Here is a 72,089-nt window from a genome sequence, read left to right as displayed (position 1 = left end):
GGCTTGGTGGGACTCTTGACTAAAAGCCTCTTTCTACGTCTATGCTTCACTTCAGTTCCCAACAGAGAAACTAAGTCCTTTTTATCCATCCCTGTGCTGCAGAAAGAAGTCCCACTTGGGGCCCACGGCCTTTACCAGAAAAAGGCAGCAGGTTTTCCTAAATCAGAAGCACATCACAAAGTGATCTGTCCAAATGGTGCTGAGAGAAACATCAAAAGAAGTCAAATGTCATATCCAGAAGCAATTGACAGGCAGGGTCAATACATACAAGCTTTTGCTGAGCAAAAACTATTAAAGCAGTGAATGCTTGAATTGTGAGGAGATTTGTATCACCAAAGTCTGACATAATAACATCAGAATTCACTTACCACATGACCATGCAATTTAATTTAGGGAAAAAAAAGGGGGGAAAGAGAAGAAAAAAAGGGGAAAAAGAGAAGGAAAGAAATGGTCAACAGACACCACCTGGTCTTTAAAACCAGAGAGTTTGCATCCACACTCACATACATTTGAAACTCTTCAACATGTTTGATTGCAGTTTCATTGATAGTCAGTCAGCATTTATTTTTTTTATTATTATTTTTTAAAATTTCCTTGTGCTATGCTTGTGGATATTCCATTATTTTGCCTGTACTACCTGCCCAGCTTTTTCATTGCATTGTCTGCATCAGCAAGCACAGTGATTTAGAAAGCTTTCAAATACAGCAGTGGAAAGTGAATTTAGAGTTTAGTGCGCAGAAGAACAGGAAGTCAATGGTCAAATGGGAGAATCCACAAACAGAATTTTCTTCCTAAAGCTGAATTTAGTTTGATTAAGTTTGGTGGTTATTTTTCTGGTAAATGCAACAAACAAGCTAGCCTTCGAAAGATATGGTACACATACTGTGAGAATACATATAAACAATCACACACACATATATGTAATCATAGACATCTGCTTGCAGGTTTAACAGTTAGTGAAACTGTAGTGAAAAAGACAGAAATGTTCATCAGCACAAAGCTGCAGATCCCATTTCAAATGGTTTTCAAGCCATTGGCTCAGAGTAAGTGAGAGGTTTTGACAGAGGAATGACTAGTGCAGCTTTTAGCGTTGTTGCAGTCCTGCCTTCAGATTGGCTTCCATGCCAGAGGAGGGATGCTGAAGAAGGGGAACTTTCACTCTGAACCCTTTTGTTCTTTCTTATATCTGATACAGAAAGTCTTGGTAGGGATACGTGGCGAAGAGCCTGGGAAATAAAGACACTGAGCTTACATTTGATACGAAAGCAAAAATTGAGCCAGGGGAAAGAAATGAAGGAATGGCATGGTCAGCATGGAAAATCTTGATACCTAATCCTAAGTTTTGTAAAATTTCATGGGGCTTCAGTCCTTGCAACCTAAACTCATTGCAGTGCTTTAGCAAAACCAATGTGAGATGGAATGGACTAATTTCTGTGCACTTTGATTATCCTCCAGGTTCACATCCTGTTAGAAACTGCCGACTCTGGGATGAGGACCAGTTATGTTTCCCTGCTGAGACAGCTGGGAAGTGCTGATGAACTTACTGTCACTTACTTGATAGCAGGATGCTATCAGGCATCTGGGCAAGAAGCTACTTAGGGACATGATTTAGTGGGCATGATGGTGATGGGTAGATGGTTGGACTAGATGATTTGAGAGGTCTTCTCTAACCTAAATGATTCTATGATTCTGTAAAGAAATGTGACATGGCGGAGCTACCTTTCAAAATTCATATCCAAAACTAAGGCTGCAAGCATAGAATTTAGCTCAGCAGCCTCAGTGGACCTCTGAGACAAAACAGATTTTGTAGGACATTTGCTCCCAACTGAGAGCTTGTGCCACTGAGTCACAATGAGTTAATGGGTCACCATGCATGAACCAGCTGACTGAGAGAGGACAGTGTAGACTGAAACCACTGTTAAAGATGTGCTGGAAACTGATCGTGACTGTCTCACTTCCAGAAAAGTCACCTTACCTGTGTTGGAAGCTTTGGTCCAAAAAGCACTTCAAGATGTAGTTGAGCTGAAACAGACACTTGAGATAATTGTCTCCCCTGTTTGAAACACTGGGGGATGGAAAGGACTTGCCAACTTCAATATGACCAAAACATGTAAAGAAATTTTTGTGTTTTCAAATGATTCAAAATGCCAACAAGAAAGAATGAAAAGGAGAAATGCCATGGTTAAAAATATTTTGAGAGTGTCCCTGCAAGGGCTGGTGGTTTTCACAGATGCTGAGGCTGAGCAGGTCCAAACTAGATACCAAAGAAAGGCACATTTGAAATAGCATCTTACACTACAACTGGCTCAGATTAGGCAGAGATTCCCTGAAATTCTATATATTGAAAATATTTTGGATATCTAGCTAGATAGCCATTCCCCAGGACCACTATTTTGCAGGTTTATGAGATACTGGGAAAATACCAGCCCTTTGTGGGAAAAGACCAGCAGCTTTTAATTTCAGTCATCGTCTGCAGCACATTCCATTCTGTCTTGTGAAACTGAAAACAAATTTGGCAGCAGGCAGTCATCTGATTTTCATGTAATTCAATAATTTATCATGAAAAATATTCATTTATAAACAATTACTTGCTGTGGAATGATAGCAGCTGTCATTCTAGAGTCTGCAGTTCACCCCACTGGGATATTTTTCTGAGTTTATCCATCATTAAATCATGCAGTGTTCAATGTGTTTGGAATCTGGGCTGAATGCATTTTACAACGTGTTTATGTTTTGTTATGTGCATAATATCATTTTTGCTTTACAGACATGAAATCCAATATTGCCAGATGTAGAAATCTCTCTTTTCTGAGCAGCTCCCCTCAATATAACTTTTTGCTTTAGGGAGGAATTCCTTCAAATAGAACTGATATCCAACATATCACCATCTCTGTTTCAGTCACGACTGTGTAAATACCCAAGTCACAGGCACAATAAACAGCTTCAGCTAGAGGCCTCCCAGGCTTGATTGAAAGGCTCGTGAAAGCATTGCCTTTTGAATTTTGAATGAAAACACAAGCTAAACCACATAAACATTTTCTTGTATTGCTATCATTTTATTGCAGGGCAAAAATCAGGTAAAAGCGATGCAGCAAAGATGACACAGAAGAGCTATTGATCTCAGACACAGACGTGTTATTGCCAGCATCTTGCAGTGAACCAACCAACAGTGTTTGTGCTTGTAGGAAGCACAGTCAGGTGTTCTTCACAGAAGGACTAGACAGCACTGCGTTTATAGCAGCATCTTTGGATGACCAGCATCTCTGCAACCTTACACATATGCTGGGGAAAATCAGTGAAAGGAGATAAGCTTCTCAGTAGTATATACATTAGTCAGCAAATGATTAAACAAAAATTGCAGTTAGCTTACTGTTAGCTTTATGAAATGTGAAGATCTGCAAAAAGAGTCCTCTCTAAGATGTAGCTTTCCCATTTCCTTGGTAAGCTTATCTTAGAAAGGGAGTTGGGGTACCAGCTGAGACTACTCTGGCAGTAACAGAGCATGCCTTGTACCAAAAGGTAGATTGTTCTTTGGAATTTAAATGACAACATTCATTTTATAATTTATTAATTAGAAGCCGGAATGAACAATTCTCTCTTAAAAGCACTTAAAATGTACATGATTTGAATACAAAAGTTTTCTGTTTTCAGTTCTTCAGGTTTGCTTCTTGTGCTCATCTCTCTGGTTGCTCTGAATTTCTCTGGACTCAATGACAAAGTAAAGATTAGCCATATAAAGATTAGAAAAGTAAAGGATTAAGAAAGTAAAGAATAAAAGAGACCTCCTTTGGGGAGATTGTTCAAGATTTTTCATATAAAGCCATTGCTATGGAAATTTAAAAGTACTGCTGCTAAAACACAGATTGTGCTATGGAAGTGCATAAGAGGAAATAACTTGATAAACAAAAAGAGAAAAACTAAGCTTTAACATGAGGGTAAAGTTTGTGCTAATGATGCCCACCCAATTTCTGTCCAGCAGAACACTTGAGCACATGCTTAGCTTTAAGCCTGTGCTTAAGTCACACTGTATAAATTGGTCCTGAGCCAAACATGTACTCAGGCATTCCTCTGAGCAAAGCAAACAAGTCTGTGTTTAACCACTTTGCCAAACTGAACTGATATTTGTCAGATTCATTAATTAATATCCTGGGAAAAGAAGAAACGTGAAGGAGTTAACTTGGCAACTGGCTGTTGTTATATATAGGTTGGCTGATATCTGGGGAAACTCGCAAAGCTCAGTTGCAGGTCAATTCACCAAGAATCACAGAATCACAGAATTGTAGGGGTTGGAAGGGACCTCCAGAGATCATTGAGTCCAGCCCCCCAAAGTGAAGTGAAACCCGAGGTAGGCTAAGGCAGAACAATGCATCCTGGAGACAAATATCTCAATCCTTTCAGACCCACAACAAGGTCCGAAAGCAACCCAACCACTCCAAAAATCAATCCTAGCACCATTGTGGACAGCTCAACAAACACCTCTGTTGAGTAGGCAGCTGAGGTAGGGAGTCCAAACAAAACGTCCAGATGCAGAAGGAAAGTAATGGAAAATAATGCTGAAGTATTAGAATGTAACCAAACCAAGGGTGTAGGATTTCATGTTCAATCCTGGTCACCCCTTCTGACAGATGGCTGACGTAACTGAAGCAAGTAATGAAAACAGCAGGAACAGAGAGATTTTAAAATAGGCCATTTAGGTATTAGAAAGGGAGAGAAAATAAAATGGGACCTGCTAGAAAGGTAAACAGTAATGCAAAATCAAGAAACCAAAGAGACATCGTGCAACCCTATTTACTGCTTTTGTCTCTGAGTGAAAAAAAGGAAGGGGTTCTCCTGGAAACTTGCCAAAGTTAAACCAATGGTTGTGTTTTAAGACTTGGCATTGTAATGCAAGCCAATTAAATGTCTCCTTTTAATTCTATGCATCTTTAACTTTTAGGTGTCATTGTCACAAGGTCACAACATTAGTGGGATTTGAAGAAAAAAAAAGATTACACGCTGATGTGGATGCTTGGCATAACTCCTATTACCAAATGCTGGATTCACTCCTATGTCCGAGATACAAGGCTTCATATTTCTGTGCAAATCCCAGGTGCTGGCTGAGAAGGGCAAAAAGGGATCTTCTCTTTGGAATATGTTCTTTTTGTTTGTTTGTTGTCTGATTGCAGTCCCATGCATTCGCCCATGAGAATCTGCTGACTGAAGGATGCATAACAAACTATCAGGATCCTCTCGGTGTTCAGCTCCAGCAGTTTCTGTGTGCTTTCCTTTCTCCACAGAAAAAGATTTACAGCAAAAAAAAAAAAAAAAAAAAAAAAAAAAAGAGTAGGCAGAAAATTACGGGCAACATTCTCTAAAGAGAAATGTTCATTTGTCTCCTTCCTGCATCAGAGAGCAGCCATGAATCACTCAAAAAGGTCCAGAACCCCAAAGCATTGGAGCAAGGAGAAACCAACATTGCTCTCTTCACCCCCTCCTTTCTTCTTCCCTTTCAGGCTAAGACAGAAAAGATGTCACTGTCCTGCAGGATGGCTCTGAGGATGATGCTCACGCTTACAGGATGACGTCCTGTAGGAAAGGATGAGCACAAGGCTGGGCAATATTCCCAGGGTCTCTGTGGGGGCACTGACAGAGCTGGGGCAGTGCAGAGGAGTCCCCATTCCAAGAGCCAGGAGAAAACACCAGTACTACAAGACAGGCCAGAATTTTCTTACGACTTAGTACCTCTTGACAGTTAGCATGTCTACAAGTGTCAGCTTGGAAACTTATGAAAGAAAAGAAAGGAAAAACAAGCTCCTGGAGGAATGTGGTGCATTTGAAACCTGATAAGCAGCTGCTGGTGTTGCTAAGAATTACTGCTTTTAACAAAGGTTTCTGGCAATCTCCAACCTCCCCATCACACACAGCAATCCAACCACAGAGCAAAGCTGCAGAGCCTGATTAATGCTGAGCTGGTTTCCTCTCACATGTAACCATCCTGTGTTTTTCAGAAGATATTTTAAATGATTGGGCCTACTTAACTCAAATGTGGGAAAAGAAGCCAACCGTGAGAAGTAATAATCTGAGAGTGATGCAGAGTTACAAGCTGGTCAGTGTTGGCTTTACACAAAACACATTTCTTTTTTCACAAATGAAATTTCTGAAGTTTTTCAGTTTGCAGTAGATGATCTGCAAAGGCTGTGCAGTCAGATACTAGTAGGTGGCTCAGAGAACATGTACATCAGGGTCCCTCTAATATACAGGGGAAAGTAAACCAGCTCCTTACTCTTTTGCAGCAGTTCCTACCCCTACAGCCATCTCAGTGCAGCTGTGATTTTGGCCATCATCTGCTTTCTGCTCAGCTTGGTGGGGAGAAAGGAGCCTGGGGCTCTGCACTGGGCTGCCAAAGCAGGGATTTCTTCCTGGCCTATGTCCTCGTCTTGATGGAATAAAGCTGGAGGAAGCTTTTTGGAGTTTCTTCTTTTCATGTGTTTTCTTATTGGAGTTTGTTATCTGCTGCTGTAGAAGCCATACTGCTGGCTATATCATTCAAGTGCATACTTACTTTCTTCAGCCAAACCAATTTCCAGTACTATTTCTGCAAGAAAATTAAATATAAAAGTTGTGTTCTTACTCTTACATTAACCCCATGCCCAAACTTTCTGATCATTGTTTGCTAATATCTGGGCTTGAGACTAGACTACATCAGCAGTTTCACTGAATTGAGAAAGGCAGGGCTCTTAGCAATGGAAAACACAAATACAGCATCCTAGTGGACAACAGGTTATCCATGAGCCAGCAGTGTGCCTCGGTGGCCAAGAAGGCCAATGGTACCCTGAGGTATGTTAAAAAGAGCATGGTTGAGGGAGATGATCCTCCCTTTCTACTCTGTCACGATGAAGCTACATCCGTAGTATTGTGTCCAGTTCTGGGCTCCTCGGTTGAAGAAAGGCAGGGAACTTCTCAAGAAAGTCCAACAGAGGGTCACAAAGATGATGAGGAGCCTGGAGCATCTCCCATATGAAGAAAGGCTGAGAGAGCTGAGACCATTCAGTCTGGAGAAGAGAAGACTGAGAGGGGATCTTATTAATGTTTATAAATTTCTAATGGGTGGGTGTAAAGAAGAAGGGCCCAGGATCTTTTTGGTGGTGTCCAGTGAGAGGGCACAGGGCAATGGACACGAACCGGAACGCAGGAAGATAAACTTATTTTGAGGGTGACAGAGCACTGGCACAAGCTGACCAGACAGGTTGTGGAGTCATCTCTGGGTATATTCAAAACCCACCTGGACATTTTCATGTGCAGTCTACCCTAGGGAACCTGCTTTAGCAGGGAGTTGGACTAAGTGATCTCCAGAAGTCCCTTCCAACCACAATGATTCCATTATTCTGTGATTCTATGAGCCCATAAGGGCATATGAGAAAAGCAGGGCATCTTTCATACCCAGTGGTGTTAGTCTGTGACAAGCACTGTGTTCAATTCAGTGCAAAGATATCAAATCTCTGAAAGTGCAAATAGGTTAGTCCACAGCTGCCAGGCAAAACAGGCTTGACAAAAGGAAGTTTTAGTCAATGATATTTGAAGTGAAATCAGTAAAGTGTGCATAGTGATGGATAAGTCCAAAGTCTTTTTATTCAATGTAATAGCCTAAAGAAACATAAGGCACTATTATAAATGAAGTGAATTCTAGTATAACTAAAACAACTCTTGTTTAGAGAAAAATGTTGGGATTTATTACCCTATTAGTTGCTTTTTTCCCTCCTTTTTTTAAGGAGCTGCTCTGAGGGTGTCCCGGGCAGAAAGTCAAATTCTCCATTTACCCAAGATGTTTAAAAAACATCCTCTTGAAAGTTGAAACTACTGAGTTTTTGATGGGGAACATAAATTTATTCAAACTGTTGTCAGTACAAAGAAAGTGTATCAACAAGTGTAGCGCATCTCCACTGGACATAATACTGTAAATGTCTTTGAGTTGGCATTTATTTTTAGATAGCAAAGAAGTTTGATTTGATTCCAAAAGGAACTGTAATCCCAAAGTATCTCCTATTATAATATTTTAAATGACTAAATGTGCGCAGAGATAAACACAGCATTTTTGAAGGCTCAGCTGACTGAAAATCAGTTTGGAAACATGCGCTGTAAATCACTTTGTGCTGTGCTTCTATTTGGGTGTCAGCTTAGTATCTCTACTGTTAGATATTGGGTTTTATTGGCCCCGCAGCCAAACAGTAATCCAGACTGGAGGACAGGTTACAAAGTCTCCTGTCAGAGTGCAGGCTCTTGTCAGCTCCGAAACCCCTTTGCTATACCAGATATGTTTGTTAGACTATATATGTCCCAAAGATCCTGTTGAATGTTGTCCCCAGCTTCCCCAGCCTTCTTGGTCCTGCTCTAACCTGGGCAGGAATTAGATGGGAAGAAAGGGGAGCAGGAGCAGTTGAAGTATGGACGTTTTCAACTACCTCCCACTTCTCAGATGGTTTTGGAATAGCTAGGCTGGAGCAGCGCATCTACTTTTCTTATCTTCCTGCCCTGTCTTCTCTTCCAGTCTGATATGAAGATTTGGTATTGGAATGATGGTATTTGTTGAATTTTCCCAATAGAACTGGGACTCAAAACTTTGGAGTTGATTGCTACATAATGCTGAACAATTTATAAATAGCTGTCTGCTGAACAATTTGAATGCTGAGTGTTATGGTGTCAGATAGTTATAAATGGTCTTGGGTGCTGTGTCAAAGCACTGACAAACTCCTTTCACCATAGCGAGCACTGGGAACTATTTCTTACTAATGCTATAGATAAAGGAAGGAAAACAATTCAAAAATCCACATGAAAGTTACTAAAAAGGGTTTCCCGTCTTTTAGCTTTAAAGTATGTCTGGGAAAACTCTTGGCTTGAGGGTAATTTATAAAGCTTTTGAAAGGACAATTCTGAGAGAAAAGAAAAAAAGAGAAACCAAGAGTAACTGGCAATAGTGGAACCTAGTTTTTTGATTTACGCTTACTTCCCTGAAGACATTAAAAGACCCCAAAAATTACTCAAAAGAAGAAAGAAAAGAACAGCAAGATAAAATTCAAATTCTGTTTCTGCTGTTACATTTACTTGCGGACTTATTGCAAATGATAGAATCACAGGATCATTTAGGATAAGAAAAGATCTATGAGATCATCAAGTCTAACCATCACTAAACACTACCAAGTCCATCACTAAATCATGTCCCTGAACACCATATCCACATATCACACATCTCTTAAATATCACCATTGATGGAGACTCCAGCACTTCCCTGGGCGGGCCATTCCAGTGCCTGACCTCATTCTATCTGTAAGACCTCTCAGGGCTTTACATCTTCCAGTGATTCCTCAGAGGGTATCACAAGGAACAGATGCCTGTGCTAGGAAGGTGTTCACATTTAACTCACTGACTGGAAACTTTATAAGCTGAATTTTGAAGCAAATCCAGTTAATTTTTTTTAAGGAGAAAGATCTCTTTAAAAGGAGTCAGATGCTCAGAATAGTACTTAAAGTAGAATTCAAAGATATTAATTTGTGTCACTGGAAAAGACTTCAGTAGGCACCTGAGCTGACCTTCAGAAGTTCAGCAGAAGAGGAGGGCAAGACCAGGACTGGTGCTGCTGGAGATCACCAGCTAAGACCTAGTTTTTCATTCCTACCTTGAAAACCTTCCAAGCCTTTTGAATCTTAACACTGGAGAAAATATAAAAACAGAAGAGAATGAAGGACCCTCTGGCAGCTCTATGTTGCCTTTTCTTTTATACACAGCTTCGCCAAGTCAGGGTTGAGGAAGCCCTGTCTTCCAATGCACTATTGTAGCAAACTAGGGGCTGCATCCCAAAGGGGGTCACTGAATGCATCTCCTCTAACTCAATGCACTTGCACAAAAGCTCCGAGATGCATCATTGGTGCATCCTGGGAGGGAAAAATGTACGTACATTTTCTTTACCCCTTAGAGTCTGGAGAGATATACAACATACACCACAGCAGTAGTGATTCTCACCACAGCCTGCCCTTGCTGTTGCTGGTAGCTCTATAGAGCTGCTATGAGCTGGCCCAACTCTGCATGGTCACCTGCCCTTCCTACAGAATCTTCTCTCCTGCCCAACTGCTGCGGCCGTAAGGACTGATTCCCACATTCCATCCCTAGAAAATAACATGCCAGCTCCAAGATAAGCAGGTCAGAAAGTGTTTGTGTTTCTTGAACTCTGCTGACACATGCCCGTTTTGAAGCAGTAATCCTCATTGCAAGATGTGTTACTCAACCTGTCAGCCACTTTTGTGACTCCCTTGCCATAGCTGATGCATACATTTTGCAGGGACTCTCAGGTGGCAGGATGCACGCTCAGTTTCCTGCCAAGCAGGAAAGGAGATGCTGAATGAAAGGCGCAAGGCTCATAGCATAAAATGATGATGTTCTTTCTCAGGGAATTGAGACAAGAGGAGAAGCAGCCAGCTGGACAGGACATGTCCCTAGAAATGCAAGGCCAGAACACCACATACAGAGTCTAGCAGTTTCCTTCCTTTCAAACATGGGAACTGTTGATCATGGGCTGAACCTCTGATTGACCACCTGAGGCAAGCAATGAATCAGCCATGGGAGCACAGGTGAAGGCAAAAAACAGCCTGGCTCCGCCTCTCCTAGATCCCATTTAAGTGCTGACTGCCACTGAGGAAATATCTTTTTCTAGAGATTGCTCCTTGTGGAGTTTATTGTGAGCCTACAACACCAGTGAGTGTTTCCATTTATTTTGATTATCTTTCCACCATGATAATCCTGTTAAACCTAACCTCTGTATACCTGTTGATTGTATGCTGTACAATAATGCTGAAATGCGTACCATTTTCTCTCTGCTGTCCATTGAAAATTTTTAATTAAAAGCATTTTTTCATCAACTTTGATGTTGAAGTAGGATGTGGTATGAAACAATTAAAACCATCTGTGTAAAGATCTCCGGAGGTTCAACCAGCCTTTAGCACGCTGGACAGCCTATCTCCTACAGAGTATCATCAGCATCGTTCACAGGTAGGGATACTGAGAAGTCACTATTTGCAATCTGGAATCATCCAAATTCAGCTTTCATCTTGCTATGATCTGTCAGAAGCTGAAGTTTACCAGTAGACACGGGAGCTCCCCAGCACTGACACTCTGAGAGAGCTCAGAGGGCACAACAAACTGGGGCTAGAAAAGTGTTTGGGTCTTCCCAAAACACTGGGAAGAAAAGTGTTTGATTTCTCCCCAAACACTGTTGCTATCCTTTACCCTGGTGCAGCTTCAAAGCATTCCACCAGCTGGATTTTATCCAGGTGCATTTTGGTAAATTACCAAATTCTATCTCAAAATTAACCAAATCCACAGACGGTAATAAGCCATTACATGAAGAGGGTACTTGGACATTTCCATATAGAGAAATGTCCATTCCATATTGTAGTTGAATAGGGAATTCAGCAAGCAGGTCTTCCTGACACCAAGCTACCTATGCTAACTGGGAGCACAAAGGATGCTGAAGAGCTATCTTTAGGACGAGACATGAGAATCAAGTTACTCTGGATTAGCATGGTCTGTCAGGGCCTTCTATATGAGGCTAAATGAAAAGAATTCTTTTTTTTTTTTTTTTTTGTCCTTTGGAAATATGTATTCTCAAATAATTCCCAGTCCTCCTATTAGGAGCTCAAACCATTGGCAGTTTATGTGTTTCTACATGCTTCTGGTGAGCTTTAGACATCTCTGATCAAGAAAAACTCTTAGTGAAAATTTGCCAAAAACTGTGTCTGTAATCACATCACTGCATTTGACTGTATGATTGGTGCATATGGCAGACTTCAAAGATTTGGCAAAGAGAGCTCACCTTCAAAGAGAGTGTTCCGAGTTACTGGAAAATGAAGTCTGTTTGGTGCTAAGTGTTGAGGTTTTCTTCTTACAGCACTAAAACTGAATTCAATTAGAAGTGAAGAAATATGTTTTCAAAGACAATGATGAACAAAGGTTTACAGAAAAACAAACGCTTACAGAAGAAGTTACCAGGTCAAAGCAACCCAAAGAAGTCAAAATGCTTCTTAATTCAACTAGACTGGAATTCATGCTGTTTTGAGACTGAATCGTCCATCAAATTAACCTCTGACCTTTCCTCTGTTTTGACTTTTTGAAATTTTTATCTTTCCTGGAACACTGAACATCCATGTGGAAAAAAAGCTGTGTTTTATCTGTAATGCACATAAAATAGTTAAGAAAAATGGTATTAAGACTGTAATGTCAAGTATCTGAATGTTAGGAAATGTTAGAATCTAGGTAGCACTGAAGCATTAATTTGCTCTGTGCGTAAGTATCAGATAATCTCTGGTACCTCCACATACACCTTTTTTTACGGGATTCTTTCTTGGGCCACCCAGCCATGATATGTGGGGGGCTGAGGCCCTTCCTACACTAGCATCATGCCACAACAGGGGCAATTGGAATAGACCCAGCTGCAGCCCATGGGGCTGATGAAGATTCTCAAGGGAAGATTGAAAGGGCTCTTCACTCTGACAGCAAATCCATGTTTGTTGGTAACTTAAGCACTGCAGTCAATGTTCAAGCTGCATGTGCAGTCAATAGATCTTTCACAGGATGATTCAGGGCGCTTCATCTAGGGATGCCTACATCTACTAATTTCCAGGGATTCTAAATTCCCAAATCGTGGTGATATTAAAAAAATGAGAACTTGGTGGAATGGAGAAAAAGTTTAGCACTTAATCACCCTGGCAAGAAAAATCTATGTATTCACAAGCTTATCCCTCTCTTTATGAGCCATGCTTAGCAAAGCAGATGTATGGTGTTTCCTCTACCAGGAACCAGCACCAGCTGGGTAAGTTTGTGGGACCAGGAACAAGCTATGATGTGCTTGTGGCTATGCAGAGTGAGCATCTTCAAGCTTACAGCATCCACAAGTACAAAGTGGCCACAAATTCTCCATGACAGACACCTGTTGTAATTTTTCAGTTTCCTTCTTTGAAGTAGGCAATATCTCTGCTTGATTCAATAGCTGTTTTTCCTTTCTCATTGCCTAGTTTCTTTCAGCTTTCCAGGGAGGCTCTCTTTGCCTTTCATTATCTCCTCGTGTCTTAAATAACACCAGGGCAACAAACCTGAGGCATTATTTTGGGAGAGGGGTGCAAACTCAGGTTGCTTATTTGGCATTTTTATTGCTCATTCGGCAATTGCTGATGCATACAACATGCTCTTTGGGCTACAGTGCCACTGATCTTGCTTTCTTTTAACACTATCACTATTAGACACCTACTCTAAGACAGGCAATCTGGGTGTTTCCTACCTGCCCATGGCAATACCAGCTGTTCAATAGCTGGGAGATCTTTCCAAAAAAGCAATTACACAATTCAAACACTGGCAACTTCTGAATCAAAACAAAGCGTGATCGCAGAGTTTTTCTGCATGAATTAAATGTACACTGTATACTGTGATTTAAAAACATTTGTTGATTGGGTTGTATACTGTAAGGATACACAGAACACATGGTACTGTCATTTGCATACAGTATGTCACTGCTGTACTAAGAGCAGAGGAAGATCACAAAAACCTTGAAAAGCCAGCAGAATACAGGATGACAGCTGTATAAGTCACAGAGCGCATTGTGGTGACACAGTAAACCCTAAAAAAGCTCTGACAAACTTAGAAAACACATTTGCAGCAGACTATGAGTAAGCCAGCAAAGAAGTGATAGCTGTGGTCGCATGGGAAAGCTGTTAAAATTACCTTGAAGAGATTGCCTTTGTATCTCTTTTTTTTTCTCCAGTGCAGTGCATAAAATCCAAACAACAGTTTCAGATGTACCTTCCTGTGTCCCTCATCTTTCCAACCACTTACGGCCATTAGTGATAATGGGTCTTTTTTGACTATGGCAAGAGCCTTCTTGCTTGTGGGTGCCACATCCATATAGCTGAGAGTCCCAAGAGAACTATCACATCCTTCTGAGGCATCACTGTCCTCATCAAACTCCTGCTGTGGACAGTTTTACATTTCTTCCTCTTGAATTAACTGTACATGTCTCTTTGAAGGAGGCTGTCCATCTGACTTCCTTTCCATAAAGAAGAGGGATGGGAAATTTTTGGCTGCTTTCTGCCCAGCTCGGGATGGTTGGGGAATCCTTGAGAGCAAAAGAGCCCCCTCAGCCAGTTTTCTCCTCTCTCACTTTCTCTGGGCATGTGTCTGCCTGTAGCAACTTCTGCTTAATTAGTACCCATGGGAGTGTACTTCCCACTGACCACAGTTGCAGCTCCATTTCCAGAACTGGGCCCTGAAGTGGCTTGTGGCTGAATTCATGAAGGAATCTTGATTAAACCACTTCAGTTTTAGCCATCATGCTGAGTCTCCTGGTGGAAGGTATTACAGCCCCTCTTGGGGGTGGCAGGGGTCCCTTTTCGCTGTAAATGCACAGGGAGGTGGACTGCACCACTATCAAGGCACACATACCTTGTTTACTCTCACATGAACAGACCTTGGCATGGCCTCTCCTGAGCCTTTGCTCCATTTTAGCTGAATACACCCTTAACAGTAGAGCATTCAAGGAGTCGTGTTCCTTCTCATGGCTTCCTTGTAGATCTGGGACTGTGGCCCCAAAACTCCCATGTTTGTCCTCCTTTAACTCTCATGTCCTGGAACATGCCTTCTTCTCACTAACCCACCTCTGCTGTTTCACAGGTGTTCACCCAGACAATGTTTCATGGAATTGCTATTCTTCTTCCTCTGTTTGATGTAGGAGCTTTTCTTTTTGAAGGGTTTCTCCCAGGCAATGTTCATTAAGAAATGGACAAGTGTCCTGAACCATTCCAGGTACCTGGGAGTGGTATTTACATAGGATCTTCTCAGATCTGGCTAATGGGGCAGCATGGAGCACATACAGGAGTGGAGGTTTGGGCACCAGGAGAGCTTGATGTTTTCCAAGTAATGCATGTACCAAATTCAGGCACCTCTAGGTCTATGCAGCTGCTGAGCAAGGGTATTCAGACTATTTTGGCTCACCATCCTATTAAAATATTCTTTTTTCTTTCTTGCATGGAGCTTCAAAACCCTTAAAAAAATATCCCACTGTGATAGATGGAGAAATGGCAATCACTACTGTCTCTAAAAATGCCTCACATGTATCAATAAAAAAAAGTTGCATCTGATATTAAATTTTTAGAAATTTTCAACTTTTTTAAAATCTGCATCCATTTCTAGGGAGATTTCTGGGCATGCTATCATGTCAGAGTACCATTATTGCTTTCATAATAAACAAAAATTTGGATAACAACAATTTTTATTCAAAATGTGAACTAGTAAAAGGATTGACATCTAAGCCTGGTCCTGTGCTTGTCCTCAGCCTGTTTCTCTTTTACCTGCACATATTCATTAGGTTTTGGCTGTGGCATAAAAAATTAACCCTGAAGTTTACTTTGTCTATTTTCCTTTAACAAGAGAAAAAAGACTCCGCTAAATATATTGGTCTGCTTTCATAAAGGAATCTAGGCAACTAAAGGCCCAGTCGTACAGGCTTTCTCATGTGTATCATCCTTGCTTGGACACAGCTCCCTGGAGAACAGAGGAGGGGCTTGCATGAGAAGAGACTGTAAACTAAACCCTGAGAATGCAAATGTCATTTTTAAACAAGCAAAACCAAAGCATCAATGTGGTTAACATTGCTTCCCACATTGGATTATATATTGTATATATTTCATTTTAGAACAATCAAGGATGGCAGAAGACTTTTGTGAGCCAAAGCCCAAGGAAGAAGCGAACCTAAATCCCGTGAGATTTTATTTGCATTTCAGAAAATAACCAGAGAGGAAATACACTAAAAAACAACCCACTAGCAAATTCCATTGCTTATAGCTAACCTGCAATTCATGCAATCTCCTTACACCAAATCTGCATGTTCCCACTGGCTTTCATGCTACTGTCTCTGAAGTTCCTGCTACTAATTACTACAATACGAAGTCTCTAGCCTCAACATTAAAATCAAATATCGAGGCTTTCAGTGGTAGCCCTCCTAGCATTAAGAAAATAAATCCCTGCTGAAAGACATTTTCAGCCTCATGTAGGCAGGGACCACAGGGACCACCAGCAACTTTCTTGTGCTGAATTTTCCTCTGTTGCTTTTACCTCTGACACATTTTTAGGGTGTTTGCAGCTATAGAGACACCAGAACAGCACATCAATTGCCTGCAGGCTGACATTTAGATGTGTGTGCTGTTCAGCACCTCTTCTTCTGTTCTCGACCAGACCTAAGCATCGCCATGAGTGTGCATGACTGGCTGTGAGGCAGATGTTAGCATGACCTGGCTGAAGACCCACTAAATGGAATTTGGAGATGCACATATCCAAGCCCTGATCCTGCTCTCTAGTACTGTGTGTTAAACAACTCTGTCATTCAAAGAACAGTGAGAAACATGGCAGCATTGAGGTAGAACAATCATGAAAGCTGAAAGATTCTGCTCAAGGGACTCATACTGGATGGGTCCCTTCCAACTTGGGATATTCTATGATTCTAAGAAAGATCTTTAATGGGCGTTGGTCTGTCAACCATAGAGCACTAAATCTGAGGCACAAGGCATTCCCACCAAAATCAAACATCAGATGGACTGGAAGTGCCTAGCATCTTGCCAGAATAGAGTCCAACTCTTGAAAACTCACAAAGTATTGTAATAGAATAATACTATGACTGTACACAGTCTTGGAAATTCAAAGACAAGGAGAAACTGAGAGACCTATACAAGGTGACTTTTTCCATCTATAAGGTGCTAAGCTTCCAGCTTTCAGACTTCAGCTCCACTAAAAATATCTCCATCCTGTACTCCCTCTGGAATAGAGAAAAACTTTAGAGATCATCATTCATTGTGGTTTTTCCCAGTTCATCATAAGCGATTTTCCACTTTCCCTTTGCCATCACCCTTCAGTTACTGATGATTTTCAGCTAGTCTGTAAGATCCCTGAACAGTCAGACCTAGTGGCACTGCTCAGCACTGATGATGAGCCAGAGGAATGCCACAGCTCTGGCTCCATTACATTCCAAAGCAGTGCACCAAGACACGACTGAAGACTGAAAGAGGCAACTTTTGCTGGAGCTTCGTGCTGGTACCTGATGTGTTTGTCAGCTTGAAAGGGAAGGCATGCCTCAGTTCACCTGGAAAGCCCAGGGTTGTTATCTGTCTTTGTGATGGAGGGTTTAGCTGCAATCATAAGCATATACGTGACACCACATTTTCACAGGCACAACTTGCAGTGTACCTGTCAAAAAGCTTATTATTTCAGCAGTAGAACAAGTGGCACAGGTAACATGAGAGCAAGTCTGTGAAAGAGATCCTTTCTCCTTGGAATGGAGTGAGGTCTTATTCCCGCATCCTCTACTCCTTCCATGGGAGCAAATGACAGATTTTGCTCTTGGGACAGGGCAACCCTGGATATATATATACAGACTGGGGGATGAGAGGCTGGAGAACAGCTCCACAGAAAGGGATCTGTGGGTTCTGGCTGACAGCAAGTTGAACACGAGCAGCAGTGTGCCCTGGCAGTGGGCATAGCCCCAAGTTGCTGGAGTTGAAGAAGTGTTTGGGCAGTGCTCTCAGAAATGATCCTCATGTGTCCCTTCAAACTAAAAATATTTTATGGTATATGATTTCTTGAATTATTCTTTTCTGCTCTGTTCTGTCCTGTTCTCTGTTCCTTGGATGAGGGCAGATGAGAGCCTTTCTTCTTGTTCAGCTTAGAGGGCAGGACAGTTGTCTGAGCATTTTGCTACCCTTTCTTGGCATACTTATTTAATATAGTGAGAGCTGAAGAGCAGATTGCATGCACGAAATGTAGCTATTTGTGATATGAAGTATATTTTAAGAACTGTCCTATACTCTTCTCTAAGGGCAATTTCGAAGACATAGAAGACATAGAAGAAGTATTAATTAGAGATGGAAATCTAACTTGATATTTCAAATTGAGAAATACATAGCTGGAGGGTGTTACTGCACTTCTGCACTTCTGCTTCCCTCTCAGCTCATTCCACTTACCACAAGTGGGGCCTTTGATCTCTTGTCAGATGCTAGCAGTAACAGCCACCACAACTGGGGCATCTTTGATCCCATCTGGTACACTTTCGCTTCAAGAAAGAGCACCAGAAGTTCATGGTATTTCTACAGAAAGAAATGATTTCCTGAGGAGTATCAACCTCTTGATGCAGCTTTGGCTTGTCCCTAAAAGCCAAAGGAGCTGATTGCATGTCTGAGTAGTATCATAACTATTTAAGTAATACTAGAGCTGGGTATAATCCATGTGGCTTACTCACACGTGAATGGCACTTGAATGGGAATACAGGTCCATGCAGCCAGGCACACAGCATGGGTGAGAAGAAGACTCTTCTCTTCTGCTTAGATCTGCAGGAAGGGTGATACGACAGGGTGCTGGGCAGATCTGAGATGGCAATGAGAAGGGTTTCTGGGCTCTGAGCATTACTCTATAATGAAGGAGCTGAGCAGGACAAGACTCATGGTGGGAAGGAGGAAGAGAGAAGTCTTTCCCCTTAGCTCCCTGCAGGAACACGTTATGCCAAGTACTTCTGTGTGCCTGGACAGATGTCCCCTCAGCAGATGGTTGCTGGCTGGAGGCTCTGCTCCTGCTCATGTGTTCCTCAGTGCTCTTCTGAGAAACCTGCCTGTTCTGGTTCAGTGGAAAAACAGTCATGTGTCACACAGAATATGTTGGAATATTGGTTTTGCCCTGGTAATCAGAACTATGAGGACAGCAACCACCAGGTTGTGATTGTTGAGGGACACTTTGGGAGGGCAACATTTTTCCCTACAGTACCTGGAGTTCGAAGGGTTATGTTTGGCAATGGCCTCGATCAGGGCAATATAACCAAAAGGGAGTCCAGGCTTGCTCAATAGATGTGTTAAGGAAAGTCAGACAACAACATGTATGAACTGACATAGTCTCCCTTCAGATTTCACTCCAAATTTGGCCTCTCTTCATCCAGCTGTTCCTCTGACAATATGGAGATGAGGACTACCATGGTAGATTCACCTCACGGAAGTCCTCCTGGAGTCCTCTCTGCAGTATGGCTTGCCCTTGTGAAGGCCTGGGTTTAATGGTCTAGTAAGTCTTTTCCATCCTGTGATCCTACATGGCCTTGGTTCACATTTCCTCTTCTTCCTGGCATGGAGTCTCCAACAACTCTGCTGCTCTGCCCAGGAGACTGAGTGCTTCTGCCAAGGCAGCTGCTCCATGTGAGATCCAACACCAAAGAGAAGGGAATTTTATTCCCTTGAACAGAAAATGCTGTGTAAATTCAGGAGTGCCAGGAAGGAATATTCTTGGCTTGTCTTTCATCCACACTCTAAATGATGTATCTAGTGAGTAGTGAGTGGTGATAGAGAGCTGCATTCAAATCCTAATCAGCCAGAAGTATGGTCACAACCAATAAACTAATGAACCCCTACAAAGCCCAGCCTCCCAAGAGGGGTCAGAGTCTATTTATACAGAGTGAGAAAAGATTGTTTTTCACAGACTCTGGAACAGCAAAAGCAGGTTATTCTTTGGCACTCACTTTCCCTCTGTGGAGCAGGGAGGAAGAACAATTGGCTCCTTCTTCCCTGTTATATAGCTTTAGAATATTTGGGGTTAAAACAGAGCAATTATTTGCTGAAGAATAAATTAGAAAAGCACTCAGCTATTTTTGAATTTGGCTTGAATTTCATGACTAGCTCCTGTTGGATAAGAAGTGGAGGAATTTTTTTTAGAATGTCACAGTGTTTTATTTGATTGCGATATCTGTGATCTGAAACATTTCATTTCAGAACAATATTTTCTGCTGGCCATGTCACCTTTAAAACAAAGTTAAAAACAGATCTTAAAAAGAGGTTTTGCAGTTTCAGAAAGAAGCAGATCTTTTCCTTTGAAGTCAAGAGAACCATTTAATCTCAGATGACAGCTTTTTCTTTTCAAGTAGCTTTGCCAACTTCTGTCTTCATGGCTGTGTGCTTCACTTTGGTTTGGCAGGAACTGGCTCCATGGTTTCTGCTCCTTTCCTCTTCTCCATCATGGCCTATATCACTCTTCAGACTGAACAGGCCAATATGATTTTGGATTAGAAAGGAATCAGAAAACATTTCTGGAAGAAAATTATTTCAATTCATTTTTAACAAAATGAACTTCTGAAACAAAGCATTTAATAGTGGAACAGGTAGAATGAAGTAATGATTTAACAGAGCTCTTAGATTTCATGATTTAATAAAACACATTGAGGATGTTGCAGTAACTCTAAGGTTAGACAGTTTGCCTGCATGAGCCAAGGCAAGGTAGACAGGGATCAAGAAAAATCCTGGGACGCTGCAGCTTTGGTACTCCTGTTTATCACTGTTGCAGAGGAAGCGACTTCCTCTTGATGTGTCCCTCCATCTAGTTAAAGTGGTTTTGTGATAACCCTATGAGCACTTTTCAAGCATTGAAGCACCATGAAGCACTCCAACAGCTCTGCCTATCTTGTGTTTGGATGCCTTGGTAAGTTAAGCCTGCTTCTGTCATCACAGGCTCAAAAAAAACTAAGCACTTCCTAAAACCTTGGAGTGTATTATATCATTGTAGCCCTAAAGGGTTGCTGTTGCTTTCACACTTACCTCACTGTATTTCTGTTGGACTTGGAGATACCAAAAGTTTATTTCTTCACTGCAGTAACTCATTGAATTCTATTAACAAAGAGTGCTGAGACTTTGGATAACAAAGAATGCATCTTTCCAGCACTTGCTTTGGTTGGCAAAATGCAGCAACCATTTGATTCCAGTAAATGTGTAAACATTTACTGGATCTGATCTGACTTGTACAGCTCTTCTCTGCTGTCCTGTCTTGTTCCCCTTTGTTTATGTATCAAAACCCTCACTGAAATCAGTAGAAAATCTACTTTTTTTGGAAGTCCAGATCTCACATGCCTTCAAAGGAGGAAGACTGCCTCCCTCATATGGTTTGTACTTTGTATTACCTGATGTTAAATGGAATCCAAGAGCAATGGCAGTGAAAAAGATACAGGGGAATGACCACATATGAGCTGTAGCTAGAAGATCAAATATGCCAATTGCATTATTGAACCAAGAACTGTGGTTTATCATTGCCAAGTAGAGATGTGATTTTTCATAGGAAAAAATCCATGTGTTGGAAAATTAATCTAGATACACAGCTATTGAAAAGCAACATTTTTTAGTAGTGACGATAAGTAATTACCAGTACTCACCTAGATATATGGTGGAGTTTTCTACTTTTCAAGTCTTAAAATAAAGATACTTTATTAATATATACAGACTGTGTATCCAGAGTCGTGTTGCTTTCTGGACTAACGTTGAAATCACGCATGCATGCGTAGATCAGAATAAACTCTAAAGATGCTTCTGCTCTGAAAAATTGTAAGTTGTTTTTTCCTAAATAAAATCTGCTGCATATGCAAATTTTGCTATATTTCTGATTATTATAAATGGCATAAATTATTTTCTTGATTGTCAATCTATACTTTCTTAAGAAAAATGTTTTAATACTTCTGGTTTTTTTGAGCTGGCAGTGCTGCTGCGCTGGATATTTTGTGAGCACTTCACACACACCACTACAAAGGTAGGGAAGAATGCTATGGTTAGGGTTGAAATGATAATCCCCATGACTTCTTACCATTTCCACATACATCATCATCAGTAATCGAGGGCCATCTTCTTTATGCGTGACGTGTTTCTGAATCTTTATTTTCACCCTTTTTCATCTGCAAAATAAAGATTTTTGCCAGCAGAGTATCCTTTACTTGTTTGATACCTGACCTTTCACAAAGAAAAGTCCATTAGGAAATGTGATGCTTATCACACTTCCCTTGCTTCCGTATTTTGCTGGAAATGGCAACTGTCCCCTAATTATTTTTTATGAGTTAAACCAATTTATTTTCTTATGTGGGGATGGTTCAGTCTAAAAGCCCAAGCAAGTGAAATGATTCTCCTTTTGGGGCAAAAATGTCTTTCTTGAAGAAAATATTAGAACAGCGATAGGCTGTCCTTATCAATATAAAACTAGTCATTTTCTCCAGGTAGAAATTCAATTTTAAATCGGTAGAAATGAAATCATGAAGGCAACTCCTATTTTTCAAGCAAAATTCCATGCAACAAAACTTGCTGTCTTTTGTCCAGAAAAGGAATCACTAATAAAAAGTCAACCAATTTATGGTGGACCAGGCGCATGAACATATGATGTTTGGCTCCCCCTCTTGGTGGGTTATTAGTTGTATGGGATCCCTTTTTTTCCCCCTTACTAAAAGCAAATTATCAGAATTTCCTTTCCCTATGTACATTATGCACCTGGTCAGCTTAAACTAGGGTGTTTTTTCCAGTGATTCAACATAAAGCTATTGCACCCCTCTTGAAACAAATGGACTTCACTCTTGTTTTGCTCCTGCTCTCTCTCTTGGAACTATCTTGCACAAGTTTCTATGATCTGTTGTTTCACGTTATGAATAAATTGGTTTTCTTCACTTTTGTTATCCCCTAATCCCTTTTAGGCATATGATAGTTTTGGAACTTTATACAGTGTCTCTGGTTTATGTACCTCTGAGAAGTTAGATAACGCTGATCCTTATTTAGCCTGCATTCAGTAGAATTACATTGAGCTATTTTTGGCTGAATGCCCTTTTAATTTTCCAAGCTCTCAAATGGAGTCATTTAAAGTATAAAAATGTATGAACATCTTTCCTCTAAACTAAATGGCACTCTTTTTCTTGGCTTAATTTCCTTTGGAAGTAAAAGCTATACTATGCTTCACTGGTACCAACAATAAGTAATGTAGTGTAGGCTGTCAGACATAAAGATGAGATAAGTATTTGCATTTCCAGTAGTGTTTTCAAGGAATTGTCTATATGCAGCTCATATTCTATTCTGAGAACCCATCTGGGCCAGCAATACTAATTATACTTCTCATCTAAAAGAAAATAATAGCTGCTAAATATGAGGGACTTGTAATCTATATGAATTGCGTTTATGCTTTTTTTATTTTTTATTTTTATATTTTATTTTTATTATCTATATGCTTTTTTTCAAAAATCATTGTAAGGGTCAATATTAATATTAGTCCTAAACCTGAGAATGCCTTGATGATGCAACATTTGCACTGCACAATTTACTATTAGTGGTCCAGCATGGAAAACGTGGCATTTAGTTCCTCTTATTTTTTTCTTAAGGTGAACTTACTATCTCATTTATTCAATACAATTTATTCAATTATACAAATAATGATCAGTTCTGGTCTAGGAGGCAGCCATGTAAAACCAGCCCAGGCTTCCACATCAGAGCTATTCCTTGAATGCACTGAGTCATTTCTGTAGACTGAGGACAAAAATAGCTTTTCACTGCTGACACTGCAGGACAGCCAAGAGAGCTTGGAGAGATGGGGCTGGAATCAATTTCTCTTCTGCATCATCTATTTTGAATGAAGTGAAAAATCTTCTTTAAAAAAAGCAATGTTTCCTGAAATGTACATTTCTCAACAAACCTCTGCTCCCAATAGCCGAACTCTTCCTCTGCCTTCCCTTTTAAAACTTTTGTTCACCAGCTGACTTTTCTCAAAGTCCCTCTGCTTCCCTTGAAGGAAGCTGCTCATACTATTTTGTTTTTAAAAATCCATACCTATTAATATCTCTTTTTTCTTTTTTTTTTTTTTTTTCCAAAAAAAAAACAATAGTAAAATTCTGCTGACCAAGCCAGCTTAGACAACTTTTAGAGAAATACTGGTTTTGGCAACCTTCAGAAGGGATATGCAGAAAGTTCCTCAGGTTCCAGAGCTGAAATACTTAGTAGTTATAACTCATTAAAAAAAAAAAAAAAGTCCCCAATTATTAATCTTGCCGTCTTCCTGTGTATTGACTGGCTAAGTGCTTGCCCAGGATGGAGAGAAATGAGGAACTCTGGCTGGTAGGGTTTGCTATGCCATTCTGGGAGGTGCAGGAATGTACAAGTGATCAGGGCACTTTGCCACTGCAACTCACACCCTGATAAATGCTTTTAAGTCAGAGCTGCTGCTTGGTCTGCGTGTGTGGGAGCAATCAACCTGTTCTTCCCCTGTCTGTGTGGGATGACTGGGTGCAATATGAGTGTCACACATTGCCTGTATTTACAGCCCTGTTCTCACCAGGTACATTTTGTGTCGTCAAGACCAGAAGCTTCAGGAATAAGGTATTTTTTCTCACCACCTTTCCCCTACGCATTGCCTCCCGCCACTCTTCTCAGTGAATATTTAAGATATAAGGCAGAATGGTGTAACTGAGCAACTCCTGAAACTGGGAGCACCCAGGACTGGGAGTGCCAGAGCAGACTTTGAATGGGCTGTGATGAATGGTCCCAATGTTAAGCACCTAGTGCATGTCATGGGGTCTTTCTTTGCCCTGACCTAAGAACATTTCTAGTGCTCTTTAGAGAGCCTGTGTGTTTAATCAGCAGCATGTGCGGGTGGGAGGTGAGGCTGTGTCTCTTTATATACTACTTACTCGTTTTTACCCACTTCCTAAATCCTTCACCAGAGTCTCAAGGGATTATTCGTTTGATATAAAGCTAATAACTTGTGTATCTTTCCAGTATTTAGGTAAGTGGAAAAGAGCCCGTTTTCCTAATCTCATTGGCATCTAGATTGTATTTTATGGATTTTATCATATGGAACTAATATTTCAGTACATTTCAGAAAAGACTATGCTTAATGCAATCCAGCATTGCTGATTGTACTGGCCAATTTTTACAACATTATGAAACAATTAAGATGATACATATGCAATATGAATATGGCATAAGTAAAATATGAGCTGAGCAACATGATGGTGAGCAGATTTATTTATGGGATGCTTTTTGCTGGATACTTGACTGAATGAAGAGAGATAGGGGCAAAAGTGTTGGGAAGGTGCCTCTCTGTAAGCCTGAGACCCATGCATACAGCACGTTCAGCATGTAGTAAATGCAGGATGGAGTGGCCAGAAGAGACATCAATGTGCACAGGTCCTAACAGTTGTCCCTTCTGCAAATCCATGCTGAAGTCCTACAGAAAATCCACAGGAGAGCAGGAGTTTTGCCCTTCCTGTTCCATCTGTGTGACAATGTTAAAGCCATAACTATTGCTCAGAACGTTTGGTTGGTGTTACGCCACTGGACTTATTCGTAGTGGACTGCAGGTTTGCTGGGCTGCAGGCATGGAGATGTGAGAATGTAACTGTCCTGGGAACATTCCTGGAGTGGTGAAAAGCAAGGTGCAACACCCTCTAAATTCTGGGCTCAGAGGAAGAACAGACATACAGTGCTGGTAAATTATTTGAATAAAAGCTGACGATGAATCTCTTGTATGAGCTCTGTGCAATCGTTTTAGCATTACAAGACCCTGCTGTCCCATGCATGGTGCCTGGCAAGAATTTATCACCAATGGTCTCATGGCACTGATCCTGTGACTGCTCTCCTGAAGTCACCGCTGCTGCTATTTCCACAGCTTTGCAGCGATCTCATGTATCAAAGTCCTACTGCAGTCTCTCCTCCTGTCCACCTCTACTGTGCAGGGGGCTTGTGGGACTCCAGGAGTCTCTCACTTTATTTTCCTTTAAGCAAATTACTTCTGCACATTCAGCTGTGGGAGGGGAATGGGATTCTGGCAGCTTTAATGAAGTCCAAGGGTATTTAGGTTCAAGTGATGACAAATGAATGTAATTAATGTATTAAAGTATGAGTCTGTAAGTACTCCCACCCTCAGAGTAGTTTTGCTTGTTTTTAAGAGCAGTTTCAAAATATAATTCATTATGTGATCTGTGGGGATGTTGAGCCAATTTCCACTTGGATCCATATCCTTGAGGACTGTAAGGAACGTGTTATTCTGCCTAGCACCAGGGATAATGCGTGCTTCTCAGGCTGAATTCATGTGAATTGCTTTCAAGTAGCAGTACTCAAGCGAGCATCTGGTTGGACTGAAAACTCCAGAGAAGGCATCTCCAAAGGCTCAGGCACATATGTAGTCAGATCTGTCCTGGCTCTTCCTAGTAGTCACTGCTTTCACTCAGATGCAGCTTTTGCTTTGAATATACTTGCTTGCCAGCACTGCCAGCTGTGGCAAAAACCACAATTTCTGTCCAAGGTTCCCAGCTCTGTATTTCAGAAATATGATCCACACTACCTTCTCTGAGTTTTACCACTTGTAGACCCAAACGTTGTCCCAGTGGTTGCATACAAACTTTCATCAGAATTCTGAAAGTGTTGAGGATTTGGATTTCTCCTCAGATGCCTTCAGAAATCTTTCTTTCTTTGATCTTTAGGATTGGTTAATTTGTGATCTTTATCGAGCTTTATTGATTTTTGTTGTTTGCTCCTTTGGTTGACATATTTACTACCTTAAGAGAAAATATGTTTGGATTGCACAAAATGTTTTGCCGAGAGAGAGCTGATACACCTACCTTTTACCTTTCTAGGTTTGTCTTCTATTTTATGGGTCTTAGGTTGTTTGGATCACATGATTCAGAGGATGAGCTGGAGCAGGAACCTAATCCAAGTGGCCTGAACTGCCCCTGATTACCTCAGTCTCCAGAGATAGCTTGTAGAGTCCATGCAGGTTTTTCACACCGATCAAACATCTTCCCAGGAAGATTTGAAACAGCAGAAAATCTCTTTAAATTTACTCAGTCATCCACATGATAGGAAATATCTCCCAGTGATTTGGAAAAACTATGGCACGGCAAAGCAAAATTGTTTAATATATCTGTAGCCAATATGAAGTCTCTGTATAGAGAGGCACTAAAGAATTAAGAATCCAATGAAAGAGTCCAAAACCAGGAAGGATAATTATTTAATGAAACGAATATTTTTTAGGGGCTTAAGGTATTTTAAAACCTATTCCACGTAGCATGTATATGCCATCTTGACTTATTCTTTCATCGGGAACTGCTTAACTGGATTACATTTGCACACAGAACTACAAACTGGAATAGGTGATGCAGGTATTTTAATTAAGTCTTCTTAAAGTATATAGAATGCAAAATACAAATAACCAATAGTTGTGCATGCAGTTTGCATGGTCAACCAAACAAAAAATTTAGAACTCCTCCGAAACTTTAATCCATCATACCATGTATTGTGTGCAAATACCTATTATAATGTCTCAAGTGCTTTAAACCACACAACTCTCCAGCTGAAGTCTCTGGTTCAATTAAAGTCTGAAAATGCCCCAAAGCAAATAGCTACAGTGATGTAAGTAAGGAAATCAGCACTAAAGAAAAGCCCCCTGAACAGCAGTAATCATACTATATCTCTCTAGTCAGTTGTAAAAATCACGATTTTTCATTTCCCGATGAAAATTAAAATATTGAGTTCTGAGGTGTGCACTTACAGTCTAATAAAATATTCACTTTGACTTGTAACAAAAACGCACTCAATTTCTGAAAAACATGACTTGGTACCAGTCTAAATATTTCATCACTATTATTTATCCAGAAAGAAGTATTGGAAGGCCTTTGTAGTTGAGACAACAGGTGTCTTCATAACAGTCCATTGAAATGTACAAACCATGTACAGGGGTGATTCTGTTTCAAATTGTAAAAAAAAATATCTATAAGAGTTTGGTTAAGGCTCAGTAAGGCTATAGCCCTTAGTAGCTGCTTGCTGCACTATGTGACGTGAGTGAGTAGTGACCGTGCATCTGCATAACCTCTCCATCACCTTCCAGATGAATGTGGCTTTGCGGGTAATAACTGCCTTACTGTACCTCCAAGAAAAGGCCTTTTGTAATAGTTCTGCTGCTGAGAGTGTGTATTCAGTTTGCACTTGGACTGTGCTGACCCCTCACCATCAGCTACACAAAGTAGGCAGAAATGTTGGCCACGTCCGGACTCCAAATGGCATGAAAGAGCCATGGAGAGGCACAGCAGAGCTTCCTAGGTCTTTGCTGACCAGAGAGTAACTCAAATTATGATAGGTAGAAGAGTCATAAAGAAAACGGAATGGGTAAAGTGAATTGGTTGGAGATCTCTCCCAGGCTGCATGGTGCTTTCTTTTGGGTCTTTCTGTACATGCCCCAGGATGATTTATTCTTCTGTGAGGATCTGTTCAGTCAGACTGAATCTGCATACCAATGAGGTTTGTGCTGAGTAGTCTCACTCACTGTCCCACTCTGGATGCCATCCTCAGCCCCTCTGGAGCAGGCCTAGAAATTCCATGAAGGTAAAACCCAGCTGTATTCACAGTCAGACCACGGCTGGCACCCAAAAGATTGGGTGCTTGCAAACAGCACAAAATATACTTCCAACAGTTGTACAGTAGACTTCCAAACATCTACATGCAAAGCCTAGGACAAACCACATAGTCTTTCCACTCTAGTGGTAGAGTGGATTATTAAAACTTCACTCTGCAGCTCTTATACAGATGCCTGGCTATTTATGAATTTTCTGACTGTTAATCAACTGAAGAAGTAGTTTCAGAAGCCAAAAAGGTGCTGCAAAGACCAGCCCAGGATGCGTCACTTTGCTTCAAAGGGCAGAGTGGATCTGTGCGACACGGGCACAGCTCAGGGCTCTCTGCTCCACAGATAGAATTGGCCCAAACCAGATAAGCAGAGAGAGACATCTGAGCTATTTGAAACAAATCCAGCTGAAGCAGTCAAAATAGTCTCTACTTGATATTAAATTAGCACTCTCTGAACTGCACAATCTGATTTTGAGATCTTTCCTCCAACATAAAATGGGCTGTGAATGACTCAGGTATTTGCCTTGTCTGTTAAGATTTCATAGAATGGAATCATAAAATCATAGAATCACAAGGTTGGAAACGACCTGTAAGATCATCCAGTCCAACTGTCTTCTCATCACCATTGCTACTACAAGCACTAAACCATATCTTGCGGCTCCTCATCCAGGTGCCTCTTGAACACTGCCAGGGACGGCGACTCCACCACCTCTCTGGGCAGCCATTCCAGTGCCTGACCACTGTCTGAGAGAAAAAGTTTTTCCTCATGTCCAAAGGGTTAGTGTTAGTTAGTTAGCTGTTGTAGTGGAGTAGATATGGCAACTGCTTATAGGAGAGATGACACATTAAATCCTGTTTCTTATACACTCATATCTTTCAAAATATTAAACTTCTCTATTGACCATTACTATAATGTTTTCTTACTTTTTGAATATGCAGGTTTTTTGCAGCTGCTGCCAAACCCAGGCTTTTGATTTCCCAGAGACTAGGACAGTACTCTCCTTCATTTGCAGAAATTCAGCGGGGGTGATCAACCTTTCTGCAGTATAGCCATTTGTTTGTTCTCCTGCTCAGATTTTGTTTCTGGGCAGTTTATCGACAGAAGCTCAGACTAATGTCACGTCGTGCAGAAATTCCATTTCACACATTGATATGGATTTAATTGTATTAGAGAAAGAAGATAAACCTGCCTTCTGAAAGCACATCACATTGTAAGCAACTGTGTCAGTGGCCTTACTTAATCAGATTATTATATAAATTACCACAATGCTGATTTGGCAGATTTTCCAGCTTGCTCTACTTCCCCTTGACTCAGAGAAGGGCGGTGCAGAATTTGGTCCATTGACTTGGGTTCATCCAAGGAGACTGACTCACCCAAAAAGCCCAGGTTCTCCAGAGCAGTGCCTAATCTGCAGCCATATTCAGGCCCTCCAAGACAACTTCAGATTTGTGTGAGTTTATTATTCTGTCCTTGAATGTTTCCCAATCATCCTTTTCAGATATATAGCAAACTGTTTCCTAAATGAACTTTAAGCCAGGACATGAGGCTCACTCATTCGTTTGTGTGCTCTTGGCTTCCTGCAAGCAGCACTAGCTCTGTGGTTTTGTGAAATGGACTCATTTATCACCGAATGTGATGGTGATGATACCACCACCCTGTATGAGTGTCAGACGCCTCACAGCTGTCTGATCAGACAGATTTCTTGTTCCTCTGGCAAGGTTCCATGAAAGACACAATGCTACAGATGAAAGGTCAATTTTATATAATGGATGAAAATCATGAGTAGCAGATTAAACTAGTTTTCTGGTAAACAGGGCCGTTACTTTCCAGTAAATAATGTCATGAATTACTTGATAAATAACACAAGTTCTGAGATAAAGAAGATACTCATTAAAGTGATGGAAAATTAGGCATTTCTATGAACTCAAATATTCCTTTGGTGTTCTTTCCACTATGATCTAGTCCTTGAAATATTTACTAACAGGTCATTTTAGCAAGGCTAACTAATGAATTCTGTGTAAGAGTTTAAGCTCAGTCTAGGGAGATAGTACTCTTTAAGCAGTATTTGTTTTCTGATTTATAGGAATGGGTGATGGTAAAAAAAAAGGGGTGCAACCTCTCAGGAATACCCTTTCCAAGGAGTACACTAAAAAGACCCTGGGCATCCCCCTGTACTCCTGACCTTCCTGACCCTCCTTACCACTTGCATCACAGCCATTTTAGGCAACTGTTACAATTTTTGCTCATGAGTCAAAGCACCTCCCCTGTCAGCAAGTTCATGGAGAAGGTTGCTTTGTAGAGGTAGGAGATTTTCATGTGGCTTTACTTGCAGCAAAATTACAGTTGGCATGTCTGCCAGCCAGTACAACAAACAGAACCATCCCTTCTGCAGTGGAAAGGGATTAATAAAAAGAGGAAAGATTTCTAGCCTAAAATACTCATTTCTGTTGTCTTTACAAAAGTAGAGAAGACAAAATCACTGGGGATTCTTGCACGATGAACAGGAAGTAATATAATCTAGTCAAATAAGAAAGTATGTTAAAGTAACTGTCTTTCAAATAACTCCTCAGCAGAGCTAGACAAATCCTAGAGAGCACTTGTGAGCCATAGGTAGTGGGTCTATGAATGGGAAAAAGAAGCTTCAAAAAGCTCTTCTAGTACAGGATCATATGTCCTGTTAAAACTTAACTTGATAAGCTAAGAAATTATAACTAGTAGATTCCAAGACCTTGAGGAGACTCAGTTTAGTAACCCTGCAAGATCCTTTCCAGTTCTTTCCCATCACAAAGCCACTTCATGTGAATGTGTTTTAGTCATTTTATTTGATCCTTCTAAAGGTCCTTCTAAGCTGTGGTGCAACAGGGTTTCTCTTTGTGCAGATAAGAGAGGAAGTGTTGCTGTGCACATGCACACATACCTCCTTATGCAAGTTCTTGCAGAGTTCTCTGCATGCCGGTCTGTGTCCTGTCCTCTTCTATTTGAAGGCCCAGTCATCCAGAGCTATAGCAGGAATAGGAAGCTGCACACTCAACGTAAGGAATGTAGTGCCATGAAGGCCTCTGTCCACACCCCATGGCTTCTTAGCCCTGTCCAAGCTTCTCCATGCTTTCTTGCACAAGTTCACTCCAAAAACAGTATTTTCTTAAGGCTTCAGTCAGTGAACACTGACCAGTGGTTAAAATCTGTTAGTGAGGAGTGCCTGCCAGAACTTTGTTCCTTGGGCAAACTGTACTGGAGAGCCTGCTGAGACTCCCTCTCCTCCTCTATCAGACAGGGCTGCAAATCAGACAAAGATGTTAATCAGGCAAACAAATATTTATACAACATCATTGACTGTTGCAGCCTAGGGTTGCTGTGGAAAAAAACAACACAGTAAATTTTTATAAACATCTCTTACTAGTGTCCTGTTCTTTACAAATTACAACACGTTTGCTTTCTAAATTATTTTCAAGGGGGATGAGGAATGAACCACAAAAATACACATTCTGCAATTATAATTCATCTCCAATTTAGTTGGAGGAAGCAGATTTGCAGATATATTTTCATCCAAACTGGCTTCCTTTAATATTTCTGTCTTTTTCCATCTTGTCCGAATAAACAGACACAGAGTACAATAAAAAAGGGAATCTGCTATTATTCATTTCTTCCTTCTGGCTGCTGTAAAGACCTCTGTTTATTGTTTGTTTTGGAATACATAATATTCCATAATAGCTTTTCTTCCTCACATGTTTACTGGTTTCTGCCTTGTCAGATGTTATTCTCAACTGACACACGGTGGATTTGACTGCTGGGAGACCATCACCAGGATCTCTTTCTGAACCATCTGGAAATCTCTACCTAGAGCTCTGCACAGAAAGTGACAAGAGCCCCCTCGCTACTTTTCTTAATGGCACCTGCAGTGTGTGGGGCAATGAGGCCACATGCCATGCAGTCCCCACAGATGGGACAGGGCCTTCTTCCAGCTCCTCATCAATGCCCTTGCATTACTGACATAGATGCGACAGCTGCTACCAGATTTTCTGTACCTTTCACCCAGTTTACTTTCTGTAAATGAATTCATTCTCACTATCTGCATTCACACTCATTTATCCTGTTCTCAGAGATCTGAGCTGTGATATTACTTTGGGACAGATACTGTAAAACTTTGCACTCAAGAATAGATGACCTGTGCAGGAAACATCCAGTCTTCCATCTTCTTGCTTCCCATGGGGCAAGAGGTGTATATGAACACTGGACATGATAGCGCAGGTCTTGATCAGTGGCTCATGAGCCAGCCCCCTGTGTTCCAGTTCATTGGCATTCTGCACAGGTGCACCCTCAGGCCCTTGGGGAAACCGTGGGCAGTGACCGAACTGTGAAAAGAGCATTAAAAAGTGGAACCTGTAAAGCTAGGCTTACCCAAGGATGTGTGACTGCTGTTACTTGTGCTATTCAGACATTTTAAGAGATGCAATTCTACACTTTGATATTTTTCTCCAAATTACCCTAAACTGTTAAAACTTGAAAACAAAAGTCTTTACCAATCTGGAAACAATATGTATTAAAGCTGGAACACTAATTGGGTTTCCAAACACCCTCCCAAATAGCATTTAATTTGAATTATGGATGCAAGCTGCAGCTGTGTTCAAATAAGAATGATGGTTCATGGTTCCATCCTTCCAGGATGTGACTGTAACTTTGTAGTTTTATCATCAAGCTGAAGGGTCATTTCTAATGACTCCCTTAGCAGAAATCTGCCATGGCCAACACCGTTTGGAAATTTGGAAATGTCTTCGAGATGTGGTCTCCAATGCCACGTAATACAGAAGTAAAGCTGAGCTCTTATCTATCATCAACTGCAAAGATTCCCATCATTGGGAATGAGGTATTCAAACATTCATTCAGATATTGAAAAAATTCCTCCTCTGTTGCAGCACGCGCCCAGTATTATATATTATATATTATATATATATATTATATATTCAGTATAAGAACCAGGCAGATTTATCCCAAAACACTCAACCTGCATCTGTTGGAGTGTGTAGATGGGAGTTCAGTAAATTGACAGCTGCAGAGTAGGTCTCCAGTTCTCCTGACTGTGTCCTCAAAGCTCTCCAAAAAAACCCAAACCAAACCAAAAGAGAAAGGAAAAAAATAAAATAAAAACCACACCAAAAAACCCAAATCCAAATGAAAATCAACACCACCACCAAAAAAAACCCTTTTCATTCTTCTCACCTGGAACCCAAATCTGTTCATTCTTTTCACCTGCTCTGTTGCTGCCCAGTCTGTCTCAGCCTGATGAATTTCTAGCTCCAATTCCAGTAAGCCCTCCCACATCTCACAGGATCATTTCTGAACTGTAACACAAAAATCACAGAGTCACAGAATGGCTTGGGTTGTAAAGTATCTCAAGGAATACCATATTCCAACCCCCTGCTGCAGGTTAGAACTTGATCCAGGTTGCCCAGCACCTCAGCACCCCATCCAAACCTGGTCTTGAACATCTCCAGGGATGGGTCATCCACAGCCTCTCTGAGCAATGTGTTCCAGCACCTTACTACTCTCTCAGTGAAAAACATCTAATCTTAATCTCCCCTTTTTTAGTTTAATACCATTTTCCCTTGTCCTGTCACTATTGACCCATGTAAAAAGAAAATATCCTCATGGTGCAGCTATGCTTGTGGTCAGACTTCAGTGTGCTGTTACTTTAATTTGACTCTTATAAGCATGAACAGATTCACATCTTCAGGCAGGAAAGCAACCCATCAGTGGTTTCTTTGCTCTTGATTTGTATGCATGCCTCTGACTCTCACTGTGACTGCCACAGCCAAAAGGAGAACCAGATCTCCATTTCATTCAGCCTTTCATAAATAAAAATATCATTAAATGCTATTTAAAATATGTTACACTTAACAAATTGACATGAAGTCCCTCACAATTTATTGCATTTGGCAATATTAATAAATGCGGTCTATATTTTACAAATCAAGAACATGCTTGCTGGAGGTGTGTGCATTGGAAATCACTTCTATCCAGAATCCTGCTCTTATTTCCATTAGGAAGTGTTTTCTCCTGTTTTACTGCATACACGTCTGTGAGAGTGACTACAAGATACATTTTAGTCAAACAGTGTATTTTCTCTCTTTCCACCAGATGGGAAATGCTTACTCCTCATTGAAAATGTCATGTTGTATTGATTATCAATCACAGTAAAACATTACAGGAGCTTGAATTATTTAAGAAAAAGAAGAAAAGAAAAAGAATTCAGAAGACAGAACAATAGGAACAATTAAATATTGCAAAATGCTTTGTCATTTTACTGTGGAAAGACTTTGGGTTAAGTCAGCAATGCCATCCTCCATATTCTTATGTGAATTAAGTTGTTACTAATTTTTTACTTTTTCTAATCATAAGAACATTTTGTAGAGCTGTCACAAATCACAGAGCCTTATCCAATGCAGATGTGCTGGTAGGTGCACAGAAGTGTTTCAGTCTATGACTGATGTCCCAAATATGGCATTTGCATGAGGTACCAACCCTGCAGAGGTTGTTTTACCTGTGCAGTAAGCTACATCTTGTATGTACAGCTTGACTAGAGGAGAAAGCACTAAAGTCTGGGATTTTGATCCAGTTTGTTTGGAGTTTCACTTTTCTACAGCTTCTCTGAGCAATTCCAAAGCCATTGCAGACAGTTTTCTTTTAACCGTGAGTCCTGCTGCTTCCCAGACTCAGGTTGTCCAGACCACCCTTCAGTATCTCTGAGCAGCCGAGACCCCAAATCAGTCCTGGGTCTGACTCTGCCCTTCAGGGAAGGGGTGAAGACAGTCACAGAATCACAGAATCACAGAATCACAGAATTGTAGGGGTTGGAAGGGACCTCCAGAGATCATCGAGTCCAACCCCCCTGCCAAAGCAGGTTCCCTACAGCAGGTCACACAGGTTGGCATCCAGGCAGGTCTGGAACATCTCCAGAGAAGGAGACTCCACCACCTCCCTGGGCAGCCTGTTCCAGTGCTCCGTCACCTCACTGTAAAGAAGTTCTTGCGCACATTTGTGCAGAACTTCCTATGCTCCAGTTTCTGGCCATTTCCCCTTGTCCTGTCTCCACTCACCACTGAAAAGAGTCCAGCCTCGCCATTCTGCCCCCCACACCTTAGATGTTTATAGACCTGGATCAGGTCCCCTCTCAGTCTCCTTTTCTCAAGACTAAACAGACCCAGTTCACTCAGCCTTTCCTCATAGGAGAGATGCTCCAGGCCCTTCACCATCTTCGTGGCCCTCCGCTGGACTCTTTCCAAGAGATCCCTGTCTTTTTTGTACTGGGGAGCCCAGAACTGGACGCAGTACTCCAGATGAGGTCTTACCAGAGCAGAGTAGAGGGGGAGGATCACCTCCTTTGACCTGCTGGCCACGCTCTTTTTAATGCACCCCAGGATGCCATTGGCCTTTTTGGCCACAAGGGCACACTGCTGGCTCATGGCCAACCTGTCATCCACCAGGACACCCAGGTCCCTTTCCACAGAGCTCCCCTCCAGCAGGTCATCCCCAGTCATGAATATGAAGACAGAAGGATCTACAGAGATACTGAAGCCTTTAGGTCAGATAATGAAACTGAACCGGAGGAGAATGGATCTGCAGAAATGTAGCCTTTGTTCTCAGCCATTTTTGGATGTTTGGTCTTTCATTAACCCACATCCAATAACCCATTACAAAACCAAGGTGGTTCTTCTGCAAAGTGCACTGGGAAGATTTGTGCTTTAAGTGCAAAATGAAATTCAGGGGCTGATCCTCAAACTCCTTTGCTGGGTTTACCTACTGTATTTCTCTCCTGTAGCACCAAGACTTTACCTCTTCTTGTTCCCGCACATGCTAGCATGTTCACACTCTTTGTACATCCAGGGGCAAGCTGCAGCTTTATGGCCAAACTTACAAATCAAGATGTTAGACTGCCTTATCGCATTTAAGTATTTTAAATATTTTCTGTTATGATGAAAGGGCCTTTTGTGTTCACGGTTAAAGCTGTCAGGGCTCATTTTTCTTGATCTGTGCATTTAATCTAAGCCAACTAGTATACTTACTCCTGATAGGTACACTAAACAGATTTCAGTACCTGCCTTGTCCTTTCTGTTATGTATTAAAATTCTTACTCCCCTTTTTCATTGATAGCACTGTAAATGTGATCTGATGAATCTGTTGTCAAGAAGCTGTCATTCTTTTCAGTTTTATATTTCTCAAATGAAAAAATGTTGGGGATGAGATTATGTACTCACAAACACATGCTCTTTTTCCCACTGTGCTTCTTTATATTAAGGCTGACTTTGACCGACCGACCTCAAGTCAGCAGAAATCTTGCATGTGTTCATATTTAGGCTTCAAGAGTTTGTTGGGGTTTTTTTCCTATTATTCTACCCTTGCATTCTTTTAAGTATCTAACTTTCAAGGAGTCAACAATATAAATTAAAAAATTTCTGTCTGATCTGATTTAGTATCTGATTTAATATATTTATCATAGAGAACAGAGAGTGTCCAGTATTAAAAAGATATGAAGATTTTGTCATCTTAACTCTTCCTGAACTTGAAAAAGATGATTCTATATAACCTTTGCTGCTGTATTATATCCACTATTTGCAGTAAGCATTGCCAAGTTTAAACAGTGTTCTTTTAATGAACATTCTATAACTTCAGATACTCAGCTATCCTGATGACAGTCATGTCTTGTCTTTGCAGAAGCATTATGAATATCACCACCAATTGTGTTTAACCTCACTTTTATTTTCCTTCTGTGCTAGTGCCACTTGTTTGCAGTAGTGGCTGGGACTTGCTTCCAACAACATATTTCACCCAGAAATACTGGCATAAATCATGCTGTCAGAATGGAAAACAAGTTAAAAAGTATCCATAGGAATTTGCTGCTTTGTGAAAAACGCTGGGAGAAAAGAATAAAGTTTTAAGAGTTACAACTTGTGAAGTGAGAAAAAGATCAGGTCCAGGGAATGTGTCACAGTGAAATATGTAGATGTATGGAAGGACTGGACATTCTTCCCAGATAAACTTTCTGGATATTAATGGCCGCATTTTTAGCATTACATGACTGTTCCATCCAGATTTGGGACAGAATCCAAGGATTTTGTTGCACTGAGGTATGCATTTAAGTGACATCTTGACCTGAGGCCAAAATTCGGGGGCTCCTTTTAGGTGGCTTTGTGCAGTCAGGGGAGTTGTGCCCACGCTGAGACTGCTTGCCCTCCGAAATGTGCTGTCACCCAGCTGCAAATGCTCCCAGCTCCTCTTCCAGGAGCTCCTCTCCAAAATGTACTGTACATTATACTAGATAAGGGAAAGAATTTCAGGGATTTTTTTCAAACCATTAAAGAAGTTGCATCATCGGTAATACATCATCTCTAACACAGCACTCCCTGCCAAAGAAAATCCCACACAATCACATAAAGGCAACAAGCAAAGCAGCAGACATGAGCGAACCCAGAATTCCTGAATCCCTGTGTTAGACTGCTACTGTTGCCTAGAACATATACTTCACATGAAAGACCCAGCACACTGATCCACACATTATTTAGACATCTAAGCTGCTTGGCTACAAATCCCCAAGGTTAGGCGGTGCTGGCTGCCTGGGCAGACAAGAAACAACAGGCACAAAAAGCAGACCCTAAGCCTGTGGTGTACTCAGTTCAAGGATGGAAAGGGAATGTGGGAAACATTTTTCAAGTTTTATTTTTGTCTATATGAGAAGTGATACAAGTTTATTTACTAAAAGAATGTGATACAAGAGAAAGGCACTTTCAGAGGTTTTATGTGGTGCTGTATGTTTAAAACACTTTGTAGAATCCATCTCCAAATTGATCACGGTCACTGTGGGTAAAACTTATCTGACGGCTTGGACAGCATTTAGATAGTACTTCCAATAAGCGGGAGCCCAAACTCCCTCCGCAGCAGGAAGAAGGCAAAATTTCATCCTGCAGCCTCTCACAAGGGCTGGGAGGTGTGTTGGCAGATGTGCACCTTCTTACATGCTGGGGCCATACCACTGGGAGTAGAATCATAGAATTACAAGGTTGGAAACGACCTACAAGATCATCTAGTCCACCAGGGCACTTCTCCATGCGCTGCACAGAGCAACTCTTTGGTCTTGTCTTTTTGGCATTCAGCCCTAAGGCTCTCTACTCCTGAAAGAACACTGTACTTATTTTCCTCTACAGCACTACTAAGGAATAGGTTTGGGAGAAGGGCTAGAGATACCAAGGCTGGCCTGATCTACATGGCCTATGCAACGCATAGTGAAGTGCTTTCTGCCCTGTGTTGCAGCTCCCACAGGAGGGAGATGGAAGGCCCATGTGAACATGTAGGCACTCTGGTGTCTCTACCCTCTAAGGTAGACTGTAAGCCTCAAAAGGACTTCCAAAGGGGATGTAGCTGAGCCCAAAGCTACAACTCATGAAGAAATACATATCTTTGTTATTCTGATGGATGTTGGTTTGGCATATCCTTAAAATTCTCACAGTAAGATATATTCTGCAGCCTCCCCACATAATCCAGTACAGGACTTCATTGCCTTACTGACAGAAACATATTCCTTTCTCTAACCAAAACCTTGTGGTAGTTTAAGCCCATTGCTTCTTGTCCTGACCATTACAGACAAAAAGAATGAATTATTCCCTCCTGGCTTACAGCAGTCTTTATTTAATCTTTGATACTTGCTGTCATATTCTAGTCTCAAGTTTTCTTCCTTCAGATTAACTCCTTCTCCTTCAGCCTTCCTTTCCTGTCCTGTTTTCCAGACCTCCTTCATTCTCCAGATGCACAGTTTCTGGGTGATTCACATCTGTCTCAAAGCATTGCACCACTAGCAGTTCCACAGAGTCCTTGGACAAAGCTGAGAGAAGCAGAAAGAGTATTTAGTCTGGCAGTAAACTTGGTAAAGGTAATCCAGTGAGGCTGATCACTGTTCATATGTCAGTACAGCACTGGATTGTCACATCTGAGAGCAATAACTCTCAAGGAGCCTACACTCTACTATAGCCTGAGGTCCTTTGCTGCATGAGACCTATCAAGGTAGTTGTTTTCCAGTTGTGTTTCAGCTGTTGTTTGACCTTATCATGAAAAACACACAGAACACACATTAGTCATAAAGTCAAAAAGCTCCAGACATACCATATATTTAGTGATTTCATTAAAAAAATATTAGTTCAAATCTTCCCTTTTAGACTTTGCTTGTCTTCTCAGTTTATTTGAAAAGCCTGGTGAAGATGCTACCTAAGATTTACATTACATGATCCTAATTCACTAAGATTCTTTCCTGCAGAGTATTGAGTTCATCATAAATCTGTGTCCAGCACTCAGATCAAGTGTGCAAAATATACTTCAAATTGGGACAAGGAGGAGCTGTTTGAGATTCATTAGGAGCAATGAGTGGACCTTTTCTTTAGTATAAGTTATGCTGAAAGGCAACAAAATAGTATCAGTCTTGAATTTGGATGTTTTTTCCATTAACATGGGGCAGAAGCAGTCTTGCTACTTGTCCTTACTATATTGAACGTTGCAACTTCATCAGAAGGATCTGGCATAACTAGAACAAGAATCACAGACCCTCCTTTTTTTACTGGCAGCAAAGAGATTTTTTGTATTTTCCTACTGGAAAAGAAAATGAAACAAAACCTAAATTCAGATTTTTTTTTTTCTGTTTACTTTTGCATTTTATTTTCAAGCAATTTGAACAATTATTTTCCCACACTTTCTATTCTTCTCCAGCTAATCAAATAATCACTGTCCATTATTCCAGAAGCTTTCATAATAAATCACTGCATCATTTCATTACCTTGAATTTCTAAAAGGTTTCAAAATTCTACTCTGTGACTTAATCACTTTCAAATGCTTCTTCAAGAAATTACTGAAAACATGTCACAGTTTTATGAAGACAGGTAGATAGTGATATATAAGAAATGCACAGAATGTATCAGTTATAATACAGACTAAGAGAATTCCTTTTAATCCTGAAATAAAACGAAGTTCTTCATGACCAAGAATTGTGCTTTTATTATTGCATCTCAGTTTGCATTCAGAAGTATCAGTTATAAATGTACAGATCTGATTCAAGCACTATAAGAGTTTATCAGTCACTCAGATGTTCATTTATAGAATGCGAATTACAAAATATTTGTTCTGTAAAATGTATTTAAAATAGTTCTTAACTTTTGTAGTTATAAAAATTCCTACATGAGTCTATGCATCCAAATCTTTGACAAATACTACCTTAGCAGAGGTATTTCTGGTCTGTCTTTTAACTACACTCACCTGAATGTGCAGGTGTATAGGACATTCTCTTGATCTTAACCAAGACTGGCACATTGCTTTGTTCCAAAGTGTTGCACATTGGTTGTATCTAAAAGGAGATTTATCCACATTGTTTTCAGAGGGGTATGCTCTGGGACTACTGAGGTCAGACTGCTACAAAAAAACCCTTCAAACTGAAGAGATTTTATGCACTTCAGTGCATTTGAATTTACTGAAAAGGCATAAGCATCAAGTGCATATGACACAAGGTCTAGAAATCTCCCATCCTGCTGCATTTTGCCTTGAACCCAGGAAGTTACATTTTTATAGCTAACATGGCTTTAAACCAGACCTGGTTCAGAATTTGGACCTGAAAGTGGCCTTCCATATTAATGCAGATTTGACACATATGTGTGCAATCATAAGCAACCCCCCTGATATCTCCTACAGCAAACCCTGTGGCAGCATTATTATAACCGTACATAGCTACATATAAGATCTGGAATCCAACCAGCATCCAGATTTGAGGAATCATCCATAAAAGTTTCACATAGCTAAAGAGAGCAGTCAACCTTCTCTTAATAAATTTAACGTTTTCACAGATTCTCTGGTCAGTTTCACAGTCTAAACTACTCTTTAAAGAGACATGTACATTTATATGCATGTACACAGGTCACCTGGAAAACATCCAAAACCTTTCCTTAGAGCAGTCAAACACAAATTTCTAGATGTATTAAGCAAGATCCTTGTGCTGTAATAATGATATTTCTTGCAGTGCTGCAGATTTATGTGGTGCAGCAGTGGGTTCAGCAGAATTTCAAACCTGCAAATATGTCATAAGATAAGCATGTCAGAAGCTGTGGAGATGTCAGGTAATTTGACTTGTACACCTATCTTTGTTCTGGCATCTGCCCATTTATGACACACACAGATGATATAGCTTAGGGAGTACAGAAGACCTGACTGTTACTGGTACTTGTTAAAGTGAGATATAAAATGGTAAATATTATCTATCTCCTTGATTTAGAGAAGTCAGACCATATATTTTTGGAAGGATGAAACACTATCTGACGTGGTACATGACATTTGTATCTGATACATGATTAAATGCAAACGTAAGTAGAAACACTACAAGTCTGCTTTACTCCATGGCTTCTAACAAAAAGATGCTTAACAGTGGTACGAGAAAAGATGTTAGGAAAAATGTCAGTCTGAAAAAGAACATTCTACATTTGTCAACCTGTTATCCTTTTCCCCTATTGATGAGTGTCATCTTAGCTTCCAAGTCTCACCATAGTCCAGCAGATATGTCTAGGTCTGTCAGCCCTAGATGTTCAGAACCTGAATCCTACCCTAATCGCTTATGATACCCACCAGTTTGTAGTGACAGCCCTATAGTTACAACATGGTTGTGGTTGAAGACCTACCGTGACACGAGGAAGAACTGGCGCTGCAAGACTGATCCATCTCAGTCTCTGGAGGATAGTGAACACAGCCCAGCCTCCTGCTGGTCATTGTTTCAACAACAGGGATGTAATCACCTCAGGCAACTATAGAAAGTATTCCCATCTCTTCTGCATTCAGAGTATAGTCTGATTGGCATATGCTAAGAGCAGGGGGAAAGAGATGATCTGATCAGGTCACTCAGCTCTTGCTGATGAAAGAACAGACAGTTTATTAACCAGTGCCATCAGCAAATGCAAAACTGTTCTAAGCGATCTATGTCCAGATAGAAGCAAAGGCCATGCTCTGGTGATTTAGAAAACTTCAGGCCAGAGAAGAATACTTAGAGTTCATGTACTGTGAAGGACTTCAGCTCCCTTGCTCTGTAGAATCCTTGCATTTCCAGGTCCATTGCAGAGTGTACAACCAAATATTTTAATGTCTGTATGTACAGAGTTTTTTTCCTGATGTTATTTGTTGAATGGTACTGCTGTGTGTTTGCAACACTTTCATTGTCTGCATCCGTATTCACAGAAATATCTGAAGCCAAAAGCTAACACGCCTTTCGCACAAGTAACAGTTCAATTTGAACTATACCTTCAGATTGTTTTAGCTTTACTCACCTGTTGAAAGTCCTTTATTGCTCTTCCTAGGAAAGATGTGGTTCTTAGCTTAGACAGACAACCTTGCACCAGAAAAGCAGACACTAATGAAGAAGCAGCTGTGGAATAACCCAGAGACTGAAGTTTCTTTGCATAAACTATTATTTTAGAATTTATGAATAAACAAACACATCCACTGAAACGAGACTGTGAATGACTTACATTCAGAAAAAGCCCAGCTTTCATTGGGCGTTCTGTTTATAACAAATAATTTAATCAACTCTAAAAATATTTAGGGGGGGGGGGGTTCCTTACAGGGAAAAAAGTGTCTCACCAAAATGGACTTGTTAAAAGGGAAAAAAATGCGTGGACTGGCTCGTAACCCTGCAATCCAGCCCAAATAAGGACAGTATGTGCTTATGTTATCCCAGGAGCAGAGCTTTGACCAGGCAGTGCCTGACAATAATACTTCCCCTCTGAGGCATGGGAGAGAGAAACCACTCCAGTGAGTCTCATAGCTCCTCAGCATTGCCAGGAGAGCCTGGTGGTGAAGCTAGTAGGCTCTGTAGCCCCCCAGCACTCCAACACACTTTGGTGACACAAATGACTTTCCTGGGAAGCTGGGCAGCACCTCACACTTTTATCCTTTTACAGAAATATCTGTGCACGGAATATCTGCTGGGTCCAACTCTGCAAAACTTCTTTTCCAGGTCTTGAACAATAGGTGGGTTTGGGATGTTTGCGTAGTTTAAAGTGTGTGAGTATCTCACACTTTTGCTTGTATTCGTGGGTTCTTGGTCGACCCACTGCTGAACTGTTCCCTTTGACAGCTTCTCCCTCACTATTCCTCTAATGCTTTCTGACTTTCTGAGATTGCACTGATGTGTGGTACAATGCTAAATGCATTCCTGAAATCCAAAGACATTATGTCTATTCAGCTGCGGTAAAGTCTCTCCAAAAATACAAATACACTTATCAGACATGAGCTATTTTTTAATTGTTTCATGCTGAGTGACCTTTAATAAATCAGAACTAAACAAAATCCTTATAGGTCAATATGTGTATTTCCTCCCCTTAATGTGCTCCAGCCTATAGGCAGGTAGGAGAACACTACAACTTTGCAGTCTCCTGCAAACTTCCCCTAAGTGCAATGAGAATTGGTGCTGTTCTGGCTGGGAGCCTGTATGCATAAAATCTTATGAGCAAGAGCTCATCACGGAAAAATGTTGTTCCCTCGTATGGCATGAATTAGGCAGTCAGCTTTACCCTGCAGGAACTGCCTGTGGGAATAAGGTGCCACCATTCAGACAAAAGCAACATGGATTCATGCAATCGCAGAATCAAAGAATCATAGAATCATAGAATCATAGAATCAAAGAATCATAGAATGGCTTGGGATGGAAGGGACCTCAAAAATCATCTAGTTCCAACATCCCTGCTGTGGGCAGGGTTTCCAAACACCATATCAGGCGCTAGGTCAAATTGTCCAATGTTCCACCCAACCTGGCCTTGAACACCTCCAGGGATGAGCATACACAACCTTTCTGTGCCAGCACCTCACCACCCTCACAAAAAAACCCCAGACTTCCCGAACATCTAATCTAAATCTCACCTCTTTTCACTTAAAACCGTTCCCTTTTTTCCTATCATTATCCACTTGTGTAAAAAGTTATTTTCCCTCCTGCTTATAAGCTCCCTTTAAGTACTGGAAGGCTACAGTGAGGTATCCCCTGAGCCTTTTCTTCACATGGTAAAATGAACTGGATGCTTGCAAGGTGCAACCACTATTCCTCAGAATCTCTTCAGGAAAATGATCCCACACTGGGTAACAGAATGGAAAAATGAAGGGATAGATAGCTTTACACTAGGCTGGATGAAAACAATTCAGAGTATAGCACTGGAAGAAAGAACGCAAAGGGTCAAGGTTCATCCCTAACTCTGTCATAGGCTATGGAATCCCAGTGAGACACATTTATGTCTTACAGTGAACAGGATAAAAAAATTCCTGGTACATTACTTATGATGCAAGTTATAATTACATTAGATGCAAATGAAAGTCAACACATCAGTATTCAGAAGCAGTCAAGTGCTTTCAACTGCATGGTCCAAATACAGTTTCAATTCAGTTAGTCCACGAGGAAGAACTTCTTGCCCATACAGAGAGCACTGCAGAACTGGGGCCAAAACCAGCAAAAGGTCTCTGAAGCATGGGAGACACTTGTGATTTTTGTAATACAGTATTTATACCAGCACAAGCCATTATATATCTTGCTTCTGCCCTATTCTGAAGAAAGTACAAGAAATTTACCATTTATACATTTTTATTGATAATATGTAAGTCTGGGAAGTACAGAAATCTCTCTGAAATATATAGTAGCCTTGAAATTGAAAAAAAGGAGGTTTACAAACTGCCCTAAAATAACTTTTACATGCCAGCCTGAGTGTTGTAAGATCTGTGCCCATTGCATTTGCATAGCTGTAGCCAGAAAAATTGTATCCCCTAACCAAGCACCTCAAACAGGAGTGCCCAGTTCTGAGTAATGAGCCAGACTCCACTGTTCCATACCTGTTGCTTGTCTCTCTTCCAGATTTGTGTAATTTGGGGAAGGGAGATAAAAAAGGTGGTTCTGAGTTTGTGATGGAATGAAGGAAACTGCCTGTGACAGAGTGTTTTCCAGCACTGGCTATTTGATTGCTTCTCAGAGATTTGTAGTGCCAGAAATGGCCCCAGCAGAAATGGTTAGTGGGCAAAGAACAACTGAGAAGGTCAGAAAGTGGAAAACAAAGGCAGTTTAACATGCAGCTATGTTGTTTATCACCAAGGTAAAGAAAAAATCATCATTTTGCATAGGATGACCCTACACAATCTGAGCTACCTCTCCAGGTTAGTTTATTTAGCTTGTGCAAAGGGATGGTGAACTAGATCCGGCTAGACTGCATCAGCTGGCAGGCTCCTGTTTGGGGAGTAAACATATGTCAATACATTTTACGTGACCAGTCTCCACTGTGAGGGGACAGAGAGGAGAAATCATACCCAGTCTGGGAAATTTCCATGGCAGTTTTACAGTTCAGAAAATATACATATCACACACACACACATATGCAGTAAGCACAAAAGATTAGCATTGGAACTGACAACTTGTAAGCCAAGTTTTAGCTTTATGTGATTCGAAACAGCTGAGTGATAAATTAAAATAAGAACAAATGCCAGCAGCTTTTTAGTGCGAGTGGGACTGGTGGGTGCTCCTGACAGGAGTGCCTGGTGCGTACATATTGATATAATTGGCCGGGTGGAGGTGGTAGAACAAACGTGACTCTTCCAAAGCGGTGTTGGCACTGACAATAATTGTTAACAGATTTGGTTTCCTATTCACCTCTTTTTTCCCTTATAGTTCCTTCTTAACTTATCAGCAGATTTTACTTTTGAATTATTAGAAATTGCATCCTTCTTTTATTGATTCTTGTGAGTTGCCAGCCAGCCACTAATTGCTTCCAGCTCTGGCATTTCAAAATTACTGATTTCCTTTTAGATACTTTAATCATTCATATATCTTCTTCTCCGTCCTTCCACCCCCCTTTTGACTTTCTTTGGCTTGAGCTTTTCTCAGAGGAGCAGTAAGCTTAGTTAACTCTCGTCATTCTAGCCAAGCACTGTTCTCATTCCTACAGCAAAGGGTAGATCAGAGCTGCCACTAAATGTAAATCCTCATCTAACTCAACTCCAAGCACAAGCTCTCTCAATCCAAATACTTTCAATTTGGACATCTAGTTCATGTGCTGTGCAGGTATTCATATATCTTTATATGTATGCATTGCACATACATACACAATGTAACACATCCATATGTGTATACATACATAAAATGAGTTTGTGTTTTTATATGTAAACTTATGTAAACTTCTATTTATATAGCATATAAACAAATGCATAAAGTAATGGAAGTATCTTCAAGGTTCAGAGGACTGTTCTTTCCTTTTGTCTGTTTGCCTTGTGGCTAGTGGAGCAGGGCAATCCTCATGGCACTGAGGCCATCAGAGTCAGGAACCACTTACAGATGTGCTGCTGACCCGTGGCAAAGGGAAGGGAGGTGAACGCTTATCAGTGTGATAAGTGTTCTGAAGCCTGAGTTCTGAAGCTGTGGCCTGCACTGTCTGCTACCCCAGACTGGAAATTCCCATCACAACCTCATCAGCTCTTTGTGCTGGGAGACACAAAGAGGAGGAAATACATGCATTGACCTATTAGGATTTTGTTTAGTTCTGATTTATTAAAGGTCACTCAGCATGAAATGACTGAAAAATAGCACGTCTGATAAATGTGTTGCTTTAATAGAGCTCTCTGAATGTAAGCCAGGATAACCTGAATTGCCACACATTTTCCAGGCATTACAAACATGCAGATGGGCTGCCATGGGGCACTGCCCACCTGAATGACTTGCCAAGATGCAGTAACTGGTGTGTGAGCCTGTGTTCTGAAGCTGTGGCCTTCACTGTCTACCTCCCCAGGCTGGAAATTTCCATCACAGCCTCATCAGCTCTTCTTGCTGGGAAACACAACCTGCCACTACTGTCAACCCACACACCTAGCCCTATGGAGCAGGACTTTCCAGGCTCAAAGACACGTATAGCTGCTCAAGAGGACTGCATTGTCCCAAGTGCATGCTCTGAGCTGTCAGTCACGCTTTTAGAAGTGCCTGTCCCACAAAGCAATAAATACAGGACCTGAGAGCACTTGATGAGGCTCCTTCTTTCCCTGTTGCGCAGTTTCTCCTTCCCCAGGCCTTGTCTAATCTACTTCCACTGCTTTGCTGAAAGCAGCTGATGGCAGCTGTTAAACATATGGTTTAATTTTAGGGATCAGTCCCAGGCATGCAAATTAGTATTCACTTGCTTTTAAATGCAGGAGTCTCTGCATAGTGAGAACAGAAGCAGTTGGAAATTGCTGCCCAAAGCAAGATCCTGTCTAAGAAGACCAAGAGTAGTCAAAGTATGTCCATAAGCACAGACGCAAAGGTGAAAGGAATGACTGACTGCAGCTGACCATGTTAGTAGAGCAAGAGCTCAGAGATGGATTTGGAATAAAGCCACATTCCTCTAGACCATGATGCTCATTGCAAAGACATGCAATGAGTGTAAAAAGTAAAGCTTGGTCTGTTCTATTATAATCCTGTCTTATCATTTTTAGGATTGGTCTTTAAAACTAGGCAATATATAATACTTTAATGAGCTGAGTTTAAGGAAAAAAGAAGAAAGGAAATTAAACATCAAGAATGTCTATGTCTTTTTCTTACATAATCCATAACTAGTCTTATGCATTCTGTTTTGGTTGTAAGTCTACTACAGGACGCATGCTCCAGCTTTTCACTGACTGTAGAATCATATAGTCACAGAATGGCCTGGGTTGAAAAGGACCTCAAAGATCATCTAGTTTTAACCCCCCTGATGTGGTCAGGGTCACCAACTGCTAGACCAGGCTGCCCAGAGCTACATCCAGCTTGGATGTGATATAGATAACAAGTATCTATACGGTGAAATGGATCTGTTTTCATTTTGGAGGACTGAATGTTCCTTTTCATACAGTAGCTTGTCATCCTGTATACGGTCCAGAAGACATTTTTGCCAATGAGAAGCATAATTCCTTAGCTTATTTATTCCAGAGTGATATTGAAATACATGGGATGTATTTATTGAATACACTGAATATTGAATGTATACATTCAATGTCTTGCGTTTTCAACCTGCAATGCTAAATGTCTGGTAAGGGTCAACATGATACTGCAATCACTGTTACAAACCAAATCAGCACATGCTAGCCAGTCTTTAGGCATTGTTTTTCCACTGCATGTAAACAACAGAATTTGTGACTAGCAGTAACAAAGAACTAACATGTCTCTTTGTGTCCTAAAGTTAAAGTAAACTATGCATTCACTCTAAGCAAACCAAATCCTCTAATCAAGATTGATCCCTATCCCAGGTGACAGGTTTGTGAATAAATCTTTTCACTTCAGCAAAAAACTTCAGTTTCCTAGGAGCTCTGAAAGTCTGCAGCAGAGTAAGCAAGTAGCCAAGGGCAATTCTATTTCTAAATCCACAGACTCATCCTTAAAATTGCACCATGTCTAGAATTCTTGCCCTATTACTCATGATTCTTGATTATCTTGATCTCATTTTTAGTCCTCTGCCTATAGAGGAAGGGAAGGAAAAAGGGCAGGGGAAGATTTGTGAGAGGAGGCATAATGACTGCATACAAAAAGCAGGAAGTTTGGGGATGGAAAATCAGATAAGTAAAATGCAAAACAGCAAAATGTGATGTAAAAGACAAATCAGCAAATGCAAACCAGTTGGTGAGATAGATTTAAAACAATCAGCATAATCTGAACTGATTTTCTTAAATGCTACTCATCATTTTGAAACTGACAATTCACGTAGGTCATCTCAAAATGAATAAAGAAAGAGGTGGAACAGTTTCATCAGTCTTCCTTCATCATACTTCTCTGTGTAGGCACCTCAGGTCATCCCATGTATTTCTGTAATAACTGGAATAACTAAGTCAATTTAAATCAATATATTTACTACAGATTTACACCACATCACTACACACAAGTCTTATGTGAAGGATTTCAAACAGATGTGATCTGTCATGAGCAGTAGCCTGATATGAACTCTGTAATCCAGATTACGGTCAATCAAATTCTTTCTTGCAGTAACAAATGAAGATTTATGTCCTAGCTCTCCTTTTTCATGACCGAAGAACAGAATTACTCTTCTCTTCTATGATAACAAACCTCCATAAGACTGAATGTGAGCTCTCTTACCCTTCAAAAAAGTATTTCTAACTGTCTCAATATTCAAAACAATCCTTGGCCCATGCTAGATTGTGAACCATGCTAAGGAGCTTCTTTGGAAAAGATAAAAATAGATCAAAATAGTATTAGAATAGTCCCATGTAGTTTAAGAACAAATATAATATTCCTACTTCTCTAGGCTTTGTTGTAACCTAAGCACATTACTTAATAAGGAAGATTACTATGAAACATTAGCAAATTCCTGGTATCTTAACACTCATATCCACAAAAAATAATGAGTGTGAAATTTTAGTGTATAGCTAGTGGCAAGGAAATGTGTGGTTAGTCTTAGCAGCAATCAAGTTAATATTAAATAAAAGCTATCACCTACAGAAAACACACTTAACTACAACATGACTGTATTCAGACTTGTTAGATTTCTGGTGCATATGTAAATCTTTATAAAGACTCTTGAAAGCATCATAACTTATGTGAGTTTGTTTATACAGTGCACATGGATAATGCCCTCGCTTAGGACTGTTTGTTCTTTTTGAGTCTCTTTTGTTGAGTCTCTTTTGAGAGGCAGAATATGACTTTAACTGGTTATTTCTGATAGGATCTGAAGAGAACAAATCGAAAGAGGCCTTGGTTTACCAAAGTCTTGCCAGACCTCCTGCACAAAAGAAGGTCAACACCAAATTCAGACCAAATTTCTTTGGGCTCTACTCAGTCAAGACTGGTGATGAAGTCTACAGAGTGTCTCTGGCAGCCTACTCCACTTCCACTCTGCCTGTGGCACCGGGATTCAAACAAGATGGTCTTTAAGGTACCTCCCAACCCAAATCATTCTGTGATACCGTGATGACATACAAAGACAGAAATTGAAAAAACAAAGGAAAGAACAGCTAACAGTGGAGCAAATGACATGAATAAGTGGGGGCAGTTGCTGAAGAACTGCATTTCTACACTCGCAGTGCAATGTGGGTGAAAAAGACAAATGCCTTAACCCAGCAGCTAGAAGAAATGACGCTTACTTTCCTCACCATGTGATACTTTCCCAGTGTGGTGTGCAAATCATATTACAAAAAATTATGCCACTGTTGTTGGTTTATTTTTACCTATTTGTAGTAAACATGAGAGGATTGGATTTGACCAGCAACTATATCCATACTAACCTCTGAGGTAACTCAATAAAAAATCCTCTTCTGCTAGGAAAAGTGGCCTCCCTTAGCCTTACCAGGTGTTTTGTGCCTCCTTCTCCTGTCTTATCACTGAGGACGGAGTTGCTTCCAGCAAACCGGGAAGAAACCCAGCCCAAAAAGCAAAGAGATTCCCAGCCAAAGGTATCTCCTTGGAACAGGTTCTTTAAATAAACTTTACATTCTTTCCTGTCTATAAAATTATTGTTTATAATTTTGATATTCTGTCAGATCAGCATAACAGATTGGCATGGCTTGTCAAATAAAAGTCAAACAGAAAGCCAGCATCCATATCACACTGATACTTCGACATAGAGCAATGATTTCATCAGGATATACACAAATAAGAAAAAAAATACAATTTAAAGTTACCTGTGGGTCAGATCTTCATATGTCACAAGTCTGGATTAATTTAAACAGAGCTACCTGCGCTTTTAGCAGTTCACTCAGTTCACTTCTTTTTCCCATGGCCTGGAATGTTAAAAAATATTTCACAATTTTATATTTTACTACTTCCCAAATATTGTTAGAATTTTAGGGAAGGGAGGTTGTATTTTCCCTTTTTCTGCCTTTTGCCATTTAGCAATCTTTCATAAGATTTTCTTCTGAATTCGACAGAGGAACTCTTTAATAAAAGCAAGAAGCTGATCTGTTAGTTTTTGCTAGTCAACATTGTAAAATGTCATTCAGGTGGGAAATCACTAAAGAATTGGACATTAAAATCTGTAAAATGCTGGTCTTAGAAACACCAAAATAAAATAAATGACAGGAAGGAAACTTTCTGTCCAATACTTTGAAAAGTGGCTACTATACAAAGGAATGTTCAAAGTAAATACAAGGAAAAGGGATTTGTTATTAAGCTCCAAAGTCTTGATTTATTTTTTTTGTGACAACTTTCTTTAAATGTCCTCTTAGCGTGTAGGTTCATAGACTTGAGATGAGAAAATAATATACACACATTAAAATTCCGTATTATTAATATTAATATATAATTAATATTAATATTAATATTAATATTCCGTATTTATAATATTATTATTCCACTTTCCTTTAACTCCAAGCTTCACTCTAAGGAATGATTCAGTGTCTTGTAAGCCACATCTGTACCATTGTGGGTAGAAACAATCTCACTTGAGCACTATTCAACTCAACTTCTTGCCTAACTGGACCTCATCTTTCTATGGTGGCATTATTTCACCACAGAGAGAAGTCAGTGACTAGTTAGCGTTTATAGAGTATACACAAGGAGGGCAGCAGAAACTATGAAACATGGGGAGAATCATTTCAGAACCCCAGCAAAGCCTAGGAAAGGGCTGAAAGCTTCTCTCTGAAAGTCTCTCTCCTTTTTTCTGTTGATATTAACTGTGCAAATATCTCTGTCTTTACAATATGAGCAATTTGAAAATGTGAAAATAACAGAACTTTTAGAAGCTGTGTGTTCACAATGTACCCTTTAGGAAGATTATTTAAAAATAAACTTAATCTTTTGACCCAGTTTTCCTCTAAACAGGCTATTTTCAGTACGTTTATTAACAATCTGAGAAATGACTCCAGCAAATGTCTTTGAAAATTCTACTGTATTAATACATAACTTTTCCACAGTTACTATGGCAACTTTATCATTGAAAAGTAATCAGTCACTCAATTAAGTACGACCTATACTTCATAAAACCATACTGGCCAACTCCAATGAAGTTACACTTCTTATTTTTCTCCCTTACTGGGTTCTCTTGAAATCTTTATGTTGATATCTTTACCATCAGCACAGAATACACTGGCTTACTGCTGCTCTTCTTAATCACATAAACTACAGTCAAATTCCCTAATTTGCTGATGTGAATATCTACCTACATTTATCAGTAGAGACATCAATCATTTTTATGGTTGGTTCCTTCAAAAGTCAAAGATGAGAGCTAGATGAAGCCCACTTCTTCAAACTGCCTACCCCAAGGGCTACTAATCCTTCTCAAGCCTCTGAGGTGTTTAGGATGGAATTCCTCTTCTAATGCACTGGAGGGCCTCTTGCCTGCAGCATGTGGCTCTGCTTGCCTTGGCACTGTGAAGACTAGAAGGAGGAGAACAGCTTGCAGTGAGTGATTTCCAAGGTGAAGTTTGCTTCTAATGTCCTTTTGCAGATTTTCTGTAATTAGAATTTCCTACCTGCTATTCTGTAATCAGAATTATTTAGATAAACAAGGCACATGCATACCTCTTGGAACCTATGAGTAATTTCACAGATAGCAGCAGAATACACAATCAGACCTATGAATTAAGTCAGAATTAATGCAAAAATGATCTGGACAGCTTCAGAGCAAGCCTCTTTCCAATGTTGATCCCAAAGTGAGAAATACTGATGATGCCTGATCTTGGCTACAGAATACTTGCCACTGATGGAACAGACCCACACTGAATCAGAAAACCTATCAGCTGCACAGTTGCACAGGGACCCCTGGTGTTCCTGTATGTGAGGAAGAGCCAAGTGCTCAACTCTACTCAGATTTTAGGTAAACCGTTTCCCAGAATAACCTACCTCTGTCCATTGGGAACTGAAGTCAACTAGTGAACTCTTAACTGGGAGACTTCAGGCTAAGTGCCTACATTTATGGGGAATGAATCCAGGCCCTAACACATGCATTAATTCATCTGCGTAGCTCCAGGCACAAAAACACTCATTATTTCCATGCTGGTCAATCTTATCTGTACAATATCTCGTTCTCATTTACATTGCCAGCCAGGTGAGGGGAAGGCTTGTCCCACTCTGCTCTGCGCTGTGCAGCCTCACCTTGAGCACTGGGTGCAGTTTGGGTGCCGCAATAGAAAAAGGACATAAGAATATTAGAGTGTGTCCAACAGACAGCAAAAATTACAATGAAGGATTTAAAGGGCAAGATGTATGAAGAACACTGAGGCCCCTTGGTCTGCGCAGCCCAGAGCGGGGAGCAGAGAGGCAGCGCTGAGCTCTGCTCCGTGTGACAGCGGCAGGGCCCGAGGGAACGGCATGGAGCTGCGTCAGTGGAGGGGGGGGTGGCGGTCAGGAACGGGCTGCAGCGGAGGGCGGCGGGCACGGAACGGGCTGCACGGGGCAGTGGGCACGGCCCCATGCCGGAGTTCAGGGAGCGTTTGGGCAGCGCTCAGACACGGGGTCTGAACTCTGGGTGGTCCCGTGTGGAAGTAACCTCACCACAACCACTGGTCTGATCATATTGCCATCTGTAAGGTGCTGAGACACACTAAAAACTTTGCTACCAGCAAAAGCCACTACAGGCCACAATTGCACATGAATGTGCAGCAGCTTGACTTCATCCACACTGACAGTATTCACTTCACTTGCATGAGTGTATATAACTCATTTCAGCCTATCCTGCTGAGAAGAGCTGAGTTCAGGATTCTTTTGTTTTGAACTCTGAAAACCTTTCACAGTGTTATTCGTAACTCCTCATCCAAAGTCCCTGTACGTTTAAATATCAAATCTTATTTTTCATTCTCAACTAGTAAATCTCATCTATTTCTAAATCCCTCTTGAAATATTAGTGTTATTCTGCATATTCTGTCATAAGCATTACTTTGTGGATTACATTGCCAAAATATTTTTGTGATCTGAGCTTAGCCATTTTAAATCCAACCATTAATACACATCTGCTCACAGCTGAGAAAAAAATTCTTTTGGAACTATGAAAGATGAAGTTAATAACCAGTTATTGTGATATGTATTCTGTGTGTGTGTCTCAGTTTTTACTTATTCCTAGACACTGGGTCCTGTGGTTCTGCAAGAACATCCCTGATTGGGATGAGACACTCATTCATGGATTCCTTGGACCTCACTGAAGCAGCTTCAGTAGAGCGGGTTGCCACCCCATCATGGTAGCTTTGAAAATTATATAGCGTGTGAGATGATCCCAGTTGATATCCTTGGAAGGGAGACATGCCCTGAAACAGTATGCATTTCTTATCACAAAGTCTTCAGTCTTTTCAAATCCACAACTAGGCTTGCAGAAGGAAGGCAATGGCACCATCAGCAATGCCATCAGAAATTTTCTTCTGCCAGTCTGCTTTGCCAGCTAGCATGACTGGGTTGATCACTTCCATGGTTGTCCAGGAAACAAAGCCAAGCTATTGTTGTCAAAGGCATGAAGAAGTAAGTTATCTTGTGTCAGCTGACTTGTGATAACTGTACCTGTAGTGCTCCTACCTTGCTGCGCCTCTCAGGCATTGTGACTGAGTTTATTCTTCATTTAAATATTCTTCATTCAAAGAAGTACAACATTATTTCACAACTGCTCTAAGAACATCTAGATTTGTTTCTGTTACTCTTTACTTTGATACCACATCTCAGTAACTTGAGTGTGGTTAAAAACTCAGTATAGAAGAACATGTAATTTCATTGAAGGACATCAGCAGAAAAAATCACTTGCTTTACTGCTCACTTCCCAGACCAGACAGTCACATTCCCTGCTGAATATCCATGTCTTTATTTGTAATTTTAGCCTGTTTCTCAGACCTTGGCTTTCTCTTCTTCGAAAGGTGATTACACAAAACTGTTCCTGATTGAATGTGTTTCTGGAAGAGAACTGCAGACTCTTCAAGGCCAATGACTAACCTGTCATCACAGTCAGTGGTGAAATCACTTTTCTGCAATGAAGACTGGGCAACTCAGCTTTGCAGGTCTCTGGCTGGAGGGAGTCCCTCACCAGGACTTGAGTGATTTCCATGGTTTTCTATCCTCACTCACCAGTTTTTTATAATACCTGAAAAATGTTCTCAGCAAAACTGAGGAGAATTTTCTAGCACTGGTCTCATCAAGAACTTCCCTCCTCCATGGGAAGATACTTGGATGGTTGTTTATGGCTCAGTATATTTCTAACTTAATGTAGAAAAATGGTAATGACAGGAGAAGCTAATCCACAGTCCTGACAGGCTGCAAGCCTCCTTCATTCAATGAACTAAAGAAACTTGGCCATATCCAGATTGGATGACCATCACTGTCTCTCCCCATCCTCCAGCTTTTCCAAGTCTCACAAACAATACACACCTCCAGTCTCACCAGATGATTGCAGACCAACTTTGATGTCATCAGAAAGTTCCACTCCTCCCTTTTACACCTTCACATTGTTTTACAAATGTAGGAATCCAGGAGGACTTTACCTTACTGGTATCATTTTCCAACACTTTGTTATGCCTGATCAGGATGTCTGAGGCTACTCAGACAGTGCCGGGGGAGTACAGTCCTTTTTTCCTCTCTTCACATTACCTGTGGAGAGGTTACATATTCCTAGGCTTCATTTGCTGTTCAGTCTGAGAGCTGCTGCTTCCAGGTGTGTCAGTGAGGTATACTCATCTTCCCTTGCCTGGGTGGTAAACTGCCCCACCAGGTGTTGGAGGAGAGGAGAAGGAGTCTGGGACACATGGAAGGGGATTTCCATCAAAAGAAAAATGTGGAGAATGCTTGCCTACATGAAGATCCTTGGAGAGCCTCGCTCAGCTTCTCACACTGCCTGACATTTATTTATCTGTTATAATACAGCATTGTTTCTGGATACTGCTTAACCAAGTAAATCTTGTGGTTGCAGCAAATGGCAACAAGAATCCTAAGCAAGATGAAATCAGGCTTCGTCTTCCACCTCACACAAGTGTGGGTGAAAAAACTATACTACACCCTTTCTGGATCTTATCTCCAATCCTCTTCTCCATAAACTTTTGACTAAATTCAGCAATCTGCTAATGGATGCCGTCTTTAGTGAAATACCACTGCACTATCCCAGAAGGAATACTTGTTGCAGAAGAGCCTAGATTAGGTAGTGGGATGCCCTGAGTTGTGGTGGATCGCAGGAGGATCTCAGGATCCTCCTGCAGGATGTTGCCTGCTCTCCCTGATTCCAGCTCTTGGCTCCTTGTGCCCAAGACAAGGACAGCCCCACCACGTACCATAGCCCTCAGGACTACCCCAGGGTAGCTGAAATACTGCCACACAGACACTGTGGGAACCACTGCTGGAACAGCTACTATAGCACTGCTTTCTGTAATACAGAAAAATGAAGCAACAAACTGCGTGATAAAAGAAGTATGCCACAAGGACAATGCAGTCAACTTAGAACCCGTCAATCTTGACTCACACACTTTCATAGAATCACAGAATGGCTTGAGATGGAGGGAACCTTGAAGCCCATCCAGTTTCAACCCCCCTGCCATGAACAGGATTGCCACCCACTGAATCAGGCTGCTGAGGGCCCCATCCAACCTAGCCTTGAACACCTCCAGGGGTGGGGTGTCTACAGGTTTTTTGACTGCATTGCAACTGTTCATGTCTGTAGATACACAGTTGTCAGCTGAAATAACAACCAAAATTGGCCTGATCTTATGTGAAAAGCCTCCTCCCTGCCTTCCAAAATGAAGTGGCAGTCTCATAAACTTTTCTCTCTTGGCTCTGGAGAGGGTTGTGTATCAGGGCACAGAGGAGAGGAACACATTCATGCACAGATGTGCACCAAAACAGATATGACTACAGGGAAAAAAAAAAAAAAAAAAAAAAAAAAAAAAGGGAAAAAAAAAGGAAAAAAGTTGGCTAGGAGACAAGTATTTTTAATAGTGTTCTCTTTAACTGAGCCTAAAGAGAAGTAACACTTCATTTTACCTTTTCTATTAAAGCAAAGATCTCACCAGTGTCAGTTGTGTGCAGGTGCTATGCACAGCGGGAAACAAACCAAACCAGCATGTGTTCTTTGAAATATTTCTTTTAAACAGACACTAAGTATTTTCAGCTTTCGGGAAACGTGGTGCAAAATAACAAGCAGATAAAATATCACTGCACTGTGCAAGGGAGGATACAAGCAGTTATCTTCTGCGATTTCACACTAATATTTAGCTATCATGTAGCAGTCTCTCTGCTGACCTGCCTGCATAAACACTCAGTAATTAACCAGCGCCCTCCCCGCTATACAACCAGTATGTATTATTGCTCACACCATCGCCAGTTTACAGACAAGGGACTTGGAGAAATGATGAGGCTTATCCAGACCTGCTCAGGATGTTGTAGCAAAGCACAGAGCAGGATCAATCCCTGCAGGACACTTTCCCGGGCGCTGCCTTTAATGTTACAGCCTGGAGACATGTCAAAGCAGTCCTTGGTGGAGAGGAGTCCACCTGCAAAAACTACTAAAGCCATTTCACACCCCTGGCAGTGTCTGGAGCAGAAGAGGCACAGCAGGGAGCCACAGGAGGGCTGTAAATCAGAATGGAGGCAGAGCAGTGTGGGAAAGCTGCCTGTGCTCTGCTGCTTGCTGGGAGCTTTTCTCAGCGCTTTTGGTGCTTCTTCTCCTTCATTGCTAAAATCTGCTCACGATGTAAATACTCCTCATTGACTAATCATCCCTTTTAATTACCATGCGTGGTTTAGTTGTGGAGGGGATATGAAAACAATGAGAGTACAAGCATTGCACTAATTTGTTGCAGGTACATGGCTGCAGGAACGGCTTGTGAGCATCCTACAGATGATTGTGTCCCAGCAGGGACATTGTCCTTTGCCTGCACTTCCCAAAGGGGCTGCCCATCTCTCTCATTTCATCCCACTCACTATCGCTGCCGTCAGAAGCAGCACACTGAATAATAGAGACCAGTTCTCAATATACGAATAAATAAATAAATAAATAAAGCTATATTACATCTCTGAGGATTAACTTCTGCCATTTTACACCTGATTTTGCTTTAAACTTGGAATGATGAGGAAGAAGATGTCATGGACCAATGAGATTGTTTTCGCCACAGGAAATGATGTGAAGCAAAGGGAAATCTTCATGTGGGAAATAGTCAAAACACATTAAAATTTCAACTCACTGTAAGGACTGAATTTATTCTGCAGGGAGGATGGAAAATTTGAGAAGGTACAAAGAAGGACTGTCCCATTTTTCCCATTTTCTCCTGAAGGACTCAGTAAATGCAAGTGCATTTCAATTAATGGAAAAACAGGTTTAAGGATGGCAATAGAATTTTTCTGGCCTGGTTTTTGGGATGTTTTGGTTTGGCTATTGAAACACTCTATCTTTTTTTTCACTTTGTTGCATGGAAACTATATGTGGCCACTAATCATAGCCCAGTAAGTTCTTATTCTGTGGCATAAAAGTCACACATTGAAACTGCAGCAACATTGCCCTACTTCTAAGCCAGGCAGTATATTGCAGTCCTGACCTGATCTTGTGTCTATTACAAAAATCAAGCTGCATGTTTTTCCAGGTGCTACCATCTTGGAAACAAGGCACGTGGGAACCCAAAAATGTGCTTCAGGACTTAACATGAGGCCTACAATTGGAATTTTTTATTGAATCTCGTTACTGCAGCCTGCTTTCAACTGAAGTGTGCATTTGTTTAAACACCTCCAAACCCAAATTTATTCTGACCATTGAAGAGAGTTGTAGTCTCAGAGTCGGTCAAATAAAATAGTTCAGTTTAATTGCTAATGTTATTTCTTCTGATTGAAACACTTTCTTTAAATCAGGAACATTTTGCTAAGATGAGCATTTTAAAATATATTGCAAATACTTCAGGTGTGCGGGACAAAATTTCTAAATGGAAATACATTGTGCTTTGCACAAGCAATGCAACACTTACACCTCAACTCAAGTGGGTATGGAAAAATGTGGAAGGTGCAATTTAGAGTTCCTGTGTATCTCAGACAAAATGCCCCAGAATTATTTTCTGGAGCTACTTAGCACTTGTGTATTCAGCTGTCTTTAGATGGTTAACTCTGCTAGCTGAAGCATCTCTTTAGCTGGAATTCTAAACAAATCTGAAACACAGGCCTTTTACAAAACTCTTCTGCTTCCTGTAAAAATGAGCCTTCAGTTCCTTGCTATTAATTTTAGAGATAAATATTAGCACAATATGCATCTGACCTGAAATGTGCAGCTCTAGGTTGGACCTGCATTCAGAGAACATGAAACCCTTCATGTAGTTGTAGTTATATGTACCAAGTCTGACATATCAGCAGCATATGTTATAAATGTAATATTGACACTTTAGGGAGTACAGAGAACAGTAGAAAGTCAGTGTGAGAGGCTTAGTATGAAGGAAGGAAAGGATCACCTTCGCCCCACCAAGGAGTCTCCTAAAAACATGGCAGAAATAGGGAATGTGGATTAGTGACAGACAGGAACCCACAGTCATGCTGCTAGGGCATGCTTGCTTTCAGCACATCCTCAGTGTGTCCCTTCAGCCTTCCTCATAATGCTTCCTGGCAGAGTACTGCTTAGATATTTGTGGTGTCTTCTTCCTCTTAGGGAGGACAGGATAGAAATAACATCCATCTTCCTCTGGGATGCCTCCAAGGATGTAATCTTTTTCACGGTTTGCCCAATGATAAGTCTGATGGCCTTTCATTAGGCAACATTCCAAGAGACCTCACCGCTAGGACTTTTCTATTTTTCCTCCACTTGTCACTGATTTTCTGTAGGTTTCATTGTGATCTTCTCTGATAAAACCTTCAGAGCAATGGTAAAGTGCTCTTTTCAACACGGGGCAAGAATGAGCCCAAACATCGCTGCTAATCTTTCAGTTTTAGGAAATTCTAGATAGCACTAATGCAACATTTGCTACTTCCAAACTGGCTACACAAGCTACAGCACAACCTCTGGAATGATTTTGGCAGAAAGAATAAAAAGGCATAAACCTTTTCTGTGACAGTGTTGGCATGCCTGTATTTGTTACCTTCCGTTACAGTAAAGAATTTCTTTCTTCACTTTTCTTAGCAAACACTGACCAGAGTGATCAATGAATAGAAATCCCACCCAATGTAAACTAGGTACGAACTGGTGCAATGTAGTAAGAAGTCACCCTGCCTATTCCAGCCTCTCATACAGAATAGTCTGTTATTGCTTTCACCATGAAGAATTCACCATGAAGAAACAACGGGTGCAGAAGATAGGGCCGATGTGAGAGCAGAGATGAATATTCTGAGTTTGGCAGCCAGGGTGAAAAATGAGTAATGTTTTTGTAAGCCCTTAAAGTGGCATCATACATTTTTCTCTGCCTCTACACCACTCCACCATATGTAGTGATTCCTTACCAAAAATATGAGTATTTAGCATTCAGAATCTTTCCAGTTTCTCTCTATATCCTTGACCGTGTTGGTGGTTTGTTGGTAAGGACCACTGAGGTGATCCTTACTGAAGTATTCATTCTCAATACAAGGATCCCAGAACAGCCTTGAGCATCTAATCCCAGAGGAAAGCCTCTTGCAGCACCTCCAGAGGGAGTACTGTGTCCCTGAGAATTGTTGAGATGTTTCTATGCACACAATCGACGAACACAGCAGCTTCTTTGCCCTAAGTTGTTGCAAAGTCACTTCTGGTTTGTTACAATTTTCTCTCCTAAATCTTCATGTATTCAATGGTATCCAAGTATTACTCTGCTGCTGATTATGTAGTTAAGTTGATTTTCCCTGAGCTATATTAGTTTGTGGGGTTTTTTTCTCTGTTGAATCTAATTGTGCTGTTTCCTGCCCATATTCCCAACCTTAAAAGTCCCTTTGGAGAAATGATTTCTACCTCCTCACCAGTGTACACGTGAGGAAGACTAAGCAATCGCCCAAGGCAGAAAAACAGGAAGGAGAAAAGTAATAAAGGGTCTCGGTTCCCAGGTCCCATTGATTTCATATGTACTGAGAAGAGCGCAGAGGGAAATCAGCACCATGCAGGCACGTGAAACACAACTGATCCCCAAGACAGAGAGACTGGAGAGCTGGTAACGCATTACCAACCTCCAGTAATTTAAGAATCGTTTTGTTAACTACTTCAACATGCTAGGCTTTTATATGAAAAAAATTAATTTCCTTTTATAGCGTAAATAAAGTCATTACATAAAATCAGGATCAGTTATAATCCCTGCAGACTTCCCTCCAACTCGGTATATTGTTGCTTATCATTAGCATTTGTTTCCAATCTTTTATTCAGTTTTCACTCCACATAATAAAGTTCATGTCCGAGTAAGACGCTCCAAATGTTAATAACAAGGAATTTACCAAGTGCTCCAATCAAGTGAGCATTACAGTGAAACCATCCAGACACCAAAGTGATCTGTGCTAACATTTGTATCAGACACACATGCAGACACAATTTTTTGCACAATTCAAAGGTCACTTTAGTTGCTCTGACACTGCATTGTTGGCAAGCCAGTAATTTGCTATCACAAAATAAAGAATTACTCTGACTTTTTAGCCAATGGTAATGATTTAAGAAGCATTGTCTCTAGTGGTCAGGATCAGTGCATGTTATAATTTCCAAGAGAAATGCTAATAAAAAGTACACAATTCCTGTAATTTATCAAATTTTTAGAAATTTAATGGGATGTATCTGAGACAGTGAAAAAGAATTACCCAAGTGCTCCTCATCACACAAGAAATATTTACATCTTGTAATAATTATTCCCTTCCTAGATTCCCAAAACACATCAGATGATCATTTTTGAGAAACTCAGTTAGTGAATGGAGTTAAGGCATTGTTTCAGGGAGTGTTAAAGTTATCCAGGATGCTTTAGGCTACAGCTTATGTAAAATGTGCTCAGAAATTAGACCGTGCTGATTAAGATGTTCTTGCAAACTCCCGAGACTTTCAGGACAGCCTAGGCTACTCTCAAGCTATGTGCCAATATAGTCACTGATTTTCTAGTTTTGAACAGCTTCAGTCTAGAAAGTGAGTAGAGCCAAAGAGCTCTGAATAAGTTTCATTCTGTGATTTTTGCCGTGTTCAGAGGTTTACTGGGTAGAAACCCACACAGATCAAAAACAAAGAAAATGTTCCCATGAACTCCCATGAAGACTGAATTTTTGGCAGCTCTGTTGAAACCTAAAACAAGTGTGAAAGAGCTAAATTATTTGTCATCATTTTCACTATATATGGATGCATTTTATTTATTTTCATTATATTTTCTATGTGTTACGATCTGTGAACTGTTTTCCCGTTTTTCATCATCACAGAATATCTGGGCATTCACCAGGGTTTGAGTGTCCATTTTCCTGTGGCCTTACTTCAGAAGTGCTGAGTTCCTACTGATCTCACTTTACTGAGGGCTGTAAGTACTTCCCACCACCTAACAAGATGTCACTGGTCGTGAAAAATACAGAAACAGTGTCTTGCTTGTGGCTTGTCTGCTAGCCTGAATGGTGTGAATTAAAGAACTGATGTCTATCTAATGCTATCATGATAACCAAGTCACATTAGTTTATACCAATCCACCTGAATTCACTTCTTTTATTAAGCTGATGGGTAAATCCCTGATAAAATAGCAGTAGAAAATATTTTTCGTAAGAAAACTGGTTACAGAGGATCTATATTCTAAGCAAAATGAGCGGCATGTAAGAAAGAGATTTAAGGGAATCGAGTAATTGTTAATATGTTTGTGTTCATTACGCTTATCTATGCTTCCTCCACTCTGAGGAGGTACAAAAGTCTTGCAAAGAGGAGCCCAATGTGTGCTGAGGTGGCGCAAAGGCACTCAGCACAAAGGGTGGACAAACATTCGTTCATCGCAGTCCTCTTCACCGTGTCTGCCTCCCAACTTCCCTTCAGCTCCTCTCCTCTACATTTCTTCCCCCTGGCCCACAGAAAGAAAAATGTGCAGATGGGTCTCATAACTCTGTGTAAATGGTGCCTCTGTGAATATTTGGACTTCGCGAATGAGAAACGAAGCTGAATGTGTCCAGATCCCAAAGTACACCAGAGGCTCTCTGACAGAGTTATAGATGCCCCAAACAAACACTTCCAAAGATTGTATTAGTCAAAGATTTTTATACTTTAACCAAGAGGATGAAAAATCAAAAGAACTGCAAAAACTCTTTTCAGCACTTTGCATGTAACTGATGATCCCAATTGCAAGCTGAGTGCCATTCTCAGAGCTACCCTTGGAGCATTCCTGACTCGCAATATGAAACAACAGGGCAGTCATGTGCAGTAACAGTCAGGAGGAAAAAAACAAGTCATTCCCACAGGAGACCATCCATAGCCACAGTAAAACTATACAATACTATAAGTAAATAACAAAGTGGAGGGGGCTGACAGTCTTGTTTCATCTAACAAGGGGGAATGTACATTTGGATTCAAACTGACAGCTGCTTCTGGGATGGCAGGGCTTTCATTCATGGTGCTGATTTTGATGGATCGGTACCAGCATGAGAATTGCAGGTCCACATCTGCATGCACAAATAGCTGCTTCTGGGAGGGTTTTCGAAATTTGAGAAGGAAAAATGTTATCGTGCGGTTTGCCCTTCTGCAATTCTACATGCAGGGAAATGCTGAGACTGGTAAGACATCTGGCTTGTAAGTAAACTAGGAAGTCTGGAGAGAGACTGATATCACATGAGGTGAAAAAAATCTCTTAACTGTAGAATCTCAGAGCAGTATTCTCTTGGATGGAGAGAATGTTTCTATGCTTATGTTTTGTTATTTAACCTACAGACAATTTGATCAGTGCTGTTCCAGTTCTATGCATAAGACAACAGTATTTTGAAATGAGGAGCATTCAAGTTACTGCAACATTAAGGCTCCAGCGTTTAGAAAGCAGGATCCTCCTAAAGTCACGGTATACTGAAGCCAGCAGTTTCTATTTTACAGTTGTTTGTATTGTTGTTGTTTCTATGCTTTAATTGTTTCTATTTTTTAGTAGTTTAGCCTCAGAGCTGACTGCTTGCACTGCTGGCTCATGGCATGACAATCACAGCCACAGGGAGTGGTACTGCCATATGGGTCCAGTGAAGCTGGGCTCATTTTCCCCAGCTGAGGATGTGACCCTTTTCTCTTTCACAGGTGGGTTTGGCCAAACCTGGAAAGTGGCAAGATGAGCACAAATGAGAAGTGATGGTAGCAAAATGATCATGTCTTCTTCTACATGCAGTGATAAATCCCTGTCAGACCTTTGCAGTTCATTTCATCTCTCTCTTCTGCTTTTTTTGTTTCTTTTTGTATTATCTTTATCCTTAATGCTATCTTTATCCTTAGCATTCCCTCTGCACGTATTTGATGTCTGGGTACACTGCTTGTTCCTGCTGGCATGATACGGAACATTTTTGCAGATGTTCAGCATCCTAGTGGGTTGGGATCCCCACTGCAGGGGGGACATGTCTACCCCTTATTCTGTGAAGGAAAACCATTCCGTATAACTATTTTCCTCACATATGAAGACCAGACCTCAGGCACTTCTACCCTCAGGCTATCACATTTAACTAGTTGAGGGTGGGGGAATTTTCCAGCGGTCCAGCCAAGTGAATGCTTATAAGGACACAGAGCATACATGAGGTCTTTATGTATGCACAGAGGGGATGATCTAAAAGTTTCCTGTTACTGCAATACAGCTACTAAATGTAAATTGACAGAATGCAAAGAATATTATCATGGAAACATCAGCAAGCAGAGTAGCCTGTGGGAAAACATCACAGGACAAGGAAAAAAGAGTTCCCGTCCACATTTGGAAATTTGGATGAAGTGCTAAGCTGCAGGGATTGGATCTTGAACTAAATGTCAGTACTTTGGGGTCGGTGACCTTACCTCTACAGTACTTTATTGGTAGTGTGATAGATAATTTATAGCTTTAAAAAATGCTGGAAGGACATACTCTTTCATGGAACATATGGTTTGGATTTGTACTATGTCCATTACTCTTGTTTCTGACAGTCTGTAATAAGTCTATATAAATTTGTTACTAAATTGCTATTCTCTAATAAATATACAGTATTTCCATTATTTGACGATATCATTGTCACAGGGGTACATATGTAAGGTCCAAAAGCAATTATGAAACGTATGAGCATGTGCCAGGACTTCATTTTGACGTGCAACCTTTAATTTTAAATACAATCCCATAAGCAAGAAAGCTTTAACATTTTAGTTTGAATTTCTTGCAATAATAGCCTTTTGTTTATTTCCTTCTTTTAAATAAAATTGACACTGACAGCATATTGGCAGGGCTAAAATAATCCTGTTATTACAAGCACTTAATCACAATAAAAAGGAAACAATGTATTTTTTGAAAATATTCCTTTGAAGCATTACTGCCCGATTACCTCATAATTTCTTTATCTCTTAGCAAGTCCCTGCCAAGCCTATGTTTCATTTTTCTGTCTGTGAAGAATGACACTTCTTTTCCCCAAGTATAAGCAGATTTTTCAGTGGCTGTGAAATTCCACCCTATTTCTGATATTATTGCAAGAATGGCCACAGTGGTTTATCTTGGGAAATAAGTTTTAATTATTACTATGATTTATTTGGTCACTACAACAATCTGTAAGTTTGTACCCTTTGTTTGGCAGAATGTGATTGTTTGCAGTAACTACCCATTTCTTTCTTGCTGATCGTACTGAGTTCCTGTGGCCCTGAAAATTTAATTGTTTTTGTTGTAGAATCATCACCGTCTGGCTTCGATTGGAAGGGATCTCAAAGATAATCCAGTTCCAACTCCTTCTGGGGTTGGGCACGGTTGTCAGCCGCTAAATCAGGCACTAGGGCACTAGATCAGGTTGTTCCCATCTAGATCAACAGAGTTTTGTTGTCAGCTTCCACAGGAGAAGTTTCAGGTTCCAGCTAAGAAACAGACGATTTTTTTTTAATTATTACTTTCACTGAAAGCTAATTCTTTCATGAGATTCAGGAAAAATCATGCAAAAGCTTTTGTTTCTTTCATTATACTGTCCAAGCAGCAAACGAACACTGAGATGTTGTGTCTAAGCAGAGGCTACCAAAGTTTGTCACTGAGAACAATCGCTTGGGAATGTTCCAAACACTGTTACTTTTATATCCTACATGATGATATTTTCAGTCAAGTGATATGCAACTTTTTCCAAACCCAAGTAATATTAATACAGCTTCTCTTTGGTCGTATTGGCAGGACCTGTGTCGCGTGGCAGGTGTTCTCCACAGCTTCAGTCCCCTCAGAGCTTGCTCTGGGGCTCTCCTGGAACATTTTGAGGTTCCCTCTTGACTTTGAGTCTGGGTTTCCTCTGCAAAACTAGCCAGGATTGCCTGGAAATGGTGCATATCTGAGTCTTGTCCCAGCAGGAGGAACAATCCTGGATCCCACATTTCAGAAGTTGAATTTATCATTGCCTATTCCCATTATTGAGTCTCTCTGTTCATATGACAAATTATAACAGAACTAGCAAATGGTGTCTTGCCATTTTTTGTAGTGTTTCTTTCAAACAAAGTTTGCTAGTTTCATCTTTCAAAATTCAAGGTCTACGACACGGCTGTTCTATTTCCAAGTCAAGCATTAACTTTACCTGTGCAACAAATGCATTAAAAACATAATCAATCATCCTGTTGCCATCAGAGATCAGCAATTCCCCATAAGCACGCTAAGAAAGCAACAGCACTTTGCTGCAAGGTTTGACAGAACTGTGTCTTGTATTAGTAATAAAAATACACTGCACATGTAAATTGTGTTTCATACAAATATCCCTGTGTGCATTACAAAGGTTGAATTATCATTATCCTTGTTTTACAAATTGCCTGCCAGTGTCACAATGAAAACCATTATATCATTGTTCCTTCAGCTAGATCTTTTTAATCACTAGTGACCAGGGCTGTGTTCAAAATCCAACTCCCACGCAAGTATCAAACCAGTATTTAAACCTCCTCATTGTCCCCTGGCGACACTTTCATGGAAGTAATAGTGATGAGCTTGAACATATTGCTGAGTGCTGCAATATTTGTGAGAGAAGATCTCCAGGAGCACTGCACACTCCAGTCTGCCTTCCATTTCAGCTACTCCTGGAGTAAAACAGGGTGTACACAGTAATGCATCTCACAGCAAGCTGTAGAATCAAAAAGTTAGCTGCAAATAGTGCAGCCATCAAAATAGGCTGGCAGCAAGAGAGGAGAGGTGGATCCATAGCATTTATGACTATGGGTCAGACAGTACCTTCTTTAGGAAATAGGAGAGGACCTGTAAGTCTTTCCCTTTTGCACGTGCATTAAAAGATCTTGTGACTCTTGCACTATCACAAGTAAGTAAGAAAGTCATCTTAGACCAGACCAGTGAAGGATCTCTCTTAACCCTGTTCCCTTGAAGTAAAAACTTTTTACTTCACACTTTTGAGTAGTGGTGTCAGGGAAATGCTTTATCCAGCCATCTGCGGAGCATCCATCTCTTAGACTCTGCATGGCAGAATGTGAACCTCCTGCAAGATGGGTCTTTCCTTGCTGTAAGGCACTCTTCTGAGGTAGCATGAATTTCAAGCTAGGATTTCCTTACTGCTTCACATTTCTCCAGAAAATGAATACAGCTTTGGTGCTGTAGCAGAGGTGCTGCTCAGCTTGCTTGTCTTTCTGCATGTGGGGACCCTTCTCCATCCTATGTCCATGAGGACCATCAACCCAATATAACTCCATGCTCCGCACAGTCAGCATAATCAGTATATCTTGGATTATAACTGAAAGAGACTCTGACTTTTTGCAGGAGAGGAACCAAAATTCTTGTAAATCTCACTGGAGTTCTGGGCAAAAAAACTACCACTTTTACCTGTGTTGTGTTCAGTCCTCAGAGACTATAAGTCATACACAGCAACCAACTTGCCTTTGCTAAAGCTTTTTTTTATTTCTTCTTTGTACTCGCCTAGTACCAACATCCAGCCTTCACACTCTGCTATGTCTTCATCTGCAAGGCATCCTGCTGCCAGCTTCATTGGTGTTCTCCTGGGGATGGCATATTTTCACCTTTTCAAGGTCTCCCCAGCAGCTGTCAGACAAGTGATGAAAGGGAAGTAAAATATTGGTCAACAATGAGAGTATACAAAAGTATAACCAAAACACCTCAGAAATCTGGATAGAATTATTTCATACACATAGAGGATCTTATTTTGATATTTCTGCTTTAGGCATATTTATTTTTTAAGAACACCTGTGATTTCCACATCTGGAGTTCAGCAGGATGAGAGGCCTGGGTCCTTCCCTGCGAAATCAACTGGAGCTGCAAAACAGATCCAGATACCAGTGGCTGTGTGACTCAAGGACTGATAACTGGAGGCATTGAATTTACATTGAAGTCCGTTTCTGTCCAGAAATGAGCTAATGCTGTTGTTGTCTGATGGTTCACAGGCGCTCTGTCTCTGGAGTGCTAGGGGAAAAAATTGGTGATTGGTCAGGTTTTTTTGAGAATTGCACAAGGCCACTTGTCTGACACCTCTTCAATATCTTTGCTGGAGAGAATAAATATCAAATGAAAATATTTTCATTTCTCCAGACTAGAGCTGATTGTAGCACTAAGTAAGCACTAGGACAACTGCTTGGTGTTGCCTGGGCAAACAAATGTGTGTAATATTCATTTTGTGTTTATAGACCAGTTTGCTGACTAAAACTCTAGCTGTTATGTAGAATGTGCTGCAAATATACCAAGTTCAGACTAACAAACTATGACAGACAGTATCTTGATTTATGAACTACCTGAAATGTTTTTTTATCAAAAAATGACAATTTACATAGGAAAACAATTAAGATCTACTCAAGAGGAAAGATTTAATGGAACTATTTCAGCTCTCTTGAAACTTTTTAAGGAAATAAAAGAGCAATCTATGCTGAAGAAGAAACACTTTGGGTGTCAGCCTCTCTTCTCCTCCTTAAATAGCATCAGGACTAGAGGGAATGACCTCAAGTTGCATCAGGGAGGTTCAGGTTGAATACTGGGAAAAAGTTATTTTTCAGAGGAGTGATTGGGCACTGGAACAGGCTGCCCAGGATAGAGGTTGTGTCACCGTCCCTGGAGGTGTCCAAGAAAGGTATTAGATGTGGTACTAAAATGTAATTTAGTGGGAAAATATTGTTGGTAGGTGGATGGTTGGACAAGATAATCTTGGAGGTCTTTTCCAACCTTGGTGATTCTATGATTTTTATATTTTCTGAGCACATCCTTCCTGATTTTTCATTCAGAAATATGCTTCAAATTAAAAATAAAACAAAACTTCTAATTTTATTTAAAACAAAATCTTGCAATTGGCAAGATTGTTTTCACCTTGCAGGTTTTTTTCCTTCTAATGTGAAGGTAAATTCAAAAATCCTAGAGAAACTCTTGGAATTGACACTTTATTCTTCTCCTAAATGCATGTGCAGTTAAAGGACTTTATTTTGGTTGCCTGTGTATTGCAGAGAGTTTAGTGTTTGAGTTTTCATAGTAAAATATTTTAGGAAACAAAAATTCAGTCACGTCTCTGTTTCTGGAGAGAACAACCCGAATATGATGAATGACAATCACGAAAAAGGAATCTGATTTAACAGTAGAATTCATGTTCAGTTTACAAAGTAAAACAAACTGTTTAAACAAATTAATGGGAAAAACGAATTCACAAGAAGTCTGAGGTAATGGAATTTCCCCTTGTATGTTCTTTGAACATGTTTTTCTTCGTGACATATTTCCTTGGATCCTTTCATGACATAATATTCCATACCAAATTATTGATGCAGGGTTTTTTTCTGATTATTCTAGAGCTTTTGGTATATATAGCATTGATTCATTGCGTAGATGCCAAGAATTTAACAAGATTAAAAGATGCAATCAGATGATTATTTAGTTATTAAGCATCTTAAGTATTGTGTTACATATGCTTTTTTTTTTAAATCCTCTTACTTCTGTCCAGAAAATGTCTCAAGGCATTTTTCAATGAACCCACTTTCAGTGAATATTTAATACCATGTACAGAGAAATTGCAGTTGTCTGGAACTTCTATGGAAGTAGACTATTCTGCAGAAAGACTTAAATGAGTGAGGGATTCAATGAATTGCCATATTTATTTATCATTATTTCTCACTGATGTAAAATCCTAAGCATCACGTAAAAGAAAATAAATGGATCTCATGACTTTCCCAAAAACACATTGCTTTGATTTCCATTTTTAGTAACTTTTCCGGATCATTGAAGAAAAGTCAGTACAACTTCTGCAACTAAGGACCTGTCCTACCTCAATGCCTCAGCCCCTCTCCCATCCCTGCACAGATAAGCAGATCATCCGCAGTCAACAGAGAAGCAGAAAGCTTTATTTTAGGAAAACAACACTAACCTGCAGGGTGGACTGTTGCAGTAGAGACTACATTGCTTGTTCACCTAGAACCATGGTGCCCAGTGCTAGGAGATCACAGATGTGGCAAATAGGAGCATGAACACCACTTTGCTGACTGCTATAACTCACTCTCCTTCTGCTTATGCACTTTGCCAAAATTTTCCCTCTCTTCTTCAGAGATCTGAAGAGACAGCAAACACTCAGTGTCCTGACCAGTCCAGTGGCCTTCTATGATGGAGTGATGCCTTTAGTGGACAAAGGAAGAACAACTGAAGCTGCCCAGCTGGAGTTGCACAAGCCTTTGACATGGGTCCACACCATGTCCTTATCTCTAAATTGGAGAGATATGGATTTGAAGACTAGCTTAGTTTGTGGATGAAGAATTGGTTGAGTTGAATGGTTGCAGCCAGAGTGTTGTGAACAATGGCTCTATGTCCAGGTGAAGGCAAGTCATGGGTGTCGCCTCCCTCCCCCAGGGTTTGGTCTCATGTCTACTGCTCTTCAACGTCTTTATCTATGATATAAACAGTGGGATCAAGTGTACTCTCACTGAGTTTGATAATACCAAGCTGAACGTGCAGCTAATATAGCAGAAGGAAGGGATGCCATCCAGAGGGACCTGGGCAGGCTCGAGATGTAAGCCCACATGAACCTAATGTGATTCAACAGGACCAAATAGAAGGTCTTGTACTTGGGACAAGGCAATTTCAAATATCAGTCCAGTCTGGGAGAAGAACTTACTGGCAGCAGCCTTGAGGAGAAGGACTTGAAGGTTCTGTTGGACAAAAAGCTGGAGATGAGCCTGCAGTGTGCACTTGCAGTTTGGGAGGTCAACTGTGTCCTGGACTGCATCAAAAGAAGAGTGGCAGCAGATGGAGGGAGATGATTGTCCCCCTCTACTCTGCCCTCATAAGGCTGCATCTGGGGTACCGCATTCAGGCCTGGGGCACTCAGCACATGAAGGATGTGGAACTGTTGGAGTAGGTCCAGAGAAGGGTTATGAAAATGGTACAAGAGCTGGAGCATGTCTCAAATGAAGATAGGTTGATGGAATTGGGATTCTTTAGCCTGAAGACTTCAGTGAGACCTCATTGCAGCCTTCTCATACTTAAAGGGATTTCATAAGCAGGAGTAGGACTGACTTTTTACATGGTCTGATAGTAACAGGACAAGGAGGAGTGGTTTTAATCTAAAAGAGGGGAGGTTTAGATTAGATATTAGGAGGAAAATTTTTACTCAGGAGATGGCAAGACACTGAAACAGATTGTCCAGAGCAAAAGTGGATGCCCCATTCCTGGAGGGTTCAGGGTTAGGTTGGATGGGCCCCTAGGCAGCCTGATCTGATGGGTGGCAGCCCTGCCTACATCAGGAGGTTGGAACTGGATGATCTTTAAGGTCTCTGAGGCATTCTGTGATTCTATGATCCTCTGTTTCTATGATTCTGTGTGTATTATAATTACATTTGTTGCTTGAGCCAAAGTGAGCCTGTGATCCAGGGCACTGTTTCTGGTTAACCTGATAAATGCACAGCAGAAGCACTCTTCCAAATATTTGCAAG

The 72,089-nt window shown here is 40.7% G+C and overlaps 1 long non-coding RNA gene across 1 annotated transcript; it reads left to right on the top strand.

The window, feature by feature from the left end:
• Positions 1-24,135: 24,135 nt before the first annotated feature.
• Positions 24,136-64,008, top strand: LOC122178481. Its single transcript, XR_006178341.1, has 3 exons — positions 24,136-24,194; positions 62,474-62,568; positions 63,951-64,008. It is a non-coding gene; the product is annotated as an uncharacterized LOC122178481 (long non-coding RNA).
• The last annotated feature ends 8,081 nt before the right edge of the window (positions 64,009-72,089 follow it).

This window comes from Lagopus leucura, unplaced genomic scaffold (genome assembly GCF_019238085.1).
Source record: "Lagopus leucura isolate 7727_CA_CO unplaced genomic scaffold, USGS_WTPT01 Super-Scaffold_100002, whole genome shotgun sequence".
NCBI classification, from domain to species: domain Eukaryota; kingdom Metazoa; phylum Chordata; class Aves; order Galliformes; family Phasianidae; genus Lagopus; species Lagopus leucura.
This window is presented reverse-complemented; position numbering and strand designations above follow the sequence as displayed.